At 45.8% G+C, this 69,628-nt stretch overlaps 1 pseudogene; it reads left to right on the forward strand.

The window, feature by feature from the left end:
* The first annotated feature begins 39,707 nt into the window (after window positions 1–39,707).
* LOC105809687 lies at window positions 39,708–46,125 on the forward strand (annotated as a pseudogene).
* The last annotated feature ends 23,503 nt before the right edge of the window (window positions 46,126–69,628 follow it).

Below are 69,628 nucleotides of genomic sequence, written 5' to 3' on the forward strand. Positions count from 1 at the left end.
TGAATAACTAGCTGCTTCAGAATCAGCTTGCAGAGTCTTGCTTTTAAGTTAGATACAAACAAAATAAATCATACTTTGTAAATACAGCAAAAAAATAGTTTGCTTTAGAATAGAGAATATTAGAACTCAAATTGAAGTATATTAAGAATGAAAGCTTTGGAATTAGCTTTACATTTGTTTGTAAATCTAAACATACAAAATGGGTCAATATATGTATATAAATATACTGCATTTTTAAAGATTAATGTTTCCTTTTAAATGCTGATTTCTTTATATTCTGTTCTCTGTATTCGTTATTCAGTAATACCATCAATAAATGTATTTATAAATCCCTTAATCTTAATTCATTTTTTTAGTGTATCATAGTTTTTATTTTAATTTGGGGATTTTATAATGGGTTGCAATTAACTGTTTAAAAACAAAGCATTTTTCAAACCTGACATGATAAGTATATTGAGTTTTATATATGCTTGCCTTGTAAATGCTCTGAAACTAATTTAAGTGAATTGCTTGTGGATTTAAGAGTGATAATAACTACCATGATCAAGCACCTCCCAAAATTATGCAGGCCACTTAGCATGCGCCATCTCATTTCATCCTTATGCCCCCTTGGGCACTGCATGTGCCCATTTTATAAGATAAGAAAACTGACACAGAGAAGGTTAGGTAGCTCGTCCAAGGTCAAATAGTTAGGACATGATAAGTTCCAGATTGAGGCTCTATCCTCAATTATACCTGCTCTTTCCTCCTGCCCCGCTGTCTGTCATGAAGCTGCCAACGGAGCCATGTATCCAGAACCTCACCTGATGCCACGTCAGCAGGACATCTCTAAATTGTCCACTCCTGTTCCTATATACTTATCTTTTCCTCCTTCTATAATGCACCATTTTTACATGTTCTTCCAGTGTCATAACCTTTAACATTCAAACTTCAACCCTGGTGTGTTCAGAAAACCTTCCATAATACACCTCACTGCCCCTTTCTCTACCCTTCGTTTCCCTCCACTCACCATGCTCAGTTTTATTACAGTTATTTTGCATTTCTTGATCTGTTTCTCTGTGAACATGGTATTTTTTTAATTTGTTTCTTTAATTGTAAGCTTCATGAGAGCAGGGACTTGATCTATTTTTACAAGCCCATCTGTCCACAGAGCATCTGTAGAGCTCTTTGTACACAAATACTGATAACGTTACTCTTTTACCTGTAGCTCCATTTTCTCAGAATAAATAGTTTTTTGCCATTCATGCGTTCTCCCCAGCAAGCTGCATGTGTGAGCTGTGCTGGTCTTTCTCCCCCAGTGTGCCTGTCACTTGTCAGGTGAGCTACACAGGCCTTTACATAAGGACCAAGCAGGCTTTCGACCAGTGTCGCCTGCCACAGGTTTACCACTTGGTGTAGATGTCCAGGAACAATATTCGCTTTTGTTTTTGTTTTTGGTGTTTTTTAACACCAGGCCCCAGTCTTTGACTTGTGAAATTGTTTGTGTATGTTATCAAAGTGCTTTCAGCTGCAAGAACCAAAATCCAAATTCAAAACAGTTTAACACATAGGAAATTTACTGTTTTATGTAACTGGAAGTCCAGTTACATAAAGTCTATTTACATAAAGAGGTAGGCTAGACCCCACGGGTGACATAATCCAAAATCTTTAGCTCAGTTCCCCTGTGCTTTTGGCTCTGCCCTCCTATTTGTTGGCTGCATCCTCCAGCTGGTTCTGTGATGAATACAGAATTTTCAGGCATCACATCCATTTGTAACTATGTAAAGAAGAGACCTCTTCTCTGTGACTCCCTCCCTTTGCTACAAAGCCCCCAGCAAAATTCTGCTGTTTTGTTGACTGACATTCATCATGTACCCGGTTCTGAAACCAACCAATGCCATACACTGGTTGACTTAGACCTGGATTGATGAACCAGCCAGTCATTGGAGACAGTGGGGCTGGTGGAATTCATGTGTTGGGCTTGGACTAATGGTTTTAGAAATGACTGCTGGCAATTAGTGGGCAGGGGCCATAGATATTTTATGTCCCACGGCACATGGGACAATTTAGCCCAACAAAGAATTGCTGCTCTACATCCCACATGATTTTTTTTCTTTTTTTTTTTTTTTTTTTGAGACAGGATTTCACTTTGTTGCCTGAGCTAGAGTGCAGTGGTGTCATAGCTCACTGCAACCTCAAACTCCTGGGCTCAAGCGAGCCTCCTTCCTCAGCCTCCCAAGTAGCTGGGACTACAGCTATGTACCACCATGCCCAGCTAATTTTTCTATTTTTTGTAAAGACGGGGTCTCACTCTTGCGCAGGCTGGCCTTGAATTCCTGTGCTCAAGCAGTCCTCCCACCTAAGCCTCCCAGAGTGCTAGGATTACAGGTATGAGCCATGGCACCCAGCCTCCCACATGATTCTTGAAATGTTCTGTTGGATATTCATGTGCTTAAAAAAACAAACCAAACTAGTTATCTGAGCCTAAAACCCAATTCCATTTTAAAACAAGGTATCTTTTGGTATAGTTTTAATGTATCATGAATTTTCCAAAAACACAACCACCACATAATTAAGAGAAAATTCTACTATATTTTGTTCAAAACTTGATAAAGAATTGTACCCATTTCAAAAAATCTTGTTATTGACAGCAGGGCTATTGATGATAATTAAGTCACCAAGATAATTCTATTATAGGTATTGATGACTTACTGTTTCTTCTAATGTAGTTGTGCCTGAGCATTTACAAATTGAAATACACATTTTATTATAAATTACTTTCCCTTTACTTTGCATTTTTATTACATGATTTTTGTGAAATCATTTTATTGATTTCAGCAATTGTTACTCCCTTTCATCTGGGACCCATACTACAGCTTATCTTACTTAATCATCTTGATGTGCCTTTTCCAAATAGTGTAGCTTGGAGGGAACACCAGTAGCTTTTCCCGAAGTTAATAAAACATTGGGGGAAAGTGAAACAAGCATCCGGTTAAACCACCCTTTAAAATTGTTCAGGCCAAAACAATTCCGGCTATGGTAGATGAAGTAGACATTGGGATCAAGCTCATTCCTTTGTGCTCCAAAGGGAATTCAAAACAATTTTTTAGGTAGGATCCTGGCCTTGCCATGCCTACACATAGGCTGGCATTCTGTTCAGTTGCTCATCCTTGGACTTTTCACAGTGCAACCAGACTGCGCCACAGCCTAAGGCATAGGGGTTTACATTCATCTGGGAACAGGGATTTGACAATAAACCAGGTAGGTGTCAAGGACTGGAGTCTGGAGTTCCTCGTTACCCATATTCATTAAAAACTTAGCTGATAGCAATATTCAGAGTATTGCTTGGAGGATGTTTTAGAGCAGCACTGTCCAATCAAACTGCAGTGATGAAAATTTTCTGCATCCGTGCTGCCTAGTGTAGTAGCCACTTGCCACCTGTGACTATTTAAATTAATTTAAATTAGAAATTCAGTTCTTTATTGCATTAGCCACATTTCTAGTGCTCAATAGCCACGAATAGCTATTGGACAGTGCAGATCTAGAACCTTTATGTTTTTTTAGAACAGTGGACCACACTGTTACAGAATCTACTTTGAGTTCAAGTCAGGTCGGTATAGAGCTAGGTACTTGAACTGTATCATGGCAGTGCACACCCCAATTGTTCTTACTGAGCTCTTCATTAATAAGTGGTAACACTATACAGTGCTTATTAACTCAATGTTTGCAAATGCTATTATTGTCCCCACCACACAGAATTTGAATAACATGCCCAGGGCCACACAGCTAATAAGTGGCAGGACTGGGATTCGAACTCAGGCAGTATGGGACTGAAGTCTCTTCTCACCATCACGCTGTGATGCCATCGTCTTGAAGTAAAAATTGTCTCCTATCCCATGGACCCATCCATTGCATCTATTCTGAGGAACGTTACAGAGGATGCTGTTGGCACAATTCTTTATGAAGAATCCTGAAAAGGAACTTTTGCTTCTTACTAGCACAAACTACATTTCTGCTGAGCAGTTACTTTGCTTTCATTTTATGTTCTCTAGGAACTGTATAATTAATCAGGTAGAATTCCTCTTTCTCATTGGATGCTGAAAAGCTTAATGCCAAATTTGGGTTCCACCAGAAGCAATTGTAATACAAGTCATTACGATGGTTTATTAGAACTTCATTCCTGGTTTATTATATATCCTCATCTTTGGTTTTATTTTCCTGTTCTAAATGTTCACTTTTGACTTATGCTATTCTGTATGATTGAGGCCCCTTTAGGTTGTTTTTAGATCATGATGAGGGGTATATAGTTAAGACAGTTATTAGTACGAATTGACAGGACTACCACAAAGCTACCTGTTGATTTCTGGAACATAACAGCAGAAAATGTATTGACCTTCTGGAATAGCAAACAATACTTTGTTGCCTCTTATTCAAAATGCAATTATGGTTTCTGGCATACATGAAAATGTCAAGTTTACCTTATTTATGTGTCTTTCTTTGTTCCAAAAAAGGATTTAAGTTCAGCTGAATAAGCAGATAATTATTCTAAACTGGAAATCATATATCTTAGGTTGTTCTATTCTACTATCCTGATGAATCATTTGAATGAAGCCTGAAAAATGAACATTAACAAGTTACTGTAATCATAGAATTTTAGAGAAGGGGGAAATTAGAAGTCATCTGGGAGCAGGGATGGGGAGTCCAAGAGGGACTGGGTGACTGTGGCCCCACCATTAGGAAAGAAGCAGGACGGTTATTTGAATCCAGACATAGTCCGTTGCTCTTACTTCTTCCATGCTGCCCTGACTCACACGCCGCCGTTGCCCCTCACCCTAATGTGCTATTCTAAATGTTATTTAAAAATACAAGCGTCTGGTGCCAGATACACAAAGATAGACTTTCTTGCCATTGTGTTCTCTGTACTTTAATAGCTAAGCAAAATACCGACTGACCTTTTCAAGCTGGTATAGCATCATAAACCAAGGATGTATTAATAGATCTATCATTTATTTTTTTGAGAGGCAAGGTCTTGCTCTGTGGCCCAGGCTGGAACGGAGTGGGGCGATCATAGCTCATTGCAGCTTCCAACTCCTTGGCTCAAGTGATCCTCCCACCTTAGCCCCACGAGTACCTGGGACTACAGGCACCACCACAGCCAGCTAATTTTTTATTTTTTGTAGAGATCGGTTCTCACTATGTTGCTCAGGTTCATCTCAAACTCCTGGTCTCAAGTGATCCCCCTAACTCAGCCTCCTAAAGTGCTGGGATTACAGGCGAGAGCCGCCACACCTGGCCATCTTCTTTTGATAAACAATTTCTCTAGAGAAATCTTTCCATTTCTCATAACAAAATTCATGTCAAATAATGCACTTTCTCTCTAAAGCACTTTACACCATGGAAATGCTTTGAGGAAGCTAAGCAGAAGGCTCCAGGGTTTCCATAGCAGTCATGATGTTAACAAATTTTTTATTAGCTAGTCACAGTACTTTTCTTATTATAAGAGCAATTATTTCTCGAAGCTCATTGTCTGCTGCATACTTTTGATTCAAGTTAGGAGGAGACCAGTGGTTGCGGGAACACTTGTAAACTTAAGCCCGGGGGTTATAAAATGCTCAGCTTGATGGTGTTTAACAAAACCTATTCACTGCCTGGTTCTCCAGTGTGCCAGAGATGTCTTGCAGGTATTAACTGAGCTCTTCATTATGTTTTCGTATCTTTCCCATATCTTTAGAAGCATGTCTGTACAGACAATAAGATATGTGTGAAGATAGAATAACCCACATTCAGGATAAACCTGTCACTGTTTCCGCTTAGGAATCACTCATTTGGGGGTGTCCAATGGACTCTTCTCCTTCGTTTTTTTCCATTAGGATTTATTATTGTTTTGTTATTTTTAACCTGGGTTTTTTTTAAGTCTGAATTAGTGTAAAGATCAATTTAAAAATAAGCTCTGACCTAGAGATATTTCAGCTTGAAATACCTAATAGTAAATTTCCTGAGATTTAAAAAAATAGATAATTTATTTGCTGGAATCATTACAAATTAATGTGTGCATATATTATTTTACAAATAGATGCATCTCGGCAAACTTCCATTGTTCTCCTCTCTTTTTCACAGTATTGCTTTATATGCATTTAAAATTTTATGATGTGCAACGTCAGCTCTACAGAATGTTTGTGTGTTTGTATGTGTCCCTAGGCCAAATTCCTTTCTTGGAGGTTCAAGAATAATTGCTAGCCTAATTCTCCCACATCTCCATATCATAAATTGCAAATATTTAGAAGCGTGCATTACAGAGTTAGTTATTTCTTCCTATAATTGGGCTATGAGAAGGTTATTCTCTGCCATGATAAAAGTTATTCCCCTTCTTTGGGGATTAATTTCTAAATTTGAAGACTCTAGGTCAGAGTTGTCTGGACTGTGTTTCCCTGAAATTTCAGCCCCTAAGAAATAAAAATAGGTTTTGAAATAGTTTCTAGGCCACTGGCACAGAAAGCTGGCAAAAAGCTGTAACTTACTTTGGATAGTCCTAGTTAGTCCAATTCCACCAGCACAGTCTGTTCTTTTAGATTGTGATTCAAGTTTAAGAGAAAATAAAATGTAGGGATTCCCAAATGTCACCCTAGCCCCAAAAGTGCTTTTGCATTCTTACTCTATAGCTTAGGCTTTGGTAATTCTCCTTTATTTTTGTAGATCCCGTGATTTGAGGGGAAGGGAGACATATTTAATTAGATATCAGTTCTTTATTTGACTTTACTGAACAATCCACATTTATTGGTTATTTTAGGTAAGCTCTGATTTTGGATCAGACAGCAGAGGCTGTAGTTATACTGGAAAACCTGTGGACTTGGAGCTAACAGATCCCAGCTTTACTTAATCAGAACTGAGCTTGGTCAAGTAAGCTTTCTGAACCTCCGTTGTCATGTTTAAAACAAATAATAGCAACCTCATAGACTTATCATAATTAATAAAAGTAATAGCTATCTTATTTCAGTGCTGTGTAGTACCAGGCCCTATAAGGATTGATGCTGTTATTATCCCATAAAGAAAATGAGGCTTAAAAAGTTAAGTATGTTTCTTAAAGTCATGGAGTAGAGTCACTTTTCAAGCCAGATTGCGTCTAAATTACTCCAGTGATCTTTGTGCTTAACCATTTCACCATCCTGTTGCTTCTCCCCTTAAGTGAGACACTACATCTGAAAGTACCTGGGACTTTACAGGGACTCATTGTACGTTAACTTCTCCTTATCTTGGCAGACTAAATTGTGTGTTTTATTGACTGAACTCTATCTAGTTTTTTGTGCTCAACTAATTTACATACTATCACACAATTTCTGATTTGCTGAGGAAGTTTTAATAACTGCTTTATTAATTACAAACCCTGTTTATGGTTTTTCATAGCTGTGGTTTTATAAGTGCCCATAAAACCTTCCAGGCATCACCTCGTTAACTCTGGTAGTCCCTCCTCAATATAGGAGCCTCTTGACCATTCTGAAAACCCAGAGACCTCTCCAGTGATGGGAGAAGGGAAATACCCAGACTCACAGCCCCTGAGCTGGTCAATCTCAGGTTTATATCAAACAGGAAGGTGTGTCCTTTTTAACCAATTGTGAAGTTTTACAATGCCAAATGCACCCTTGTAAGACTCAAGAGAATGATTTCAACTGAGTTTCATGAGAAGAAATTCAGATATTGGTAGTCATGTTTACTAAATTCTTTTGAAAGGTATTCCTACAACAGAACTACTCTTAGAGCTAACAGAGTAAATGAGAATGATGGAAGCTTATATTTTCTTTCTGGTTGAATTTTTTTCTGTTTAGGAAGCACTTAGGTGTTCTCTCATGATTTAGGTATCCACGATTATGTTGGCACTGTAAGATCCCAGGGCTGTGGTGACATCATCTTGCCTAATCACAAAAAAGTTTTAATGGCCGAGCTCAGAAACCCACTTTACTTATTATGATCTTCAGAAAGTATGTGTTGGTCACAAGAAATGGGAAAGCACTATCTCCTCAGTCAACAAACCTGTAGCCATCGTCCAGTCACCATTCTGGAATCCTCATTCTGGAAAGTGCCACCCCAGTCCCCAGTGTAAAGGAACTCCGTCCTGTCTCATTCCCTCTTTGACAAACTCTGTACCTTTTCAAGGCTTGCCCTGCCCTAGCCTAGAGCTGCCCTCGGAAGAGAGACTTGAAGGTAAGCAGTTACCTTGTTCCCTGCCCCGCTCAGAGAGGTCTATACCTAGAAGGGTCCTGGAGCTCCCACCCCCCCAAGATGACAGTGCCCTTTTCCACACTGAACACCTGTCCCTGCTCAGCATACAGTTACTGTTAAATCAACAGACTCGTTCTTATTAGGGATTATTCTAACTCCCCTTTCTCCTGCTGACCGAAATTCTTTATTGTCTTTGATGGGGTCCTCATTACTCAGCCAGTAGCTTAACTTAGGTTGATTGGTTTACCACTGCTGAAATAACATTCCCAGTGTGGAATAAATATAGACAGTCAACTTATTTCAACGCCAGCCTTTTAAGATATGTACATTGTATACTCCTGGATAGAGCTGGAACGCATTCTACTAAGTGAGGTATCCCAAGAATGGAAAGACAAGCACCACATGTACTCACCATCAAATTGGTATTAACTGATCAACACATAAATGCACATATAAGAATAACATCTATTGGATGTTCGTCAGGGGGGAGGGGGGAGGAGGGAGGAGGGGACGGGTATTTGCATACACAAAGAGTGCAATGCGCACCACCCGAAGGATGGACATATTTGAAATTCGGACTTAGGGGGGGAGGGGGCGACAAGGGCAACATACGTAACCTAAACATCTGTACCCCCATAATATGCTGAAATAAAAAAAAAAGATATGTACGTATATGTGATTCTTTTTCGGTCATTTAATTTGGATAAAATAAGTTGTAACAGAGAGTTGACACAGTGCTTCTGAATTACAAGAATAGATGTGAAAGGATGAGATACCCCACCTCCAGCACCCCAAGAGACATGCGCGCGCGCACACACACACACACACACACACACACACACACACTTGATCTCCCTACCTCACCATGTACCAGATTCGTAAGAAGGTAAACAAAGTGCTCCTTTTCACAGACACCCTCTATTTTGTGACTGGGAGGCAGAAGAGTGTGGCAGTTAAACATGAGGGCCTTGGAGTGAGACAGACCTGGGTTCACATCCCAAGCCTGCATGATGATGGAGTGGTCTTGGGCTGGTTACCTCCCCCTCCTGCCGTAGCTGCGGGTTCATTATCTGTTAAATGGGAACAGTTACACTAACCAGAGGATCAAATGAGACAGCGTGTGTAAATGCTCAACGCAGGACTTGGTGCACAGTAACTCTCAATAATTAGTATAATTGTATGATTACTTCCTCTTTAGGAACCTAAAACTCTGCCCCGCACTGCATTAGAGAGCATTTATTTGCTGAAAGACAGGCCAACTTCTGTTCTCATGTAATTGGTCAGGCCCACAGGCACTGGCGGATTGGGTTTCCAGATGGCTTCAGCTCTTCTTTGAGCTTTCATTAAATAATACCTTAATTATTAGCTCAAGAGCACACTGAACACAGTCCCTGCCAGTCTTCCTGAACCTTCCCTGCGGGAAGCCAAGGCCTTTCGAGGAGCTACTAAACCCTTTCCTGTGAGTGTTTAGAACTGAGGATAAGAGGGTAAGCAAGCCTTTGCTTTCTAGTTCTGTATATTTAGGGTCTGATCTGGTCCTGGCACCTCTCTGCAGGGTAGCAGAACTGGGATTTTTTACCTTCCCCACCTGCACAGGGAAGGAAGCAGGCTTGGAAGCTTTGCAAGGCAGAAGCTGAATCCAGGCTCTCTAACCTCCAGGTCAGTGTTCTGTGCGCCTCAGCCTCAGAGGCCAAGAGAGGAGGGACACAGACGTCAGCATCCCTGATGGGTGGTGCTGTCACCGTCACGACCTGTGTCACGGAGCATCATCTCCACTCTGTAGTTAGACAGGAAGCAGAAGGACCTGCCCCTGCCCGTCTCCTCCTGCCCAGCCCTGCCCTGCAGGCACCCCAGGCACCTGCCGCCCTCCTGGCCTCCCAGATTCTCAAGAGGGAGCTCAAAGAACCATCCCCTCTTCTGTCTGGGCAGGGTGCCACCTCCACAAGGCAAATCACATCCATTTGATCTGGAACAAAAGGCTGCGGTGGTGTCTGAAATGACAACTCCCAGGCGGGTGATGTCATGCTGTTTTGTTTGTCTCCATGGACTGTGAGATCCGATTTCAGTTATGAAGAAAATGGTCTGGGGAAAAAAGTTACTTCATTCGGAAAATTCCGAGAAGCCATAAATACAGTTTGCAGCTGATGAAAGCACATTCACATGCAGACGATGGCTTTGGGTCGAAGAAGAGACCTCCTGCCCCAGAGGCCGGGCCTCTTCACCCCCACCCACTAGCAGCCTGCTTCTGAGAGCAGACACACGTGTGCGAGGTTCTGGCAAGATCCGGAACAATCTCCCTCTTCCCTGAGGAGACTCCCCGTGACCCAGTGGTGGGTTGGCTGGGGCCACGGTTTCCCTGGTTCTCACCCTAAGTTGTCTCCTGCCCGGAGGCCGTCCCTGCAGTATGCAGGATAGTTGAGCCCACTTCCCTCTCCCAAACGGTTGTCCTGCATCTCTGAGTTGCTGCTAAAGCAAATTAAAAATCACATTTTGTTTTGTTGTTTTCATTTCTTATTCTCTTTCTAGTCTTTCAATCTCTTGTGAATCCTTTTTGCTTTTCTTCCTCTTTTCTTTTTTTCCCCACAGTCAACACAGTGAGAAAAAGGCAGAAACAGAAGGTAAACTCTATCACGATTTTCATGAGAATCCCAGAATATACAGTTCCCAGTCTAGACCTTCATCCCCAAGTCAGGGAGGAAGAAGCCGCGCTGCTGGAAAAGACTGGGGGCGGGGAGCTTAGATCCAGGCGCCACTGTCCAAGATTGTTGCCCCCTGGATTCACTCACCCACCTTTTTTCAAACAAATCATATAAAAACAATATAGCAAGATAACAGAATTTTGGAAGATAGGAGAAAGTCTCCTTAGCCTAATCCCTTCTCCATTATGTGTCTTCCTGGTGCCAGGTCCGGTTAGCTGACTGAGCCCCTCATTCTGTTTTGGTGTTTTTGTGTTTTTTTTTTTATTTGTTTGTTTGTTTTTTGCGACAGTGTCTCCTTCTGTCGCCCAGGCTGGAGTGCAGGGGTGTGATCACAGCTCCCTGCAACCTTGAACTCCTAGGCGCAAGTGATCCTCAGAGCTGATCTTTCCTGAAACTCTCCCACAGCCTCTTATTTCCATGCCCAAATCAGTTACCAGAGTCAATGGGCCTCTTGAGCTTGGTCCTGGAAGACAAAGCCGCTTTCCCTTGGCCCATGTGCCCCTACGGTGCCTGACATTGTTGGGGAGGAAAACTTTTCCTCTATCCTCTTAGGTTCTGTTTTGGGGGGCCTGTAAATTAAACTGACAAAAGACAGATTAGCAAAAGACAGATTTTTATTCAAATATGTATGTACTTGAGAGTTCACAAAAAAAAAAAAAATACATGTCTTGAGGGGGCAGGTAGTATCTAGAGCTTATATGCCATCTTAATAGGGGGTGGGGTGGGGCAGAGGAGCACTTCTGGGAAAACAAATGACTTAGGAAAAATAAATAGGTCCTTAGGAGAATAGATGGGAGATTTGATAGTTTTATGACAATTTGTTATCCAGGCGCTGACGTGTGTTGACTTCTCAGTGATAAGAGTCAATCTCTGGTTGTGAAACTCCCAGGGAAGGGGTTCATGACAGTTGGATTCTTTGGGGAGGCTTTACTTTTAGAAAGATAAAGGGAGTTCAGGAAAGGCCTCTTCCTGCAGCTGTTGATTCTCAAATGTCTTCAGCTCAAAATATAATCGTCCTTATGGCACCATGGTATATTCTGGACACCTTCCCCATGCAGGTCTTCCCTCTAGAATACCCCACAGTCCACCAGCAGCTGCACCACCCGTCTGAGCTCGGTGCCAGAGCTCCACTCCTCTCCCCCTCTCCTACCTTGACACTCCGCCAGGCACAGTCAGGCCCCCAGCCCCTGGTTCCCACAGCCACCCATGTGCGTCTAAGTGGGCAACACACCAAGTGTGCAGGCTTAGGATGGGAGTTTTGGGAAGAGGGGCAAGAGCCAGCCTTGCTTACCTCTGAATCCCCCACTCCTAACCCACTTCCTGGCATATTGTGGGAGCTCGACAAATGTCCAAGGAACAAATGGAGGAGACCGGGAGTGTTTTTAATGAGGGCTTTCTGCCCCCCAGACTAAGTGCGGCAAGATGCTATAAGAACACAAACAAAGCCAAAGCTTTTTAAGAGGTCCTCATTAACCCAATGAGTCAAATCCTGAAGTGGCTTTTATCTTAATGGAATTTGGCTGTATCTCAGTATTACTTGAAGTACAGGAGCCATCAGTTTGGATTTAGGAAATGTGGATTTTCGAAGTCTTGGGGTTTGATTTCCAGATGTGAATAGTTTTTCCTCATAGACCAGCGCTGTCCCACAGAAGTACAATGCAAGTCATTTGTGTCATTTTAAATTCTCCAGCAGTCACATTAAAAGAGTAACAAGAAACAAGTGAACTTAATTTTAACAGTATATTTTATTTAACCCAACATATCCAAAATAGTATCATTTCTACATGTAATCAATATTAGAAAGTATTAATAAGATATTTTACCTTCTTTTTTTGTACTAAATCTTTGAAATTTTACACTTCCAGCACATGTCAATTTGCACTGGCCACATTTCGAGGGCCCAGTAGCCACGTGTGGCAAGTGGCTACTACACTGGTCAGTGCAGTTACAGACAAGTGTCGTGTAAGTTAGTATTTCTGGAAGGTCCCCCATGAGCTATGATTCTAAGAAGTGGGCCATGGCAGCCTAGCAAACCAGAGGCCTGGGCCTATGGGAGTTCGCAGGGCAAAACCAAAAACAACCCAGGAAGAGTCTGGAGTCTCTCAGTTTTCTCAGTCCTGAGATGAGACGGGTCCCTTCACATCCATGTTTTCTCTGACGTCTCTCAGATCAGTTTCAACAGACCTAGGCTCACAGGCCAGAGATAGGAAGTTTGCTCCTGCTGGTAAAACTTCATTAATTCATTCAATAAATCCATAGTGGGCCAAGCACTGTTCTAGGAATTGCGATACAGCCATGAACAGAACAAATTACAATGAAAAGTAACAATAAATATGAAGATTGCATAGTATCCTAGAAAGTGGTGAGTGCTGTGGAAACAAAGGAAAAACAGAAGAAGGTAGGGAAGTAAGAGGTGCTGGTGGCGGGGCAGGTTACATTAAATTTGTGGTCAGAGCTGGCCTCCTTGAGAAGGTGAGATATGAGCAAGTCCAAGCACAAAGAGTAGAAGCAGGTGAGGAGGTTGGCCGGAGGAGCATCCCAGGCAGAGAAAACAGCCGGAGCAGAGGCCCTCGGGTGAACGGGAATGTGCCTGACACAGGGAAGCTGTGAAAAGACCAGCCCTTCTGGAGGAGACTGAGCAAGGGCGGGAGAGGAAGTCACAGAGGTAAGGGGTCGGGGAAGCAGACTGTTTAGGGCCTTGCAGGCCACTGCAAAGACATCAGCTTTCATTCTGAGAGAAATGAAAAATCACTATAGGATTTTGAATGATATGATCTGCCTTCAATTTTAACAGGAGTGTAGGAGGGCAAGAGTAGAAACCTGAGCACCAGCTGGGAGGCCCTTCCAACAATCCAGGTGAAAGACGATGGTGGTTGGACGAGGGTAGTAGCAGAGAAGATGATAAAGGATTATGGATATATTTTGAAGGGCGAGCCAGTAGGGTGTGAGAAAGAGTAGTCAAAGATGACTCTTAGGTTTCCGATTTGAGCAAATGGTAAGATGTCAGGGCCATCTACACAGACAGGAAAGGCTGAAGCGGGAGCAGGAGTTTGGTTTTGGGCATGTTGAGTTTGAGGTGCCTATTCAATATCCAAAGAGAAATGTCAAGTAGGCAATTGGAATTATGAGGCTAGAATTTGGGAGAAAAGTCTGGGCTAGAGATAGGACTTCTCTGTTGTATTGGAAGTTCTCAGCATATAGATGGAATTCAGAGTCCTGGGACTCGGCAAAATCATCTGGGGCCCAGAGAACAGGCTCCTGGAGCATCCGACATTAAGAGTGAACATGCAAAGGAGACCGAGAGGAGTGACCCAGGGAAGAAGGAAAACCAAGAGCCTATAGTGTCCTGGAAGCCAAAGGAAGAAAGTAAATGAAAGAAGAAGGAATCAACTGTATGAAATGCTCCTGGTAGATCAAATAAGATGCAACCAAGAAATGAGAATTAACTGTTGGGTTTAGCAACATAGAGCTGACTGCCACTTTGATGAGAGCAGTTTCTATGGCATGATGGAAACAAAAGCCTAGCTGGGTGGGCTTCAGAGAGAATATGTGGGGTAGAATGGGAGGCAGTGAGTATAGCACATTAACTTCCCCGGGAGTTGTATTTAACTCGCATTAGTTTTGAGCCCGGGGCCTTGTGAAGCATATGTAACTCACATCTCTTCACTTTGGGAGCCCCAAGAACTATTTTTCAAGTTGCATGTAACTCACACACAGAAAATGATAAAAAATAACAAATTTTTCATTAAATTAGAAATGATCACACTCACCCTGGGGAAAAGAGTGAGACTCTTTCTCGAAAAAAAAAAAAAAAGAAATGATTGTTTTGTTTTCAAAGTTTTTATTCTATTTCTGTAATAAAACACCAGGACCCCAAGGGAAAAAAATTTTTTTTCTAGTGTGGCCAGGCCTGGTGGTCCAGCGGAAGCCCTTGGCACTTGGCGGCAGTGGATGCCTTTCGCCCCAGCGCTCACCCTTCACCCCTCTCAGCCCCGCAGCCACACACAGGAGTTCAGCACAGGATGGGGAACTCTAGGGCTGGAGAAGAGCCCGTGTTTTCCTTTGGGTAGGAAACGGCCAGGTGTCTGTTGGGGCAGCTGGGGCAGCTATAGCCCTCTGGAGGGGACTGCAGGCTGATGGTCCTTGGGGGAGAATTCAAGGGAAAGGAAGCAGCAGATGGAGATTCCAGCTCAGAATGCAGAACAGGGGGCCCTGTGTTTCTTCTTTCCCCTTTCTGGAAGGATGGAGCTCTGAGCCTGGCTGGGAGCTCAGGAGAGAGGTAGATCTGAGCACCCCAGGACAGGGGAAGGAGATATTAATGACCTTGGAAGCCCAGGTTAGAAACTCAGTGGTGCAAGAGACAACCCAGGGAAGAGGCCTGGGACAGACCCTGGATAGGATTTTGGCCACTGCCAGCTATCTCACTACCCCCTCTCCACCCCCACCCTCCCCAATCCCTGCCGCACACAGACTTCTCATCTGGCCTCTAGCGGGGAACTCCCGGCCCACGTGCCTGGCCCTGCAGTGTGTGGGGGTGGTGGAGAGAATGTGACAAGTGACATCTCCTGGGCAGCAGAAGTGATCTCCAGGCATGCATTTTGCAGAGGCTAGCAGTATGGTGTCTACGTAGATGCATCTATTTGTATATGAATCAATCCATACCCTGCGGTGACCAAAGAAAAACTGTCACTCTTGAAAATGAAGGTGGTAAATTCCCTCTCATTCGGAGAATACCTCTCCCTTCTCAACCAGCTGCCCCCGGGTTTCTCATCAAGATAGTAATTCATTGTACAGGAAAGGGGACTCACCGTGTGGAAATTCCCGCTTCCTCCAGAGAACAGTGCACGGTGTCGGTCTCCGTGAGTCAGAACCGCCCCCCACCCCCAGGGCCCCAGTGGCAGCCCTCCTCTTGGAAGCCGGTGGTTGCCCTAGGTCTTGTCCACGCTCTGGGCCCAACTCTGAAAAATGAGTGATTGGAGCAGATGTTATTATTATTTTTTTTTTTGTCTGTCCAGCATCGTTTTCTTCTGACAATAGCACTTCAGTTTTCATTTGGGGAAGAACCTCTTCTCCTCTCTCTGTTTATGTGCTTCTGGTAGGGGAGAGGGCATGTGACCCAGGCCTGGCCATCACAGCCGTACCTCTCTCTGGCCACAAGGATGGGCACAAGACCCAAGCCGGGCCTGCCAGAGCCACGTGAGGCAGGCACTCCTGGGCTGGATGGAGGGCAGAGCCTGTCCGAGCGTGGAGCTGATGCTCAGGAGAGCAGAGGCCTGAAAGCAACCTCGGAACACCTGGGTCACTTGGCCTTTTCGGTTGCAAGCAAATTCCTTTCCTCCCTTCCTTCCTTTCTAACTTCCTTCCTTCTTTCTTCTTTTAAATAAAATGTATAGGAGACCACTGATTTGGACTGAGCTCCTGCACTAGGCCCCAGTAGACCAAATCAAGATGGAGTCACTCATGCTAAAGTTCCATATCACCAAACTGAAACTCAGTCGTTTATGAGACCTTCCCAGAAATCAGGAGAGAGAGAGATAATACCCAAGTCCCCAGACAGGCCAGCCGTAGCCAGCAGAATAAGGAAGTCCCCTCTGCTTTAACCCTTATAAGGAAAGTAACCTGAAGGAACCTGCTCTAACCAATCTGCTCCTTGTTCCCCATGTCTGCTTTCTGCTATGAAGCAGCTTTTCTAAATGTTTAGAGGAGATGCCGCACCGATTCATAACTACAAATAAAAGCCAATTAGACCATTTAATTAAATTTGTTGTAATTCTGTCTTCTGACACTTTGCTCTTTTTTTCTCTTTCTCTCTCTCTTTCTTTCTTTCTTTCCTTTCTCCTCCCCTCCTTCTCTTTCTGTCTTTCCCATTTATTTTGGCGTAGGCCAGTTTGAGTTTGGTTTTTGTCTCTTGCACTAAAATTGTTCCAACAAATACCCTAACAGCATGGTCACCTCCCATGTCTGCCTGTCCTCCAGTATTGTCTGAAAAGGGCTTAAGCTCTCAGTTTTTGAGGTGCCCTGAGACTCCTGAGCCATCCCAACCCACAGCCCCTTTTGTCCCCTAAAGTGTTAGATAAGAGCATATTTTAAAACTCAAATACATGTATTTCTCTATTATACAAGTTATACAAATATTTATTTTTAAACTAGAGAAAGCGGAGAAATTACTCATCATCCAGCTACTATGAGCATTTTAGCTTATTTCCTTACAAACATTTCCCCACACACATTTACATACGTATAGCCCTTGTGCATACTAAATGTGTACTGCTACTACTACTGTCCTCGTGGTACAGGTATTGTCATTAGCACTTCTTTCTGTGGTTTGTCAGTCTCCATCGCCAGTGGCTTCCCTTAGCGGAGGTAGAGCTATTGTGAGATCAGAAACTAAGTCAATCACCTAGAACAATGTAAAACACATTTGTAAGGTGGGAACTCTTACGTCACCTGGGGTTTTTATACTGCTGCTGGGTTCCACTCCCAGAGATTCTTTTTTTTTTTTTTTTTTTTTGAGACAGAGTCTCACTCTGTTGCCCTGGCTAGAGTGAGTGCCGTGGCGTCAGCCTAGCTCACAGCAACCTCAAACTCCTGGGCTCAAGCGATCCTCTTGCCTCAGCCTCCCGAGTAGCTGGGACTACAGGCATGCACCACCACGCCCGGCTAATTTTTTCTATATATTTCTAGTTGTCCAATTAATTTCTTTCTAATTTTTAGTAGAGACAGGGGTCTCACTCTTGCTCAGGCTGGTCTCGAACTCCTGAGCTCAAACAATCCGCCCGCCTCGGCCTCCTAGAGAGCTAGGATTACAGGCGTGAGCCACCACGCCCGGCCATTCCCAGAGATTCTGATCCGGCAGGCCTGGAGTGGGTTCCAGTTTGCCTTTCTGAGCGGCTCCCAGGCGGCACCAACGCTGGCAGGCCTCGATGTGCAGGAATGCATTTGCCACCCAGACGATGAGCATGTTGAAGTTTGAGAAGCCCAGATATAAATAAGTCCCAACTTTCAGTTCAATGGTCATTTACTCAGCACTAATTCATACACCTGTGGTTTTTCAGACGTCTGCATTTTTTTCTTGGGGACCAAGTTTCTGAAGGGGATATGACCCACAGCTTCAAGCCTACAGCCCTGAGGAAGCCCCAACTTCACATAACCTGAATGGGAAGACACCAGGGAAGGGTTTCTTTCACTCTCCTCCCAGTACCTTCCTCCAGGTGGCTAGAGGTTGAGGGGCAGGCTGTGGGGGAGGCGGAGCCTTCATTTGGTTTCATGTTTATGAAGTGTGCGGACTGTGGTGGGCGATGCAGTGATGAATAAAACAAAACGTGACTCCTGCCCTCTAGGAGCTGACACCCAGTGGGAGGATGAACACGAAATAAATAAACGCTGCCCAGGCTGGGAAGGGGCCGTGGCGGAGGAAGCCCAGGGTTCCCTGCGAGCATGGGGGAAAGGCCCCCAGCTGGCCCTAAGCAATCAGGGAGCCCTGGGAGCAGCGCTGCGGGCAGGTTAGCCAGCGGAAGGGCACCCCTGGCAGCAGGAACAGCAAGGGCAAAGGCAAGGAGGTGCCCCAAGGTGTGGAACTGTGAGCAGTGGAGCCGGAGGGCGAGGGGCGGCCAGGCCCAGGCAAGCTCCGCTGGAAGGACAGTTTGGAGCCTCTGAGATCTCTGTTCCTAAGCCCCACATGGAGCCAGCATGGGACCACAGGTGGATTTTCCACTAGTTCTCTAAGTGGCATGACTTGGTTTCTCTGATAACTTTCAGTTTCATCTCAGTGGCATCACATTTGGCCAACAATTCCCCAAACTTGGTTGAGGCCTGTACGTATCTGGCCGCCATCACGCCCCATCATAGCTTCTGCAGCCACAGCCACATGTCTTTCTAAGGACAGGACGATGAATGGTTGGGTTGCTAGAAGAACCCAAATAGCAGTGGCTTAAGTAAAATACATGCATATTTTCTCTGGAAAACAGTCCAGGGTTGTGTAGTAGTCCCATGGTCAAGGCTAAGCACTTGCAGCTCTCCAGCTCACCACCTCTGCTGCCTCGGTGCCCAAAGTACGGCAGGCCCAGCAGCACAGGCATCCCTGGGAGCTCGAGAGAAGGCAGAGCAGGCCCTACTGCAGACCTACAGAACCACGGCCTGCGGTTTAACCAGTCCCCAAGGGATTTATTTGCAAACCTGTAGTTGAACAAGTTGGCCTTATTACTCATTGCAAGGAGGGAGATTGCACACCATGGGGAACCATTGCAATAAAAGGGTGCTTGAAAGGATTGACAGGCCTTGGGCTTTGGTTAGGTGGATCAGGGGAGCATCCGAGGAAGCAAGGGTTTGCTCTGGATTGACTGCTGTCAGGAAACAGGACGGCGCTGCGAGTGAGTATCTCGGCAAATCTCACCTGTAAGTAGGGTAGACCCGATCAGATCAAAGGTAAAGTTGCAGTTGGTAAAGAAGCAGCTCTCATTCGCCAGGAGAGGCAATGTTTTGGGTTTTGTCTGTGCTTAGACAAAGTTATGAAGGGGTCGGTTTTGACTTACTTCATCACAGTTGCAGCGTGACCTTGGCTGACACTGGTGTTCTGTAAGATGGTTTATGTTCAACAGAATAACCAGGCCAACTTCTAATAAGACTAAGGCCTAGCTGAAAGTGTCAGGCCATTTCCCTGATGTCAGGGGATGCTTTCTTTCCTCAATATTAAAGGTTGAGAGAGTCAGTGTGTTAGTTTGTGGTTTCCTTTTTTAAGGTTGCCTCGTGGGCCAATATGGTTGCTAGTGTTCCAGCCATTACATTAATGTTACAGGGTTAGGAAAGGGGGTGGAGAGGGTGAAGAGTACATTTCTTAGATCCCTTTAAAAGGCTTTTAGGACCCCTTCCCCAAACAACGTGCATATATACCTTATCGGCTATCCCCAGTTTCAAGAGAACTGGGAAATGCAGTCTTAGCTGGGTATATTGCTGCCTGCCCCCAGCCCCCATCCGGTACTTTTGGTAAAGCAGAAGGAGAAATTGGGCACAGAGCAGGCGACTGCAGTCTCCATCTCAGACAGGGAAGCCAGGCATCAGGAATGGGGAAATTCCAAGTCCTGAAGGGTGACGAGATTGTTATCTTCTCTTCCTTATCAGTACTTAACATTCCTGCAACCAGAGTTGACCAGAGCTTTCTCAGTAAAAAAGAAAAAAAAGAACCAACCTGTCTCCAGGGTCTGCGAGAAATTCTTTGTAAGGTAAACTTTGTTTCCCAGGTTTTCCATCCCACTGGCTGGGAGAGCAGGAGTGATATAAATATCCCCGTCAGAATGTCCCCAAGGCCATGGCCATGGTGGGAGAGTTGTTGGAACAAGAAAGGAGGTGTCTCCTAGAAGTGAGAAGTGTTGATCTGCTCTGTAAGAAGGTTCATCCCATCCTTAGGGAGAGGAACTGTGGAAGGAGGACTTGTTAAAAAAGGTAGTCAGAGCTAGTGAAAATGATGTCTGGCTTCCCATTACCAGCACAATGGCTGTGAATCCCAGAGGTCACCAGCCTGTATATACCTTAGGGTGACCTTGATGCCCAGTTCACAGTGACTCACCCCACCCCCACCACACGCTCACACAACCACCAGCTCAAGTGGAACTTCACTCCTTCCCGGTGTCCCCCATCATTTTCCAGAAGCCCCCAGGACGACACCTCACGTGTGCCCCCATGGTCATGTGCCAGGTGCCAGGTTCATTGCCTCATTTAACACAAATTTATGGAGCACCCTTGAGATGCCAGGCCCTGTGCTAGTGGCAAAAACTCTTCCATTGGCCAGAATCCACTCAGGGTCCTGTGAACTCTTTTTCAACTAGGCCTGGCATTTGGACTCCTGCGCTCATCTCTGCATTGTCCAATTTTAGCAAGAATCCCACAGAGTCAGTTTCACCAGAACCGCCCCCCTCGACCTCATCCCTACCACGCCCAGGTGATGTGTGTTGCCCTGGCCTGCCTTCAGATTCGGCTCAGCCAGAATCCCCCTTACCCCTGATGTTTCTTTCTTCTTAGTAATTTTCATTGCTGGGGTTCAGGACACACTACCCCAAAATATGGCACCTTGGCATTTGAGAAAACAGCGTAAGCAGGCAGCTCCCTCTGATCTTCTCCTGCTCTTCTCCCCTGAAGTAGGCCGTGAAAGACTTCTCTGGCCCTCCTCTGACATAGGTCATAAGACCCTCATTCCAGAGGGGTCTTCCCTATACCCAGAGAAGAGGAGTGAAGACGCAGAGATGCCAAGAGGGACTGAACAAGCAGGCTTTTCTCAATTCCCCCCAGTTTGTTACCCTTAGATCATACTCCCTTTTATCCAATTATCCTGCAGGACTTTCTGAAAAATATACAGTTCTCCCTGTTTCTCTGGGTCTTCATTTCTGAAGGCTCCCATGTCACATGAAACTTGTTTTAAATAACTTTGGACACTTTTCTTTTGTCAGTTTGTCTTTTGTTACAGGAGTTTCAGCCATGAACCTTGTGACGGTTGAAGAAAGTGTACTACGTTTCTCCCCTAAACCATCCACTGACCCCCACCCACTGCTGGGCTATAAATTCCCACTTGCCCACGCTGTATTCGGAGTTGAGCCCAATCTCTCTCCGCCAGTGCAAATCCCACTTCACTGGTCCCTACACCTATTCTGATGATCTCACCTTGAATAAAGTCTGCCTTACTGTTCTTCAGCAAGTGGCATTGAATGATTTTTAACACTAGCCTTGAATGATGCAGTCATTAAGGAGACGCTTCCCTGTGCCTCCTCCATAAATGAGGATGCTGGTTCCTGCCTAATGGGCCCCTGGACGACTCAATGAGATCCTGTTTGCAAAGCCCCCGTCCCTGTGCCTGGTGCACAGTGGGGACTTCACAAATGTCAGCTATTTGTCTAGTATGACAAGTCTCCACAGCACTCAGGCATTCAGTAGGAACACAGTAGGTGCTCAGCAGCTATCAATACACGAGCTGAATCTCTCTTCAGTTGCCTCGTGTGGGTTCTGCATTGGGAAATTTGGTTCCATTCTGTGGGTTTGTCTCAAATCTGCAGCACTGGGGAAGCCCACAGCTGATTCCACATTTCTTCAGAGGCTGAACTGACAAAGAGATGGTGGGGTCAAGTTCACAGGCAAGCAGAGGAATTGAAGCTCAGCTGTTCCCACTTGCCTAAAAAGAAATGGATAGAACCTTTCTCACAAACATGTTCACCGTTCATCTCACCCTTCTCCGCATAAACCTTCCTAAGGTACGAGCAGTCTTGGGGCAACCCTCTGCCTCAAAGATTCTAGGGACTCTCTGAAGCTCCTGCAGGTGCCATGTGACCTGCTGCAGGGATGGAGGCTCTATCCGAAAGAGGTGTCTCCATCATATCTTGTTGACCCTGTCCTCAGCTCCAGGTCCTGGACTGGCCATTTTATACACTTGCGTCTCCCTTCATCCCCATGATAACCCCATCCTACAAGAGAGGAAACGGAGGCTTAGCTAGGTTAATTCACTTGCTCGAGCTCACACACCTGGTAAATAGCAGAGCCGTGCTCTCCACCTGGTTTGACCCGTCCCAGCCTGTGCTCCTTCCACTGGCCACTCCCTTCGCAATGGGCAGTCACTGGCCAAGAATTTGAGGGCCCAGCTTTGAGCCAGGCCGAGGCTCTAGCACTTTCTAAATGGAAGTAGGAAAGGCCTCCCTCCCACTGCCCAGGTGAGGGTTTTCGGGTAGGGACAGAAAAACTCTAAAAAATGAAATGTAATTGTTAAAAAAGTATAGCTAAAAAAAAAAAAATTGCCTCTTGCAGCCATTTATATTCATTTCCCCTGATTCAAGCAACTGTGAATGTGAGAAAAGCATTCAGCTGTTGCAAGAGTGGTACTTTACGACTCATTACAGAGAACAATTCTTTTGAATCTCTGAGAATTTTCTAGAAGTCACATGTCATTTTCACTTTTACCTATTAACGCTGAAGCTTACATTCAGTTTTTTCAAAAGCTTCCCAGTGCAGAGGCAGCCGGCAGCCAGCGCGTGGGCTGGGTCTCAGGCCTGTGCTCGCCGTCACTGTTCTGTGGAAGCAGAGACCCACTCAGCAAGCTGCGGGGTTGGGCTCAACCCTGAGCTTATTCTGAAAGAACAAGGCCTGCAAAAGGTCACAGTGAAGCAACAGGAAACAATCAACATCTGTCGTTGTCTGGACTGTCCTTTGGCTTGGCGGCTGCTGTCCAGCACAGAGCCCCGTGAGGGAAGGACAGAGCCGGGAGGAAGTGGAGTTCCCGGGCTGGCGTGGGGCCGAGGGCCTGGATGAGCTCCCCGCACACATCTGCCTCCCTGAGTCCCAGGCTCTGCCAGGTGGAACCAAACCCACCAGGGCCAGGAGCCAGCATCAGGGCTCACCTGCGAGGGACATCTGCTAAGCTCTTTGAACCGCATGCCAAGGCTGCAATTTCAATGATCGGAAACTCCTACAGCAGGTTCCCCAGAGCTGCCTACCATGTTAGCAGAGGCCTGTTTCAGTTTACTGGGTACAAAGGAGACCCGCCGCACAGAGCCCAGCAGAGAGTGAGTGCGTGTGTGTGTGTGTGTGTGTGTACGTACACCTGCATCTTTTGGGAGTGAGAGTATTTGCATAACAGATATCTTTGCAGATACCAGACAAACAGGAAGTTTCTGAACCTTTGCCGTTTCCTTTCGCTGTGAATCAGCAGCAGCTTGGTTCTCATACAGAACTGACGGCAATGGAACGGCACAGGCGTGGGGCGCAGGTGAACGGCACAAATGCCCCAAAGGCACCTTCCCGGGTCGAGGGCTTCCCTGTGTGTCCCACCCCTAGCCTCACTCCCTGAGCCCATTGCCCTCTGCCTGCCTGGCCCCCTAGAGCACTTCAAGGCGTGTTAGGGTCCCAGCCCTATACGCATGAGCGAAACGGTCTCCAACCACACAGCACGAGATACACTAAGGCTAAGAACAAGGCCCAGCCAGGAGGCTCGGGGGAGGCCCCAGCCCCTAGTTCCCAGCGAGGCTGCTGTCGCAGGGAGCTGCTGCAGAGTAACAAGCACACCCTGGACTTGGCATTGGAAGACCTGGGTTCAGACCCTCGCTGTAGGCCAGAGCGACCTTGGGCAAGCCGCTGTCCCCTCGGTAATCCTATACACAAAAGGGAAGAATATTAGGCAGCAAATTAAGACACAGGCTTTGGAGTCAGATACTTGAGTTCAAATTCCAGTTCCACCGTGCCCTGGCTGTGAGACCTTGGGCAAATTACTTAACTTTTTCAAGGCTTCACTTCCCCAACCGTAAAATGAAAATAATAGTATCTACTGGAAGGTCTATTGGGAGGGTCAAATGATATGATCACTTAGCACCGAGCACACTGTCTGGCCCACAGGAAACTGTCAGTGTGAACCAGACTTCCCACCGCCTCCACCCTGTCCTCCCTCTTCCCACCCCACCCACTGCTGCCAGATTCACGGGTAGCGACCCCTGCCCAGCTCCTTCCCCAGTGCATGCCCAGCAGCTGGCTTGGCCCCAAAAAGGCTTAACAAATCAGTTGAATAAATGAATGGATATTCCTGGTTCATAGCAGGTGCTAAGGAAATATATCTATATAGATACAAATTTGTATAAAAGCCACAGACCAAACCATGCCCTATTTTTGAAATTCCCATAAGGGGGGCAGTGTTGAATAATGATCACAAACATCACAGGCTTTGAAAGCAGTCGGGTCTGGCTTGCCTCTCACTAGCAGTGTGTCCTTTAACTTCTCTCAGTCTCACTTTCCGCATCTGTGGAATGGACATAAGATGGTAACTCAGTCCCACTGGGTTGTTGCAGGTGTAAATGAGATAATGTATGCAAAGCACTTAGCACTCAACAAGGAAGTAGAGGAACGTGTCACATAAATCCCAGCCTCAGGACCCTAGAAGAAGATGAGTCACAGACTCGACTTTGTTTTTTCCCAGAGAGTAAGCCTTGGGGATGATGTCCCTCTTGCCTCATTTCTCTTGGTTCTGTCCTTCCTAGAAGACTCCTTCTCCCTCCTCAGGCCTCCTGGTCTTTTCTCACTGAGGAGCCGGAACCCCAACCCCTGTGGGTCTCCTGGAGAGGACAGTGACCTGCAGCCCCCGCCACTGACCTTACCCGAGCCACAGCGAGAGAGCAGGGGCCTGGGAGGCCTGTCTCTGTGCAAGGGGGACAGCACACAATCCAGGCGTTTACTCCGGGGGATGTTTGTCTCATCAGCTGGTCCCCTGAGGGTAAGTCCAGGGTGCCGGGGAGGCACAGGTCAACTCTACGGGTCTGGTGTCAGACAGCCTGGCTTCGAATCCAGGGCTCTGCCACATACAAGGCTGAATGATCTCAGGCAAGTCTACGACCCTCTCTCTGCCTCAATTTCCTAATCAGTTAAATGGGACCAGTGCTAGTACCCAGGGCTGATGTTGAAAACACTTAATAACCAGCTAATGCACCAACCTATTAAGTGGATGCCAGCCAGCGCCAGGGTGTGCCTGCTAAATATTAGCTCTGCTAACCTCTGCTGCAGAGGCTGCTGTGGCACCCGGCATGTGGTAAACACCACTAAACAATAGCCACTATTTTTACTATTTTTATTTTGAGTCATGTCCTACAGTTCCTAGCACAGCCCAAGCTGGAGGGGTATTTAGAGAAGGCAATAGCTCTAAACAGCCCTGGTCTGGGTTCTCCCTGAGCTTAACTAAGACTCATTTCCCTTTCTACCTCCCTTTGCTCACTAAAGTCACAAATGTGCTGGGGATAGGATGGGGCCTTAGTCTCACCTGTCCAGTGTGAACTGTGGCACATTCCTACTTTACCCGTGGGTGGGAGCTGTTTTCCCCATGAACACTCTTTGCGAATCACCATCACAGCAGTGTAAGAGCACATACCTAATGGCCCAGTTACTGAGTACACATTTACAGGGCAAGCCACGCCAATGTATAGCTAACAGGGGGGCCCCTTGCAGTGTCTGGAAGGAACATTCCAGAGATGTTTGTTGTGCACATACCCCCAGACGGGTTCTGTATCAGGGGCCGGAGGTACTTCCCTTCACATTATCACTCCTCGGATCAGTGTTTCAAAAAGGGCCCCAGAGCATTGAGGAAAATGAGGCAGCCCTCCACAGCAGCAGGGGTTTAAGCTTGTCCACCCCTAGCTCTGCACCCTGCACCCCAACAATGCAAAGCCAAAAATATCAAGGACGCTAGGCCCAGCTGCCCAGAGATCCGAGGTCATCTCTGCCCCCAAGGACAGCCTGCTGGAGTAAGAATCTGCTAAAGGCCGGGACAGTTGGTCACCCAGGGAGGCCTGTGGTTCCCTGCCTGGGCTGTGACAGCCTGCTGGGCCCTGTGGTTGTGAGGATTAATGGCAGCCTGGGCAGTACCAGCAGGGCAGGGCTGTGCATCTATGAAGTCCTCTCCTGCATCTCATGAAAGATGCTCCCACTGGAGAGAGCGTGGAAGCTGGCAGGGGAGGGAGCCGACCGAGCCTCAGAGCACTAGGCCAGAGACGGAGCCTGAGGAACTGCTGTCCCATCAAAGCCAAATGACAAAATACAAACACAAATGGGATTTTCTGGTAGCTGTTTTCTCAGCGGATTTTTTTATTATTATTATTAGTCCTGCAATCTTTGTGAATAGAACCCAATAGGAATCCATCCATGGGTTATTCAAGCACCTATATCTGTCCTTTGCTATGTCATGACTATGCACAATGTAACACCCAGCTGCTGTTTCTTGTCTGTAAACCACACTCTATCAGGTTTATATATATATATATTTTCTCTCCTTTTATTTATTCCTTGTCAAAAAATCTTGAGACATGGGTTATAATAACAATAAATTGGTAACATTTATCAAATGTTTTCAATGCACCAGACATTGTGCTCGATGCCTTATAACTAACATTTCATTTATTCCCTCCAAGAACCTCCAATGAAGTAAGTACCATTGTTGTCCCATTTCACAGATGAGTAAGGAGAGGCCTGGGACTCCAGCCCAGATCTGCTGCCCCAGAGCCTGGGAGCTTCCCCTTTGCTCCCTCTTGCTTCCCATGTTAGTCCTGCCTCCTTTCACCTGCCTCCCACCACCTCCCCCGGGCCTCCGTCAGTCAGTGCAGACGCGCTACCTCTCCCCTTAGCACCAATGAAATAATCAGGGAGACTCTCGCTTGCACGTGTGGTATGCTTATCACAATTGACAAACCAATATTGTTACATCTTTACTGCCTAAAGTCCATGGTTTATGTTAAGGTTCACTTTGGTGTTGTACATTCTATGGGTTTGGACAAATGTACAATGACTCATGTAGGGACCAAGGAAAATTTCCCCTTCACCCTCTGAAGGTTGGCTGAAAACTAACCAACAAAAGGCAGATTCATAGGAGAAAAGGCATACAAATTAATTTGATTTGTTTTCCATAACACAGAAGCCTTCAGAATGAAGATCCAAAAATACAGAGGAAATTGTCCATTTTTATGTTTAGGTTCAATAAAGTATGGACAGCTGGGCAGAAATATGATTGGACAAACTGGGTGTGATCTCATGCTAACAGACAGTGGGGAACCCAGGAAGGCCTGTCCATCTAGATTCTTCTTGGCCTCTCTGAGCAGCATTCCTTCCTCCCGGGTGTGGGGCGGGACCCTCTCTGGAGTGGGGGTCTTATGACCTGCAATCAAACAAGGGAGGTCAGATAATTCCTTTATGACCAGTTTTTACACAGAAAGGTGTCAGGAGAGGGAGTTAGAGTAATAGTTTTAGGCTTTAAAGAAAAGGGGTTCTGGTTTCCATGACCCGCCTTATGGAAGAGGGATTCTAGTTTCTGTGGCCAGTGTTGGGGGAGAATGAGAGGACAGAGACAGGAGAGCAGGAGGAGGGCAGAGAGAAACTTACTTCTGAGGCCTTCATTTTGGGATATTGTTTTCTGAGCCCCAACACCTGTATCCACCATTTTAGTATCATATAGAATAGTTTTCACTGGCCTAAAAATCCTCTATGTTCCACCTACTCATCCTTCCTTCCCTCCTAAACCCCAGCAAAACTGATTTTTTTTTTTCTCTATAGTTTGGCCTTTTTTAGAATGCAGTACAGACATGTATGCACTTAGCTTTTGGAGAATGGCTTCTTTCATTTAGCAATATGCATTCGAGATCCTTTTGTGGCTTGATACGTCATTTATTTATTTACTAAAGAAATCTAAGACTTTAACCCATTTCTTTTTTATCACTGAATAATATTCCGTTGTCTGGATGCACCACCATTTATTTACCTACCGAAGGCCATCTTGGTTGCTTCCAAGTTTTGACAAGTATGAATAAAGCCACAATGAACATTTGTGAACAGGCTTTTGTGTGGAAGTTAAGTTTTCCACTCTTTTGCGTAAATACCAAGGAGTGGGATGCCTGGATCATGTGGCAAGACTACTTAACTTTGCAAATAGTGTTTTAAACTTAATTTTACTCTGGATGTTTTGTGTTTTAATGGGATTGCTTGGTCTGGAGATTTGCAACCCTTCCAGCAAGAGCAAGAGCCTTCCTAGGCACGCAGGTCTGGAAGGCTGGCGTGCCCTCCCTCCCTGCCTCCCCACAAAAACGCCTGGTTCACACCTTCTCCAAGGCAGGGAAGTGATTGTAAGGGATTTAAAACCAGTTAAAATGCAGCACCTGCTGAGTGTGCACAAAGATCTCCTTTACATCAAGCTAAAGAATTTAGAATATCAATAAAATCTGAAAAGAAAATTTTGGAATAATTCTGGAATATAATCAAATTTGTCATACGTACATTATTAGAGTCCTGAATTTTCATGTGTTTCCTTTCTTTCTCTTCTCTGAATGCTGCTGTTCTTATTAAATTGCTCCTTCCTTTTCTCAACACGCATACCTCTAACAGGGCAAGGGGCAAGCCTTATTTATCCTTGTCATGCCTAAGCAAATATTTATTGAATGAATATTTTAGAAAAAAGTAACTTGTTTTGCCTCCAGTTTAGCAATGTCTTCCCACTGAGTCTTAATGTCTGCAGGGTGGACCTATGAGCAGCATTGGAATGCCGTTGATGTACTGATTTCACACATATTATATATTATCGACCTCCCCAGCTCACAGAGCCTGAGAGGAGGTGAGCGGGGAGTGAGTTGAATGTCAGGGGCGAGTCCTTGGGATGCTGAGCCTCTCTCATGAGCTCCTAGAGGAGCCTGCTGCTGCCATCAAGGTCCTTTACACACTGTCACTTGGGGCCTCACTGCTCCCTGCACCACTGAGGGTCTCTGCAGTGGTACGGTCACCTCCAACCTGTCTCAGCCCCAGGCCCCCAGGAGCCCCTGGTGCTATGCTGTTCTGCAGGCTAACAGCCCCTCTAGGTTTTCCACTCTTACCAAGCTCCTCTCAAAGGAAGCCCGTTGTGATTGGCTGGTTTGCTTGAGTAACCATGTGCCCTCCACTGAAAAAACAGACCCAAGTTCCCAGGGAGCATTTTGAATGACACATCACACTCAAAGCCTCTCCTCCTCATGACCCAGGTGTAGCCCAAGAAGAGCCCTCTCACCAGGACCCTCCTCCCACCTCACAAGAGCTTTGTGCAGGGCCCTGGTTCTGGCATCCCACGTCTTGGCCACCAGCTCCAGTGTCCTCCTCACCTTTTCTCACAGAGCCCCAGGAGTGAGCACTCATGAAAAGCAAAGTTCCTGGGGATCTTCTTCCCATTCCGGAATGCCTATGGTGGACTTGCTGAGTTGGCCTCGCTTTAGTTAGGGTGGGCTGGCCCACTGTAGCAAATAGACCCCAAAACATATTGATTCAAACACACAGAAGTATAATTCCAAACAAAATACCATGCCAGAGTGGATGCTCCAGGTCAGCAGGTGACTCTGTGCTGCCTAGTGGCTCAGTGACCCAGGCTGCTTGTAGCTGTGCCTTCATCACCCCCCAAGGGCCTTCAGCCAGTGCAAGGGGAATGAGAACATGGGACAGGCACACTGTGGCCTCAGAGGCTGCTCACACTCCCTTGGCTGGAATCAGTCTCATGGCCACCCCCAACTGCAAGAGGGGCTGGGCGATATCATCCGCTCTCACCCAGCAAGAAGTGGAGAATTGGTTCTAGCAGAAAGCCAGCAGCCCCTGCCCCAACCCCACCCTCCTTTGCCTTCCTACCCACCCCATTTATCACCCTTGAAAAGTGCAGTATTGAGAATTTTACAACCATGGGATTAACACAATCAAGAGACAGCCACCTACTGCTTCTAAGGAGTAGAGTCTGCTCACTGAGGAGTAATCATCACTGTCTAAGTAACACACATTGTTTCCTAGCACTGGTCTGCATTAGCGTTCTTTGAGTTTTTATTTTGTTTATTTTAAAATTTATTGTCCATGCTGTTATTCATTATCCCCAGGCCTCACTGATGTGTATCAGCTCGAGGGGAAATAAAAGGCAAACATTAGCAAATACCTTCTGCGTGCGTAAATGCATTTCAGAGCTTCCAGCTCAGTATCAATCTCGCGATGGGAATCTTTGGATAGGTTATTTGAATCCCATTCAGACATATTTGCCTTAATGATATTGTTAACGGAAGACAGGACCAGACTCGGGGTTACAGACCTTGACACAAAGGTCCTGTAGCTTCCACCCCCACTACAGCTAAGGCAGGTCCCTTCCATCTGTCCAGGAGCAAGAGAAGTCAAGTTGATTCAGGGGAGTGCTGGACATTGTTGGGTGCCCCATGGAATAAGATGCACTTTTGGTTTGGATAGGGGGCAGCTGCCAAGGGAGAAGACAGGACCAAAGATGACATCTCCAGAAACTGCATGGTGGTCCATGGAGATTTGTCCAACTGGAAGTGGTCATCTTCCTTATGGTATGAGACTTCCCAAGTTTTTTGTCACCTAAGGTTCCCTTTTCTTTTCCTAGTTGTTCTAATTACAAGTGCCCCCCTAAGGGCCTCTGTGCCCCTTTTTCTCTCTCTTTGCTTTGTCCTGCAGAGAAACCATCCTATCTTGTGACTTCTTGTGATGACTTTTATACCTAGGTCTCTCAGATCAACATCTCCCACCTCAGACTTCCTCTCAGGCTCCAGGTGGGTGAAGCTAGCAGGACCCCTCTGCTGAGTGGTCCACTATCGTGTCAGGCACTCTATGGCAGAATCAGAATGGAGCTTGACTGTCACCCTGGGTTCCCAGCCCTTTCTGTAGAACACCTCTCCACTTTGCTAGAAAGAGGGTGTGTGTGGCTGGGACAAGTCTTGCTGCAGGCTGGTCCCACGGATTGGTGACACTGCTCCAAACATGGAGGCATCTTTTGTCCTCCCTATTTACAGCAGCTCACATGCAGTCACCAAAGTCTGTCTGTTTTTTCACACTGCCTCTTGGATTCCTTTCTTCTTCCTCATCTCCATTCCTACTGCTGCATCCCAACCCAGACTGACCCCACTCTCCACACTCCAACTTGGTTCCACATCATCTTCCTCCCAAATCTACTTCCATCATGCCCCAGCAGTGTTATTTCTTGAGAAATGCTCCCAGGAAAGAGAAGACAGCTTTCTGGCTGAGGCACATTGAAGCCTTAGCAGTGGGGATTGCTCAAGAAGGGGAAGAAGCCAGGAAGGGCTGGGCCCGGGGCTGTGGGGACACCATGCCGAGGGCCTGTGCGGAGGATAAGACCTGGCAATACTCGTATACATCATGGTGATCACAGTGGCCTTGTAAACTCGGCTTCATCCTGGCGGATATCAGGTATCTCTGTCCAAGAGCATCCTGTCAGTGGGGAGGGCAACAGGCAGTCCTGGGCAGCAGTGACACTCAGCCAAGTGAAAGGCACCATCACGGTTTGGGTGGTTATTTCCATGGAGCCTCCGTTCCTCTCGGGGTGTGATCCAGTCTCCTCAACTTAGCAGACAAAGCCCTTTAGAAACCACCTCATCCATCCGACTTCCCAGTGTGAACTTGGTCTTCCAATCTCCAGCGGAATCTTCTCCCACACCTCCTAGTTCTGTGTCGCACCTGGTTAGGGCTGATCCCAAGCATTGTTGGTGAGCTGGAAGGACTCCTCTCCCCACTTTAAGGGTCTGGAGCTCGTTGGCTGCTGCAGGATCCTGTATGTCTCCTGAGAGACAGCCTTTCTCTCCCTCCTCCTCTGGGGAATAGACTTCAGCTCTGATCATCCCCACCGGGAGTTCACTTTGACCCTAAAATCAGGCCCACAAACTGACACCCAGACCCCTGCCTGCTCTGGCCGGCCTTTCAGGCACTACAGTCAGCAGACATATGTCCACCAGGCCTGCAGTGGGGATATGCCCTAGTGACTTGCTGCCCAGCCTCACCCCCAAGTCCCCTTCAAGCTCCTCCTAGGTCTTCTGCTGGATTACCCATGCCAGACCGAGTGCATCCCAGTCAGGGCCTGTCTTCTGCTCTTAACCTGCTGGATGACTTCAGCTTGTCCTGACACCCATCCCCCACCACCCAGGCTATAAGATCTTGCTGAGACTTCTCAGAGTGTGACTTTGGTAAGTCCCACAGTTCCAAGTTCAGTCCTCTTCGCCTTGACGGCCTCCTGCCTGGATCTCCCCTCCAAACTCCCTGCGAGAACTTCCTGTTGCCTCCCTTCCTCATTTGGACCCTCCAAGGTACCAAGGCTTGGACTACTTCTTGCATGCCCAGGCCTGGACACTCTCAGCGCCACCCTCCTCCTCCCTGGCTGCGTCCTATCAGCAGTCTGCCATGGCATTAGTCCTTCCAGCTCGAGACCCCCTCCTACTGTCCTCCTCTGCTCTCCACCAGCCAGGGGGCTGCCAGGTGCTGCCTGACGCTAGAGCCCACACAGGTACTGAGGGTCACACCCACCTCCAAACCTTCCTTCCTGCTGTTTGCACCTCCCTGCCTCTGTGGGGACTTCCCCACTTCTCCGCTCCTCAACTGGGACTCCACAGCGCTAGCCAGAGGAGTCTTCTTCCTCAGTCACCATTGGATCATGCCTCAGACACTTGTAATGACTGCCAGTGCCCTCAGAAGAAATCCTAATTGAGCCTGAACTCTCCCCACACCACTCCCTCTCCACCCTGCACCCCAACACCACGCTCCACTGTATGGTAACACGTGTCTGCCCAGCCTCTGGCCACACTGCTCCCCTCCCCGGCCACTCCCTTCCCCAAACCCCACCTCCACCGTATTAATTTTCTATTGCTGCTGCAACAAATTCCCACAAATTTTGTGGCTTAAAACAAAACAAACTTATTCTTTCAGAGTTCTGGAGGCCAGAAGTCTGAAATCAGTTTCACTGGGCTAAGGTCAAAGTGCTGGCCAGCCTGGCTCCTTCTGGAGGCTCTTGGCTTTACCAGCTTCCAGGGGCACCTGGATTCCATGGCCTGTGGTCCTTCCCTCCTTCATCAAAGCACATCACTGCAGTCTCTGCTCCCGGTCACACAGCCTACTCTTCTCCTGTAGTCAAATCTTCCTCCACTCCCTCTTACGAGGACCCTTGTGATTACATTTAGGGCTGCCTGATAATCCAGGATAACCCCTCACCTCAAGATCCTTAATTTAATCACACCTGCAATATGCCATTTGCCACATAAGGCAACATTCACAGGACGTGGTGATAGGAGGTGGATATCTTGGAGGGCCATTATTCAGCCTACCACACCCACCCACTTGCCCTCCAGGCTCTGCCCAGATATCATTCTTCTCCTCTGCGAGGTCTCGGGGTCCCCAGGGCTCTGTTCAGGCTGCTCCTTTGTTCTCTGCAGCCCTGTCAGACTCCCTACTGTGCACAAGGGCCCCTGGATGGCAACTGCCCTGTCACCTCCTTGCTCTGACTATTAGCAGCTTGAGGGCTGGGATCTCGTCCACCCGCCCTCTTCCTGTCAGTATCCCGGAAGTCTGGCACACCACACGTGCTCAATGCACATTTGCAGGGAGGAAGGTGCCCCTTCTGGCTGACAATTCCAGGATGAAAAGGGCACAGAGGTCCCCTATTCAAGGTGCTAAAGGGGTCTGAAGAAAGTAGGGCTGTAGCCAGGTGTTCTGGGTGGACCAGGTCACATTATGCCTTGGGAGCGCATCCCTTATGCTTGGACTCTAGAGCTTTACATAAAGTATACAACAGCCACCCAACACGAGAGCTCAGAGCTCAGTGTTCCTCTGGTCACTCCCACTGCTCACTGCAACTTTCCTGTCACTCTGACCCCAGGGACATAGCACTAGGGGACAAGTGCTCAAAGTCCAGCTTCACTGCATCTCGGAGAAGGTCTGTGACTGGCTCACTTAGACATTGATTAACCTTTCAGGGAAACACAATCTTAGGCAAATGCCATTGGCCTATCAGGGAAGATATAAACATAAGCAAATATTAACCTAGACCCATGGGTTTACAGCCCTCGGCTGCCCTGGGGCACATTGGCTGTGCCTGCTCGCCCCGCGGTCCAGGTAGCTGCTTGGTTGAAAAGAATGAAACCCACAGTCCCTGCTTTCAATTTATGCCAACAGATATGGGAACGTGACTCCTGGAATGTAGAGTTATGTATCACCAAAGTTTATGAATCGGCAAGAAACACAAACACACATTACCTCCCAAGGCTGTATCACAAGCTGCCTGTGTTTATTTCTGACAAGGCTAACCTAGTTTCAATTATTTATGCTAAAACTTCTCAGCCACTAAAAATGTCCTGCAGCAGAGGGTACAAAGGGAAAGATGCCTTGGTAACCTGAGACCTTGCTGCAGCGGGGTCTCTGCCCTTAACCCTTGCTGCCTGCAAGCTCAGACTGTTTACTCTTCCTGTGTGGAAAAGTGAGTGGGAGAGGCTTCCGTGAGTTCTGTTGGAGGGTGAAGGGTGGCACAAGGCTGGGGCATCAAGCGAACTCTCACAAAGCGTACACCTCTTTGACACTGCACATGCCAGGGCAGCACAGGACTGAGCTACCCTCTCCACGAAGCCCATCAGGCCACTCCCTGTACCCACCCCTCAGGTGTCTGGGTGCTGCTGGCTGGACACGCTGGAACTCACAGTCATAGCACTGGTCCTACTGGAAGCACCAACAGCTTCGTTCTAAGATGTCGCCTCAGCTGACAGTCCCTTTCTGCAGTCTTTGACCCATTTTATGTAGTTCAGAGGACGTTCTCTCTCCATATCTCTCCAAGAAGCTCCTTCCCCGCTTGACTGTCCTCCCTCTCTTCCCCCTGCTCTGCATCTTAACACTCCTCCTTCACTCTGTCACCTCCTCCATGTGGAGTCCCGTGTCCACAGCACCCTGGACAAGGGAGCTAGATGGCCACCCAGGAGGGTCTTGGAGTGGAAGAACTGTGTGTGAGTCTGGCACGTCACGTAACTATCGTCCATTATACAACCCGGGTTTCTTTTCCCTATCATCACCTCTGACTTGACAGGCAGTTTAGGGTCATAGTTAAGAGAACAAATTTTGGAACCAGACAGACCTGGGTTAGTGGTGGCTCTGTTATTCATACACCGCATGCCCTTGAGCAAGCAGGTATTACTCCTTCTTAGTTCCCATGTCTGTAACATGAAATAACAATGATACCCCCCTCACAAGGTCATGATGAGAAGGAAAGGAGGTCTTGCATGTAAAAGGCTTAACAATTCCTTGTATGTATAGCAAGTGAACAATAAACATTAGCTCTTGTGATTGACAATAACGGGATCGTGGATAATGTAAAAGCAACATACAGAAGCTTTGGCTCGAGAAAGCTGGTGAATCAACCACTATGTTATCACTACCTTATATTCAGGGTAGAGGGAGTTCAGTGGAAACCTTTTCCAAGAGCACATGGGAGGTCCAATAGGGACAGAATTCTGAAATCCCACGTCCAGATACCTTCTGGATCCATCCCTACGAGAGAAAGGAGTATCATATCTTGATCTTGCGTTGTTTTTGTTGAGAATCTGGCCCCAAAAAAGTATTTCAACAGGTCACAAATAGTTTTGGTGTGAGAGAGAGGCTGGGCCATCCAGCTTCACAGTACAGTCTGAGAAAAACAGCAGATGATCCAGAGATAGCTTTAACTCAGCGAGCCGGCGGCCCGGTGGGATCAGAAGCTGATGCCCACAGGTATCAGGCCAGACCTTAAAGAAGAAACTACTGGAGCTGAAGTAACCACAAGCAGATCCAACTGGTTTTTGTGGTGCGTAATGTTTGTTTAACATTTTGTCCAGATGTCTAGATTGTGAGACGCATATCGTTAGCATCGAAGAGTGTTTATAAAATTCTTAGTTGAACTTCACACTGGGTTAGATACTGGGATAAGTCAAACTGAAACTAAATTGTAGGTCCCACCCCTGTAAGAAAGGGCTGGCACCTGTCCCAGTTTTCAAAAAAGTGGTCAAGAAACCAAAATAAGGAAATTAGATGAGCAAGAAGGACTTGCCTGTTGTCTTCAGCTGTTTTCCAACTCCAGGAAAAATACTATGTCTTGGACATGGCCAAGGAATCAGGGGCTTGATTAAGACCTGCTTTCCCAGGGGGGTCCCATACAGTGAGAAAGCCCCTCCTTGGGAACACTTGGCACATTTCCACTGCGGGGCATTTAATGAGGTCCCCTGCTTAGCAGCCCGTTTTGAGGGTTCAGAGTGAGCCCTCCACCTCCAGAAACAACTGCCTCGACTATGCTGGGTCACCTTTTTGTGGCCTTTCTATGACTTAGGCATTAATATCCTCTATTGGGGGATGACTTCCTGTTCTGGCAAAGAAGCAGAAATGGTTTTAATGGTTTTTGGGGTTTTTTACCCTGTTGTTGGCTGTAACCTCAGGTTTATGTTTTTAGCTTTGACTTTGGATAACAGGGTAGAACACAAGTAGATCAGGCCAAAAGATCCAATATAGAAGCTTTCCTCCCAGGGGATGCTCTCGGTGCATTGTCTTATGAAGGGAACTGTTCATAAATGTCATCCTTGTGAAACAAGAAGGAAGTAAAGATGAGAGAGTTTCAGACAGGAGCCTCCATCTGCTGACTTAATGTCCACAAAGTCCAGCTTACACCTGAGCCTCAGAACAATGACAAAAGGTTTCTCCATAAACATACTAATATGTTTGAAGCATCTGAAAAATCATTTATTCACAGTTAATTATAAAAGAGCTCTATGACTGAGTGGCTATCTGTTATCTTTAAAATAGTCTATAAATTTCATTCTCACTGTGATGGCTAAGAGGTGAAGGGATTGGAAGATAGAGGGAGAAATCCAATTCTTCCCCCCAACACCACTCTACTTCCCACCAAAGTTTAATCCATTCAAGCAAACTTTCTTAAGCAAACTGAAGATAAGTCTGAAATGGTTGGAGTAACTGGTGACAAAGTTTTCGGTGTTGGCAAATTAAAGCAAATAATGTTACTGTCATATCTTTGCCACTGAGGTCAGTTGGCAATCCAGAGAAACTTTTCCATCAAAGAAACTCCAAAAGTGGATTCCATGTGCTCACAGCAAGGCTAGAAGGCATAGAATATTTAACCTAAAAGGTAAGATAGGAAATTGAGCCTTTGCATTCCGTCAAATGAGCACACAGAGAATTTTCCAGAGATACTTGGTTTTAAAAAGTTGCATTTGTATGGATGGGGCATACCAGACTCAAAGGCTGGAGAATAACATCCTAGGAGCAGTGACTATCACCGGGGTTGTTTAAGTCTCACAGTACCTCACTGGGCCTCTGGCAGGTGCTGTGTGACTCAGTGTAGTACTGGATATTTGGGATGACAGTCATCTTCAAGCATCTTCTCCTATACATAGATACTAGAGAGGCCCCAGAAAGCCTCTGGTCTACCAGTTGCCAAAGACTCGGTGATTAAGTCTACAGTGTCTGGTGTTAGCTGGACTGGGTTGGAATCTTGACTTCACCATCCACTAGCAAGTAATTCAACTTCTCTATGCCGCACTGTCTTCATCTGCCAAATGGAGATTGTTATATGACTTACATCTTTCAAGGTCCTTAAAGGATAAATGAGGTGACACATGCAAAAGCTTTAACATGGTGTCAGTCACAGACTAAAAATGTATCTGACATGAGACTTTCCACTATCTCCCAAAGGCCACTGCAAGAGGGTGATGTCATCAAGAGGCTTGTGTTTAATGAATACAGGCATTAAAGACCAGTTTCAAGTAGGCTTAAAACCAAAGATGCCAAATACATGGTTTCCTCTTCATTTTCTTTTTAATCAAGGGGTTTTGTAGACAGTAGAGATGTTGCAGGGCTGCCTAAAAATATATATATGACAAGTGTCCATAAATTTTAATTATCAGGGGTACCAAAATTATCAAACAGAGATAACCCATTCTTCACCACCAAAGCCTTGCATTGGGCCTCCCCCTTCATGGTTATAGGTTTCTAGAAAAAATGGGTAGAAATTCTGTATATGTTTTTTGTGAAACTCTTAAAGCATACCAAATTTCCAAAGTCGTGTTGTTCATTCCTACCACAGTATGTTTCAGACCACTATTGGGCAGAAAGATTGCAGTTTAAATAAATTCCTACATTCATTCATAATTTATTCAACAGCGCTTTATTGAGAACCTCATCATGTGCAAGGAATGGCTCTAGACACTGGGCTTGCTACATCAGTGAACGCTTCCTTGTCCTCACAGGGTTTATGTTCTAGAAATACTCTTCACTGGAGACAAGCAGAAATGACCTAACTGGGCATTTCTTTGGGTTCTCTTATGGGCTAGTGGTGAATTATCTAAGCAGGAAGACAGCAAGGCTCTGTGAATGGGATGATGGTCAGGTATTTGGAACCTGAGTGGAAACCCCCAAAGCAGGTTCCGTGGGGGCTGCTATCCTGGGGTCAACTTGGCCTCTCACTCCGGAATCGAGGACTCCTGCTTCCTGCATGATGGGCTGGCTCTTTGAAACCAGGCTGAGGGTGACTCAGGGGGCCACATAGGGTTTACGGAACCACTTCTTCACCGATCCATTTTCCACAGGTGGCTGTTGGCTTGGCAGTGTGAGAGGTTAAACTCGAGAGGAAGGTATGGGAGGCCTAGACCTAATAGGTGGGAAAGAAATGTGTGGAGGAACGAGGTTTGAGAAGGGGAACTGCTCAGGGTCGGGCTGGGATTCCTGCTGCTGCCGTCTGAGAGGGGAGCAATCAAGTTAGTAGTCGGTCGCCACATCCTTCAGGGCACTCACCTGTGAGCCACAAAGGCTGATTCTGGTGACCAGGCAGAAGGGAGTTTGCTGAAAGGAAACTGGCTGGTAGTTCACAGAATTAGCGGGAGCCTGGAGAACCAATTTCACAGAACGACGTCCAAGTGCCTGCTGCTATAGGACTGCCCCGATGGAGAAGCTGCTGCCCTGTGACCACCCCACCAAGGAAAAAGGCTACCAGCACGGCCACTCCGCAGATGCCATTTAGTCACCATTTCTTCCAAAAGAAACCTCTGCTACCTGCCTTGCCAGCAAAGTGGGTTCTGTAAGGTCCTTCCCTGCTTCCAAGTCAAAGTCTCCCACAGGTAACTTGACTGGGGTCCCCAGCTCGTCAACCTGTGCTGTAATGGCAGGGGAGTTTGTGAATTTCCTCCTTTCTTCTTGGTGACAGTGAGACTCCTAAAGCAGGAAATTTCCCAAATAGAGTGAAGGTGAGTTTAAAAGTTGCTGGACATCCAGGAAACATGGCAATTACCTATTTTACTCAACTCCTTAGCTAACCCCAAGACCAACACACACCGTCCACTCATGTTGAGCACAACATCAACAGCAACAACATTCTCCTGCCTACCACAATCCAGCTCTCCCTGATGCAAGCTAAAAAGGCTCCTCTTCTGTCTAAAATGGGGTAACTGAAACTCAAACTCAAACCAGTAGTGGGGCACAGTTCCGGGCAGGGGTCTGCATAGCACAGCAGCTATGGCCAGCTGCATGGTGCTCAACAATGGCACCACGATGACCATCCTGGGCTGGGCACCTGGAAGTACCCTCCAGGCCAGGTGGCCCAGGCTGGGAAGGTAACAATTGACATCAGATACTGCCATATCGACTGCACGTACATGTGCCAGAAGGATAACAAGGTGGGGATGGGCATCCAGGGGAAGCTCAGGAACAGGTGGTGAGGAGTGAGGAGTCTGCATCACCAGCAAGCTGTGGTGTACGCACCCTGAGAAGGTTCTGGTGGAAGGAGCCTTCCAGAATGTGCTCAGCGACCCACAGCTGGACTACCTGGACCTCTACCTTATTCACTGGCCAATGGACGTTAAGCCTGGGAAGGAATTTTTCCCACTGGGCAAGGCAGGCAACGTGGTTTCCAGTGACACAGATATTTTGGACACATGGATGGCCATGGAAGAGCTGGTGGATGAAGGGCTGGTGGGAGCCATTGGCATCTCCAACTTCAACCATCTCCAGATTGAGAGGATCTTAAACAAACCTGGCTTAAAGTATAAGCTTGTGGTTAGCCAGATCAAGTGCCATCTGTACCTAACTCAGAAGTTAATCGAGCACTGCCAGTCCAAAGGCATTGTGGTGCCTGCCTACTGACCCCTTGGCTCTCCTGACAAGCCCTGGGCCGAGCCTGAGGACTTCTGAGGATCCCAGGATCAATGTGGTCTGCAGCCAAGCACAATAAATCTCCAGTCCAGGTTCTGATCTGTTTCCCCCTGCAGAGAAACTTGGTGGTGATGCCCAAGTCTGTGACACTGAACACATCGCTAAGAACTTTAAGGTCTTTGACTCTGAACCGAGCAGCAATGATACAACCACCTTTCTCAGCCACAACAGGAACTGGAGGATGAACTGAGTCATGCCTCCCACCAGGATTACCCCTTAACGATGAGTTTTGAAGCTGTGGATGCCTGCGCTTCCCAAGTGACCCACACCTGTTTTTCCTGCCTCATCTTCCTTGCAAACGCAGTATGGCCTGTGTCCCTCAGCCATGGGACCGCGACCTGCAGACTTACCAGTGAGGGCCTGTCTAGCTTAACGTTGAGTCTGAAGAGAAGTGCCGGTATGGTAGAAGCCTCTTCCAGTTTTCTTTGCCCTTCATTTTGCTAAGCTGGGGACAATACAGCCTAAAGATCCTTTTCTGACAAGGAGAAGCAAATTCTCCAGTCAACATAGTGCCACTAACAGTTGAGTGTTGACTCCGGGAACCGTAATCCTTTTAGCCAGACTTCTCTTCGCCTCAATTAAAAAGTGCTTTTGTGGGGAAAAAACAACAGTAGTGGCCCCTCAGAAGTCAAAAAAATGAACAAAAAAGTGAAACCATCTCATCTTTTATTGGAGAAAACTGGCAAGAGTGTTCACGGCGTAAAACCTGTGGGGAAAATTGCTTGGTGATTGAAGGATTGTCACGCACCCAGCGAGTACGTCTCCTTTTCAGCCGGCTCGTCCCTTGCCTCATGCAGGGGAGAGGAGCTATCCCAGAACCTCCTCTCCAGTTTCCTCACAAGGGATTTGGATTCTGGGTGTCACATCTCTGGAAACAGAGCTTCCCCCTCGTAAGGGCTCAAGACATAGTTGTCCAGACTGGCAGCGTGGTGGACTCTGAGCACTGACGTCCATGCTGCGCAGCCCTGAGGCAGACTGTGAAGTTCCGTTTCAGGGCCCACAGCCTCTCTCCCCCACCCCCTTCCCTAAGCTGCTCTCCAGAAAAGGACCACGGTAAAGCATGAGCGGTTATTCACTCTTAGCTGTTTCCCTTGGAATCCTAGCACTTGAAGGTCCCTCAGAGATGGCATCCTGTGACCCACAGGCTGAGGCTCAAGAGTTTGAGAATGCTGCCCACAGCCTCACAGGAACCCACAGCAGCACTGGTACTAGGATCTACTTTTCCATTATCCCACCTCTTGTTCAAGGATATTTGCATTTCACTAGAGGATGAAGACTTAAGCCAAAGGACCCTGTTGTGAAATGTGTGTCACTTTGATCCCTCAAGCCCAGGGTTGCTGAGCATCAGCTCAGTGTTTCCCAGGAAGCCACTGGAAGGTCAGGCACAGGGAACACAGTGGGCAGCCCCGTGGCACCTGCACCCTGACAGCCACCGGATGCCCTCCACTCACAGGCAATTCAGACCTCCAGGCTAGAGGAAGGAAGCCCACTTTCCAGGCCGTCCAGCCCACAGCTGTGAAGTCTCAGTACCCAGGGGCCACAGCGGGCATGTTTCTCTTCCACTCCTAACACCTGGGGAAATGCCAGCCCCTCTGGCACACCAACCGTGTTCAGCTTCTGTTACCTTCTCAGTTAGCAGAGCATGTGTGAGAGGAGGAGAAGCCACAGGACTCCAAGTTTCCTCCTCTCTGAAGGGAAGGAGATGAGCTGTATCATCTTTAAATCCCTCCTGGGCCCAACCCCATGAGAGTCCCAGCGGAGGAGGAATTGTCATTGAGGAGCCCCTTATATAATAAATGGGCCACGGAGAAAGGTTCAGTCAGGGCTTCAAATCTTGTAGGCTGTGAACTCACCTGAAACGGGACCAACAGTCATGGCTCTGATGCCATCAGCCGAGACGTTCAGATGACAGTGCTGGTTTATTCGTGGTGTCAGGTGGGGAACTCTCTGAGACTCCATGGGGCCAGGAATGTCTGTCTCATGCTGTCTGCACTGGCCTTTGCCCATTCAGTACTCAGAGAGCCAAGAGCAAGGCACAGGGCTGCTACCCCACTTGGGGACCCACCAGCCTTTCTCTCTGCTCTGCTGCACCGGTTGCCCCCAACGTACCCCTTCGATCCCATCACTCAGCTGAACAAATGCTGCAAGCCCTCATTTGATTTTTTAAATGCATTTTTTCATCTGATTATTGGACGGATGTCAATCTATGCAAACGAGTATTATGACCCTGGTGAAGCTGAGGCCCACACAGTCCGGTCTCAGAGTAAGACCAGGATATGCGAAAGATAGTCTAGCCACCAAAAAGAAATTCAAGATAACTCAAGATATTTCTTGACCTTCCTGAAGGAGATGGGTGTCAGGCAATACAGCTCACAGCCCTCCTTCTCTCTTCCATCTGCTTCTTCCTTACCCCACCAATGTTCTAGCTTCTCTTTCCTCTGAAATCTTGGGGGAAACCTTCTAGAACACTAGTCTGAGTGCTTCTCATCCCTCTACCCCTTGGCTTTCTGTGTTACCAGGGCTCCCAAGAACCGGGCTGGTGACACAGAACCCTTGCGGGGAGGTAGGAGGGCAGCACTCACCCATCAGGACAGGAGGACCAGATATCGACTGAAGCAGATACATGTTCATCCAACACATATCTGGGTCCACTTCCTTTGGACCCACCTCCTTTTCTTCTTCTTCTTCTCCTTCTCCTTCTCCTTCTCCTTCTCCTTCTCTTTCTTCCCGTTCCCCTTCCCCTTCCCCTTCCCCTTCCCCTTCTCCTTCTCCTCATCCTCCTTTTTCCTCTTCCTCCTCCTCCTCCTCCTCCTTCTTCTTCTTCTTCCTCTTCTTCCTTCTTCCTCCTTCTTTCTTCTTCTCATCTGAGAATCCACCTACTTTTTCTTTCTAAAAAGTACTTATAAATTTCTAAATTTGTTGTAGCACCTCGGGTAAAAATATGGAAGGTGAGTGGCATCTGTGGAACAAAGGTAGAAGAAACCCCAACACCTGTCTAAGGTCATACCACCCAGAATGTGCCTGATCTTGTCTGATCTCCGAAGCTAAGCAGGGTCAGTCCTGGTTAGCACTTGGATGGGAGAAACCCCAACACTTATGAAAGAAAATTGATGTGAGTAATTGGTGGGTATTATTGACATGAAGAGAAGACAGGAAAGAGTTGGTTGTACTCAGTGCTCACATCTATTATGCTGAATCAGGCTCAACAAATAACTATAAAAACATTAACATTTACCGTGTTGATTATATGCCAGGTACTTTACACAAAAATGTTCCAATTATTTCTCATAACAACTCTGCCAGGTAGTCTCCCTCTGTTTCAGAGAGAGACTTTAAAGCTCAGAAAAGTTAAACCATTTGCTCAAGGCCTCACGTGTTCATAAGCGGTAGAGTTAGGATTTGAACCTGGGCAGTCTGACTCAGAAACCACACTTTTAACTTCTACCCATACTCTCCTGCCTCCTCACAAAGACAGATTCCATTTGGGAGGGTGGAGAGGGAAGTATACAGAGAGTCAAACAAGGCCACGGGGCACGTGGGCAGGGCCCATGCTCTCTGCACAGAGAAAGATAGGATCTGGGGAAATCCCACTGTCACAAGACACACACTGCTTGGGAAATGCTGCATGGGCACTATCTTAGTCAACATAGGTCAACTGCAACAAACAACTGCACTGTATTAACAACTGAACACAAAAGTTTATTTCCTGCTCATACAAACTCTAAGCAGACATTCCTGGTCAGGCAGGTCTCCTGGGCTCCTCTTCCACACAGTGACTCAGGGATCCAGCCCTGTGCCCCTTAGTGACACAAGGTGGGAAACAGAATGAAAGAAGACTTAAGAGGGTACTTAACCACCTCATCCAAAAAGTGACACATCACTCAGGCTCATATTTCACTGGCCAAAATTAAGGACATGGGATGGGATAAAGGGCTGGGAAAAGGAGTCCCTGGTTTGTCAGCTGCTTCTCAACACTAAGTCTATATTCTGAAGATCAAAGAGTCAAGGAGACCACAACTTTCAGGGGTCAACTAGCCATTTTAATCACAAGCACACTTGAGAGGAAGAGTAAGAGTGATTATGATAGTATGGAAAGTGTGGTGAATGGCACATGAATTTCAGCATTATACAGGCTGCATTGGAAGTGGGGTGCCCCTGGGATTTAGGCTGGGTGCTTCTCTTAAGGAGTGGATCCAGGAGGCCAAGCCCATTCCCCAGGCATCTGTGGCCTTCTCAATCCGGGCCTAGGTAAATTGATTGGGGTCCACCCTGGCATCCAGTCCAATGTCACCGAATCTGACCCCAAAGGCAGCCTTGCCAGAGATTTGGTTTCTGAGAGCAAGGCCATCCTTCCTGTGGGTTTAGCTAGAATCAGTTATGCCTGGTCACATGACTTACTGAGGTTTTTAATAAGCCCCTGTTGACTGGCCACTCTGGGAGTTCAGGCAAGAAGTACTGAATCCCAGGATGAAAATCTGCAGACTACAGACATTTACAGAAAGAACTTGAATAAATGTGGCTGTCAGAAGGGAAACGGGCCAGAAAAAAGGGTGGATGGATTCTAAGCAAAAAAAAAAAAAAAAAACACTGGACTGTTCTCAGAGTCATATTTCAAATTCCACGTTTTTATGTCTTTTTTTTCCAAATTGTCATTAATTATGGATTGTGTGTCTCTTGGAAGTTTGTTAATATTGTTAGTTTTGGAAAGACGTTTCCTGCTTCTTTTCCATATGCAACTATTTATTTGGTCAGCTGGTTCTCATTGCTGAGTGTAGGTTCAGTGGTCCTGCTGAAGGAAAATCAACTGACATGCCTCAAATGAAAGTCGAATAAATAAAGAAGAACTTTGATTCTTGTATTTCAGGAGTAGAGGAATACAGTATTGAATCCACTGGGACCCACCTCGCCTCTCTTTAAGAAAATGCCCCTAGATGGAAATAATAGTGGATTTGAAAACATCTGAGCTGCACATTTCCTGAAATGTCAACTCTCTTTCCGTATACCCAACATTTGTACTTGGAAAATGGGCTATGACTACCATTTAAAATATCCCTCGGAGGAAATCTGCAAAATTTCCCTTAGTTTCCAGATGAGGAAACAGACCCTAAAAAGATAAGCATCTCTCCCAAGGTCAAGGGGAGAGCACAGAATTTGGAGGCCCTGGTCCCCAATTTCTGAATCCCCTGGTCAATCCCACCTTTGGGCAGCCACTTTTCCTGCCAAATGGCCAAAAGGACTATAGGATAGACTCACAGACACCTAGAGAGTTGTTAGGGGAACTTTTAGAATAGTTGCAGGAATTTCCATTTGAAAGTAGTGCTCAGTGCCTTAGTCATTGTTATAAACAGTCACACTAAAAAGCCCCCAGAATGCCAAGGTTTACCTTTATTTGAAGCCTTTCTTTGCCTGCCAGCCCCACTCCATCTGGCTGCTGTCCTCTGGCCCCACCCCATTCCTCCGCTATGACACACCCTGCAGCTCTCATTTTAGCACCCAGCTTCCTCGGTGGCCTTCTTGATGCCCCTCCCCTCCTTGGCCTCGCCAGGTGGCCCGCTCCCCTCTGCGCAAGCACAGCCAGCCTGAGCGAGCGGGCCTCCAGTGCCCAGCTGTGGGCTGTAGTGGGCCAGACCGGGCTGAGCTGCTGCAGCAGGTTGGTGGCACACAGCTGAGTCGGCGCAGCAGGAGGTCACGACCTTGGCTGCAGGGGCAGGTGCAGCTCTAAACCAGAGATGGTGTCAGAGGCAACTGCAGAGCAGACACAGCTGCGGTGTCACGGAAATGGGCACTTTGGACATGAAGTCAGAAGTGCAGCCTTCAAATCCTGCCTCTGACAGTTACCAGCTGTGTGACTTTAGACAGATGGCTAACTTCTCTGAACTTCAACTTCCTCATCTAAAAATGGAGGCCACCATAATATTAGCTAACACTTACAGGGCTCTGAATACATCCCTGATGTTGTTCGGGCACTGTGCGTATATTAACCCATTTAGACATCACACCAACGCTATGGAGTGTGTACTATCATTAGGCTCAGTGTACAGTTAGGGAAACTGAGGCACAAAGAGGTTTACTAACTTGCCCCAGATCTCATGGCTTGCAGTACTGAGCTGGGATTTGAACCCCGGTGGTCTGAGTCCACTATCTCCTAGGGTCGCTATGAGGTCATCTTCATAAAGCTTCTAGCTCAGTGCCTGCCACAGAGTCAACACTCAATAAAGATTTAGAAGTAAAAGAGGCTTGATGTAGGGGGTGGACAGGGATGGGCGTCAGCAGAGGAAAGAGGCCGAGTGGCACATGTGCGCAGCCAGGCTGCACGGAAGACAGGGGTGGGCTGCACAGACAGGCCAAGTGGGAGTCCAGGTTTAAATCAGGCCCAAGGTCTGAGCCTCACTGTTACTTCTGCTAGGAAGCCTTCCCCGAGCTTGTGTGACTGAATGAGGAGCCTGTCCTCTAACATATCCCACAGCATGTGGGCCAGACTCCCATTGCAGCACCTGCCACACTGGACTCTAATTGCTTAAACTTGCTTTTTCTCCCTAGTGTGGGCCTAGGGAGAAAAAGCAAGTTTCTCCTGCTCAACTTTCTGTCCCCAGGGCCTAGCATCCAACCTGACACATAGTAGGTCTCAATAACTCTACTTGGATGGATGAACGAATGAATGAACAGGCTCAAAGGGTATCTGGACAGCAATATTCCTACCTCTAGTCCAAGCATGTCACTCCAGGCATGGGTGGATCAGGGCGGTGGCTCTCTAGGGCTCTGTGGGGCCTTATGTCTGGGACTGAAGCCAGGATGTCAACCACAGCTAGACCATGTCAGGGCCTGAAAGAGAACCTTGGCAGACCCACCCACACCCTTAGGCTTCTCTGCCACCTCCAGCTTGGACCCAGCAGCCCCCGCAGAGAGTGGCTGGAAATGGCACTGGGAGATCACACTTCTGGAACACACCCTTTCCCCTCTCAGGGTCTCCAGGCCTTCCCAGGGAAGTTTACATCATGTCTAGAGAAAGGGTACCACAGATATGCTCCTCTCAGCAGATTTGTTAAGTAACAGCTTTTCGTACCAAGGTCCATCCCCACAAGGCAGACTGGGGTCACCTGTCCCAGCACGGCCATCTCCAAGACTATCTTCCCTCCTTCACCAACTCCTCCCACTCCTTCCAAGGCTGTGGGGAGCAGCTCTCTCCAGGGAGTCTCCATGGGAACCTCTAGGGGAATTCCGAGCCCCACTGATTGCCTGTCGCCTGCACTTGGCTTCTCTAACAGTTGCTCAAGAACACTGGCGCACGGATTGGGAGACTCAGCACAAAACCCCTTGGTTTTCTTCATTTTCCTTCCCCAGGGCAACTGCCCCGGCCAACCCCCAGTACTCAGGAATGTGCCTGATTGTGTAAGCTGGAGACAGGCAGGCCAAGATAGAAGAGGTTTTGGCACAAAGTGTAAAATCAATGCATAGTCACCTAACAGACCCAAGGTCAATTTTTATGGTTTTAATTTGCAGCTTCTATCAGGCCAAGCCACTTCCACAAAGCAAAGGCAGGCAAATCATAGCAGCCACCAGGGCACTGAGCACAATTTCCAGGCTTGGTCCTTCTCAGTCGGGAAAAATGTGGGTTTGGAATTTGTACCTCCAACCTGTTCTCGTTGCACTTCCTTTTCTGGGTGTAAGATACAGCAGGAAACACAAGTCAAAGCAGTCCATTGTGCCGGAGAGATTCAGGTGACTCTTGCTGGCAGAAATAAAGGACTTCCTGCTAACCTATTCTCTGGAAAATTCAGTGCATGGAACATTTTGAGCAGCCCTCAGATATCCAGCAATAATAAAAGTTCTTCATAATGAAATTGTTGTGGGATACAAGGAAAAGTGCACACGGGATTCAGTGAGGCTGTCCGTGCAGGTGGGGTTTGGTAAAGGTGCGGCACACGCCCATGACACTCCTGACTGAGAGAGGGAATCAGGCCAGGCTACGGCTCAGCTGAGTGGGCAGCCATCTCCTTGGTGTGATCTGAGGGGCAGGGGAGCATCGTGACACTCAGAAGACTTGGAGCCCAGCCCCAGTGCTACCCGCAAGACCCCACAAGTCACTATCCTGAGTGATGGAGGTGATAGCATCTGCGTTACCTCGTGGGATGGACATGTGGTTGAAAGGAAGTGGCAGAGTCTAGGGGGACTGTGCCAGCTATTAAGCTCTGGTTTCTTAGCACTGACCCCTGTCTGCTCTAGGCTACTGAGGCTGGGACTCTGCAAACCACGCTCCTTTGTCAGCTGCTCCCTGTCACTACTGCCAACAGTGGGGAGTAGCAGCAGGACAAGTCACAGAGCAAGCAGAAGCCAGCAAGGCACCTAGAACGCAACGTTTAAGGAGACATTTCCTCTCAGGGTGCACCCTGCACTGGCACAGCCCTGCTGAAATGCCCACAGAGGTGGGGCAAATGCTGTCCCTTTACGCTCTCCAATTTACAAACGTGAACCTCGGTCTCACTTATACAGAGCCAATGTCCTGAACATCCAGGGACAGTTGTTTTAATGACTTAGGTCTCTTTTTTCCCCTCCGATAACAACAGACAAGTTGCTATGAATCAGCAAAGGAGACTTCAGGGCTTCTATGGCTGCAGAAATTTCTGAGGGTAGTCCATGCCTCCTGTCCCCAGAGTGGGTGCCCCGGGGCTGAGTGAAAGCAGGACAATCTGATGCAAGTGGCCTGGATCCCGTCGCTGTCAGGGTTGTCTGTGTCCCCCGCCTGGCCTACACTGGCCTTCCAGAAGGAAAGAAAGTAGGGCAAAGGGCAGACGAGCAGCCAGCAAGGATGGGCTTGGAAGCAGGAAAGAAAGAGTGCAAATTGCTGAGGAGAAGGAAAAAGAGTCACGTGGGGTTCAGAGGCGTTGTCTGCCCAGAGCGATCAGCAATTCACGTGGGCATTATTATCCCAGCTCTAGTGAAATCATGATTCCATCTGGTCTAAGGAAAATGAAATCTATAGTGTTTAATGATTTTGTTCCCACAATAACACTAAATGAACAAACAACATCTTTAGCTCTGCTTGGAGAAAAACAGAAACCGTTGTAACCCGAGTGATGTTTAAATATGAGCTCACTCTCTGATTCAGCCCTGCCTGGCTCAGCCCAGACTCACTGCTCTAACTAACCAGCACGGTATTGACATAACAAATGCTAAATCATTACACTGTTGATATTATGCCCTGGGGCATCTTGGTTACAACTGCCACGTGATCTTTGTGTCTGTGTTCCATCTAAGGCCTAACTTCAGTTAGCCAAATCCCACAGACGGCTGTTTAGGGCCAGAGAACAGAACATGCAGTTGATTTCTTTTCCCTATGCAAGTAAATGATAGAAACAGACCAAATACAATAGCTTTCAGAAACATTCCTTATCTTACACTGTTTAACATGCAATTTAGAAATAGACTTTTTTTGTCAGTAGTACTGTATTAATTTCTTAGGACTGTCAAAACAGAGAATCACAGCCTGGGTAGCTTCAACAACAGAAATTCACCTTTTCACGGTTCTAAAGGCTAGAAGTCCAAGATCAAGGTGTCAGCAGTGTTGGTTTCTTTTGAGGTCTCTCTCCTTGGCTTATAGACAGCTGCCTTCTCTCTGTCTCTTCACAGGGTCTTGCTTTTGTGTGCGTCTGTGTTCTAATCTCCTCTTATTATTAAGGACATCGGTCTTACAGGATTAGAGACTCACCCTTATGATGTCATTTAACCTTAATTACCTCTTTAAAGGCCCTGTCTCCAAATACAGTCACATTCTGAGGTATTGGGGATTAGGACTTCAACATACAAATTTTGAGGGTGACACAATTCAGTCCATCCGTGCTAGCGATGACATTTGTAATAATAGCTATGATTTCCCAGAGGCTTACTAAGTGTTTGAAATTGTACTAAACACTCACCTTGAATTTAATCCTTAAGAACAGGCTCAAATGGTAGGTACCATCATTCGTCTCATTTTACAGATCAGTGACGAAGGACTTGTGAGGTTAAGTGCCTTGCCCAAGGTTACACAACTAAAAAGTATACGGTAGGACGTACAAAGTGCATGTAACATAATGTCACCCAGGCCTATCAAACTCCAAAGAGATCCAAGTTTTAGAGGATTATGCAACTATTTCCCTTCCCAGTGAATTAATAAGAACAATTTATTAACACTCAGCACATATACATGGAGGAGAATAAGAGAAATATCTTTGGAAGAGAAGTAATGGCTTAGATAATTCAAATTTTAAAGGAAGAATATGATATAACCCCTTTCTGGGTGATACTCAGTTTCACAATTGAGCATTTTTAAGGCACAGCTAAGGGAAAATAAAAGCAATGAATAATTAAACTTGATTTATTGATGTTGTTGGCATTGCATTAGAAAACCAATGATGATTATCCATTTTGGAGAAAACCTCAGATCTCAAGAACACACTTTGTATTATGAGATTTGAACCTTACACAAAGATAGGAATAAGAGCTAAATCGACTAGGTAAAAAACATCTATGTTTATTTATCTCTACTTTAAATACAAAATCATACAATTTTATTGATAGGCTGGATTATCTCAAGATTATCTATTCTAACTTCTTCATTTTCCTTCTCACTTTCAATATTCCTATTTATTGTGATTTATTCAAAACAGTTTATCAATGATCCAACTGTGTCACTTTCAACGTAACATCTATTTCACCTGTCCTTGCTTCTGTGACTGTGCTTCCTCACACACCCTAGTTAACTATTAGCCAGCTCATCTTAACGGGAAATAAAATAAGCAACTATGATTTGAAATGATTCTTGAACTGAATATTCCCAACATTCCAGATAAATATAAACTACTGGCTTCCCCCAAAATGTTGGAAATATCCAACAAATGTGGCTGGTGTTTGAATTAACTACGTAATGTTAGCCATAATTTTGCAATTAGCACAATGAATATGTCATTATTGCAAAAAAGATTGTGTCCAACATTTCCTATACATGGTTTTGTCAAAGTTACTATAAAAAGCAAGTTGGAAAGATTTCATTTAAGCTCTTAAAGAGGCAATAAAGGCAATATTTTAAGATGAATAATCTATTTTGTATATATTCTAGTTAAAGACCAAATTGGCATAAATTGATATTAACATGCTAACCTTGAATTTAACCACAAAGAGTGTCTAGAGACTGAAATAGAAAAAATATATAATTTTTAACCCAAGCCTTCAATCTGATCTGAACATAAATCCACTTAACATTGAGTTCCTGAATACATAATACACAGTAGCTAATATTCATGGGGTGTTGGGAGGGGCAGGGGGTAAATTCACACCTAATGGGTACAGTGCACAATGTCTGGGGCTGGGCAAGCTTGTAGCTCCGACTCAAGCAGTGCAAAGGCAATATATGTAACTGAAATGTTTGTATCCCCGTAATATTCTGAAATTTAAAAAAAAGGACATTTTAAAAAAATAAGAAATGACCTTTGCAGAATAAACAAACAAGAATTAAAAATAAATAAATAAACATAAATAAATAAGAACATTTGACAGGATTAAGTGACAAAAATCAGTAGTGCCTACGTTGAGACTTTAACTGCAAGGAACATAAATCAACAAATCCTCCGAAGAAAAATAGTCCCTTTAAATAAAATCAATACTGCTTTTAAAAGTCATAAAGAATGTAAAGCAGGGCAAAACTGTCAACAGCAATTTTCCCACAGAGACACACAAGTTCACAGTTGTACACCACAAAGAGACCCCTATTCTCAGTTTCTGTTGGTAGGGAGAGGATGTGTGTTGCAGTTGAGCTCTATCTTGAGGAGCTCCTAGGGAGTGTACTGCATGCACCATGGTCACCCCCCAGCGTGGAGAACCCTGTCCTCAAACACATTTCATCTTCGGACTTTCCCCCTTACCTTAACTTCTCCCTCTGCATGCCGTGATTCCCAAACGCTCATTATATTTTTCCCCACGTTTGAGATTACCTTATTATCCCCACCTCGCCACACTATAAGGTTTAGGAAGGCAGGTAGCAAATGTTTTGTTACCTTTTCTAGCTACAAAGTCTAAAACAGTCATGTTCTGCATAATGACATTGTGGTCAAGATGGACCGCACATATGGTCTCGTAAGATTATAATAGAGCTGAAAAATCCTTATCACCCAGTGATGTCTTGATGATCCTGATTCTGTGTAGGCCTAGGCTAATGTGTGTGTTTGTGTCTTGGTTTTTAACAAAAAAGTTTAAAAAGAAAAAAACTTTAAAATTTAAAAATAGAAAAAAGCTTGTAGAATAAGAATATAAAGAAATATGTTTGTACAACTGTACAATGTGTTTGTTATTACAAGAGTCAAAAAGTTTAAAAAATGAAAAAGTTTACAAAGTAAAAAAGTTACAATAAGCTAAAGTTAATTTATTATCAAATAAAAAAATGTTTAAATAAATTTAGTATATCCTAAGTGTCCAGGGTTTATAAAGTCTGCAGTAGTGGACAGTGACGTCCTAGGCCTTCTCATTCACTCACCACTCACTCGCCAACTCATAGCAACTTCCAATCCTGCCAGCTCCATTCATGGTAAGTGCCCTATGTAGGTGAACCACTTCTTATCTTTTATACCATTTTTTTTACTGTACTTTTTCTATGTTTAGATACACAAATACTTACCATCATGTTACAATTCCTTACAGTATTCAGTACAGTTATATGCTAATATTACTAGGAGTAATTACTAGGAGTGATAGGCTAATATCATATAACCTAGGTGTGTAGTAGGGTATACCATTAAGATTTGTATAAGTACACCCTATGATGTTTGCACAACAATGAAATAGCCTAATGATGCATTTCTCAGAACATATCCATGTCTTTAAGCAACACATGACTATGTAATAGTCAGTCCCTAAGTATTTGTGGGGACTGAATGAATAAATTATAAATTTAATTGTCCATTTTTTGTTTTGTATTATATCCAAACCCTTCAAACTGTTGTTTAGTAGAATGTATCTTTATGTTTATATATGATTTCTTTCCTTGGTAATAACATTTCTAACGACAAAGTATATTTTTTAAATGCATTCTCTTTGTTGATAGAATGAACGTGTACACATTCAGCTACTTTGCTGAATATTAAACTGGCTAGTCATAATAAGACTCAATTAAGGACTATGCTTTTAAATATTGTATTAAATAACACATTAAAGAAATTGGAGAGAAAAAGACTCAAACTAAAATTAGATATTTTCAATAATCTAGAGTGACCGATTCTCTGTAGTATCTAAAGAAACATACTCAACCAATATTCTTTTTAAGTTTTCGAAGAAGAGAATTTGGGGAGACACTGAACAATGAATCTGCGTCTTACTGTGTGACTCAGATCTTGAAGCAATATGATGGAGTGAGAGTAAGACTGTCATCTGGAAATCCCCCAAAATGGGTTCTTGTTGTCCAGCCCATTCTGAAACTCTGTGGTGTGGCACAGACCAGTTGCTAGGCAACCCTGATGATGGGACCATGACTCTCTGCCTCAACAAAGCTGTGCTCCAGCCCAAGTAAACAACCCTGCTGCTTTAACCAGGCAAAGGGCTGTCAACACAACATTTTCAGTCAGCTCTGAAAACCTTCCATTTCCAGCCTTGGAGAGTACATGGTGCTCTTTTGCTAAGAGGAATCTTCTACTTAAAATAAGAGGAGACATACTTTAAAGCTAGAAGACCACAGACCACATGACTTTCAGGACCAAATGTTCAGAACACAGGATCACCATTTTGTGCTTGAGCAGCTGTTTTTCTCTTGAGCCCAAGTGAGGAATACTGAATGCAGGTGTCCGTATTTGCATACATACCCCCCACATTGCAATTCTGTTTGCCAGTGGCATTGGCTAGTTGGGCTATTTCTGTTAAGCAAGGGAACAATTTGCATTGACTTAACCTAACTAGGATACTGCGTTTAAATAACCTGCTTTTAACTTAGAGCTTTCCCCAGGATTTAAAATTCCAACCCTATGGCAGAGTCTTCTTAGAGAAAGACAAGAAGTGAAGAGGGCATAATCAGACCCCTTTCATGCTTTCTTCTCTCTGCAAATATCCAAAAGATAGAATGTAGATGCAGCACTCTTTGGGACAGAGAGTTGTTATGTTGTTGGAGTTCCTTTAAGCTATTCTTGAATAATTCTCCAAGAAGTCAGGAAACTCTCATTTTTCATCTCTCTCTCTCTGTCTCTCTGTCTCTCTCTCACACACATTTCCCACCTTTGACTTTTTATTTTTAATTAATTTTTAAAATAAACTAAAACAGTACTTTTCATTGCTCAGGTTGTATTAAACTCCACTGGGTTTTCTGAAGTAGGTCAGTAAACACCTGTCATAATGCTCTGTGGTGATTTTAAAATATGCCCATAAATTCTTTGACATACCTCCCTTTGAAAGGTAGAACCTAATTCCTTTCCTCTTAAGAGTGGTTGGACTTAGTGACTCATTTCAAATAAATAGAATGTGGCAGAAATGTGAGTCAGAGGTTAGATCACAAAAATTATGACTTTTACCTAGTTCATTCTTGTATTACTTATTTTGGTGGAAGCCAGCTACCATGTTGCAAGGACACTTAAGCAGACTTAGGGAGAAGCCCAGGTGGAGTAGGGCTGAACCTCATGCCAAGAGGTTCATCTTGCCAGTCATGTGAGTGAACTATCTCGGAAATAGATCCTCCACCCCCGGTCATCTTCAGATAATTGCAATCCCAGCTAACATCTTGACTGTGGCTTCATAAGAGACCCTGAACCGAAACCACCCAATGAAACTACTCCTAACCCATAGAAATTGTAAGAGATAATAAATGCTTATTGTTTTAAGCCACTAAGTTTTGGGATAATTCATTACACAGCAACAGATACACACTGGCAACCCCCACCCCCTGTGCCCATGACAAACAACACCAGTTGACCATGGAACTCTTATCTTCTGAGCCTGAGCACGGCTCTGTAACCCTTCACACATGGCATCAGGCAGCCACCACTCTAGGGGATGAAACCCATTTGCTAGTGCAGATCTAGGGGACCAACTAGAACTCTTGAACATTCAAGCAAACATTTTAGAAAGTGCCCCTTTACTCGTAATTGTAAATGATGACTAACTTTAGCAACCCTTCCATTACAATGTAGATGCCATTTCCACAGTATTTACAACTGTTCACAGGTAAAAGTATGGCCTTTCGAGACTGATTCTTTTGTTTGACTCTGAGCTATTTCCCATGACCTTTTTAACTTACTCCACAACAAGCAGGTATCATCCACCGGTTCTAGGATTCAGTCAAAGCAGGTTTTGTGTGTATAACCCTGTTCTCCAGGCCACAGCGGTACAGAGGTAAAAGGTAAAGTCACTATTAAAAGATAGCTGGGAAGTAATGTCAGTAAATAGCAGAATGGGTAGCTTCAAGCTCTCATTCCTGCACAGAAACACCAAAAAACAAGCAGAAACAGTCAGAACCAACATTTTCAGAACTCTGGAAAACAGCGAAGGTATAGAGAAACCACTGAATGCTGAATCAAGAAAAATGCCACTTGCAAATGGTAGGAAAGCTTTGCAGCACTATTACTTGCCCTTACCCTGCCTTCTGCCACGCCTGTCAGAGAGGCAGCAGCCCGTGTTCCCAGTGTGGAACTCTGGTCCCTAGTTCCAGAAGGCGCACAGCAAATCTTACTCCCAGATTATTGCATTTGCCTTTCTAACCTGTTTGGGGGCTACCTGAGGGACTCACACAAGACACTTGTCTCAGCTTCGCCTTACTTAGGCCATGAGAGTGGTGGGCATCACTTGAAAACATGGCAAAGTGGCTGACAACTTACAGAAGCCTAGGGAAAAAGATTATCGTACAGGTATCCAATAAAGTGCCTAAGGCCCAGGAAGAAAAGCTGGGACAAATTCTTTGAGCAATTCGGACATTCGAAAGCATCTGGGTGTATGGGGGAATCTAGAAAAACACGCACATGCTCAGGGCAAGATGCATGCTTAGGAAAGACCTGAGAAGACCCTGAGTTTTCGTCTTGGACTGGTAAAAGATAAGGAAGTTTGTTATCACTCACCAGGCCTGCAAGAATTGCTACAGGGAGTCCATCAGGTTGAAATGAAAGGCCCTAAGCTATTACTATTGTGAAGCTATTATGGAGAAATAAAGATCTCTGGTCAAGGTATATACATGGGTACATATAAAAGCCAATATTTTTGTATTTTTGGTTTGTAACTACACTTTTTATTTCTACATTGTTTAAAAGACACATGCATAAAAATAATTATAACTATGTTATTGGGAACGCTATATATAATTTCTGATAACAATGACATAAAGGTAGGGGAAGGAGCTATGTAGGAGCAGTTTTTGTACATTTTTGAAGTTGGTATAAATTCAAATTACATTGTTATACATTTACGATGTTAAATGTAATCCCCAAGGAAAATGCAAAGAAAATAGAGAATATAGACAAAAGGAAATGAGAAGGGAATCAAAACAGTTCACTACCAAAAATTAATCAAATGACACAAAAGGCAGTAGTGGAGGAAAAAATCTAATATACTTTTATGATTAAAAAAATTCAGAAAACTAGGAATAGGGGGAACTTTGTCAATATGATAAAGGGAATTTATGAAAAACCCACCGATAACATCGTATTTAATGGTGACAGACTGAAAGCTTTCCTTCTAAGATGAAAACTAAGCCAAGGATGCCTGCTTTCACTGCTGCTATTAACATTGCACTGGAAGTTCTAGCTACTAGACAGAAAAAGCAATAAAAGGCATCTAAATTGAAATGGAAATGGTAAAACTTCCCCTATTTGTAGATGGCACGATCCTATATATAGAAAATCCCAAAGAATCCACAGAAAAAAAGCTACTAAAGCTAATAAACAAATTCAGCAAATTTGCAGGGTACAAGATCAACACACGAAACAGTTGGACTCTTACCTTATACCATACGTGACAATTAACTCAAAGTGGATCAAAGACCTAAACTTAAGAGCTAAAACTATTGGATGGGCATGTTGGCTCACACCTGTAATACCAGTGTGGTGGGAGGATCAGTTGAGGTAAGGAGCTCAAGATCAGCTTGGGCAATGTAGTGAGACCCCGTGTCTACAATTTTTTTTTTTTAAAAATTAACCAGGTGTGGTGGCGCACATATGTAGTCCCAGCTATTCAGGAGGCTGAGGCAGGAGGATTGCTTAAGCACAGGAATTTGAGGTTACAGAGAGCTATGATCTGACCACTACACTCTAGACTAGACAACAGAGTGAGACCCTGTCTCTATTTAAAAAAAAAAAAAAAAAGCTAACACTATAAAACTCTTAGGAGAAAACATTGGGGGAAATCATCATGACATTGGATTTGGCAACAATTTTATGGATAGGACACAAAAACACATGGAAAGAAAAAATAGATGAATGAACCTCATCAAAATTAAGAACTTTCATGCTGCAAAGGACACTGTCAAGTGAAAAGAGCCTTCAGAATGGGAGAAAATATCTACATGTCATATATCTGATAAGTGATTGATATCCAGAATAAATAAAGAACTCCTACAACTCAACTATAGAAAAAAAAATCCAATTTAAAAATGGGGAAAGGATTAAATAGACACTTCTCCTATGAAGCTACACAAATGGCCAATGGACACATGAAAAGATGCTCAGCATCATTAGTCATGAAGGAAATGCAAATCAAAACCCCAATGAGAAACCACATTATCTACAAGGATGGTTATAATTTTTTTAAAAATAGAAAATAACAAGCGGTTGGCAAGAATATGGAGAATTTGAAACCCTTGCACATTGCTGATAGAAATGTAAAATGGTGCAGCCACAGTGGAAAACAGTTTAATGGTTCCTCAAAAAGTTACATATGGAATTACCATATGATTCAGCAATTCCACTCCTACGTATATGCCCAAAAGAATTGAAAGGAAGGACTCAAACAGATACTTGTATGCCAATATTCATAGCAGCATTATTCACAATAGCAAAAAGGTAGAAACAACCGAAGTGTCCATAAACAGATGAATATAATGTATATCCATGGACAAGATGTGGTACCATGTAAAAGCATGAATTCCTAATACATGCTACAACATGAATGAACCCTGAAAATATTGTACTAAGTGAAATAAGACAACAAATATTATATGATTTCACTTATATGAAATACAAAAATAGGCAAATTCATAGTGACAGAAAGTAGATTAGCGGTTACCAGGAGCTGGAGGGAGAGGGGGTGGGGAGTTATTACTTGATGGTTACAGAGATTATCTGGAGTGATAAAAAAAAGTTTTGGAAATAGAGTAGTGATGATTGCACAATATTGTCAATGTAATTAATGCCACTGAATTGTACAGCAAAAAATTATTAAAATGGAAAGTTTTATGTTATAGATATTTTACCACAATTTTTAAAATGAATTTTAAAAAAAATATATAGCTAAGATAGAGGAAGGGGATCTGTTGCTTTTTCTGAGCACATTAAAAGGTAACTTGTTGGCATGGCCATTAAGGAAAACCAATAGAGGAAAAGAATGACAGGTCCACTTGCTTACCCACCAGCCAACAAAGCAGGAGATATCCCCTCAAGAGACCTTGTCACTACCGGGCCCAGTCCTAGCTATGCCTCCAGTGACCATGGATAACACTCTGAGATCTCCAACAGGATTTTTCTAAGTAGATCTGGGTCCCCAGAGAGATGTCCCAGGTGTGCTGAGGCAATCCCTCGGGTACCACGTAGCTGCTGTTTTTCCTCCCTACAATAAAAGCTGCCTTGCAGACTCCTGCACCAAGGTGGCTTCTGAGTTCCTGGTTCCCAGTTCTCCAGACTCTGGGGTCACCTCCTGAGAGCTGCGAAGGGGGCATCCCCTTTGTCGTCCTCGTGTACATTAGGTTGAAAGGTTATAAGCTGGATTGCCTAAAGTTCTCAAAGTCTAGCAGAGATTTTAGGAAATGGCTTTTCCATTTTTTTACTCCCTTCCCTAGAGCTCTGGTGGGAGTCCACGGGGGCTAGGACACGGGGCAGAGTTGGGGAGTAGAGGCTAGTCTATGTGACAGACACAGGGCTTGCTCAGAAACTCCTGTCCCCTCCAGCTTTGATCCGCTGCCCTTGATCAACCTTGGGAAATTCGATTCTCTTATTTTGGCCCAAATTCTCTCCTGGGAGGAGCCTCAGACCATTGTGCAAATACAGCCACAGTGGGCTGCCACTGCAGTTCCCCAGACTGCCTTGGACATGTCTGCACGCTGGGGAGCATCCTGCTGATTACTATGTAGGGTTCATGTTGGCTTGCTGGGTGCCAGGCACAGAAGTCAAAGCTTAGATATGCTAATCTCCTTTCTTCTTTTAATAAAAAAATCTGATGATATTTATGATACCTATGTGTTTTGAAAAACTTGTAATATACCAAAAATTATATATAAGATCATCAAAATTTGCCCTCAGTCTTGTTGCTTGTTATTTCATGAAATCCTCAGGACAATCCTGTAAGGAAGTTCTGATTGTTTCTATCGTCCAGTCAAGGAAAGCTCAGCTCAAAGACAGGGTAAGGACCTTGTCCAAGGTCGCACCTAAGAAATGGATTTGTCCCAGGACAGCCGGAGCTCCTTCCCACTGATCACACTGCCTTCTCAAGCTGAGACTCCAGCTACAGAAGCTGGTGCAGAGCTTCCTGCATGCTCAGAGGTCTCTTTTGCAATATTCTGTACTCAGCCCTTGATGAACTAATGATCCCCCAAAGAGGGAAAGAGACCCAACTGTTGCCAGCCACAGAAATAACTGTGGGCCTTGAGCAAGATGACTTCCTAAACTTAACTACAAGGGCTGAACTAGACCAAGGACCATTAGAGATAACAAGTCTCAAGAAATGCCTGGTACTAATACATTCTCAGAAAGTTTGGTTGCGTGAATAAATGGATGTCCCTTCCAGATCAAACCTTCCATCCCTGTCCTGCCTCTTGGTGTTTGAACAGCAATTAAACCCAGACTACTAATATCAGGGTCAAACCGAGCTGGGAAACATCTTATGCACATAGTCAAACATCCTGAAAATGATAGGGGAACACACCACCAGGGCCAGAAAGTAGGAGTGTTTGCCCCAAGAGGGGCAGTTGTTTTACTTTTCCTGAATTCTACAATGGTTCTTATTTTTGCCATTTTGATGTCTATATCACCAATACCAGGCTTAAGGTTTTTCCATTTCTTCTACTCTCTGAATTGCAGGCATCAAAACTTGCCAGAAAGTCCCTGAGTAATCTCTGAGTAAATTCCTTCCCCGACTCATTTCGAATCTCCTCCAGGTGCTCCTTAGTGGTTGTGTGAATAGCCTGCAAAATGGAGTGCTAGGTTTCTTCTGCTAAGGACACATCCTTGCTTTGGGCATATCCGGTCAAGGACTTCATAAGTTCTCTAAATTGTATCGTTCTTCCACAGTCCTCAAAGCTACCTGCAAGCATGAGGGAAGATGCTTTTCCTCTTAAAACTCACCCCCCAAAGTTGATTCGCCTTCCCTGGTTCACAATGTCACCATGAGAGAAAAAATTCAGCCCTCGCAGCTTCAGGTTGAGTACTCAGCCAGCCCACTACTTCCGTAACAATGCAGCCAGCCTCTGACTAATCCTCGACTTAGGAATGATTCACACATACGCACAAGCTCTGTGCATCCCCTCCGCCTCCACCACCACTGGAGTTCTCCCAACAACTCTCTACCACTACCAGAGCCACCAGCGCCCTGTGCCTTGTCCCACTTCCTCTTCCCCACCCTTCTTAGGGATCAGAGGAGCTAAAGCACTGGAGACAGAGTCCCCAGCCCCGCTCAGCAAGAGTCACCGATGCCAGCACACAGTAGGGTAAAGTTTTCAGAACAAGATCTTTGGAAGCAAGCCATGAATCATGTTTGAATTCCTTCATTTGTCGGCTGTATGACCTTAGATAAGTTCATTAATTTCTCTAACCATTGCTTTTCCCATCTATAAAATGGGAAGATAACTGTGCTAATCCCTTAGGGGGGTTGTGAGGATTGAATAACATGAGACATATAGAGACATGTAACACGAGACATGCAGCATATAGAAAGTGCCTTATAAGAGGTAGTTGTGATTGTCATTATCATTATTAATCCTTAAAGACTCAGCTCCACTGGGAAGCAATGGTAGTCCCAGCCCACCGTGAGCTGTGCCAGCCTTGCGCCCAGTGATCTGCTCCTGCTGCCTCATACCCCATCCCCTCTGCTCACTCTCTCCAGCAAGTTCCCAGAACATGCCATCCTCCTTTCTGCCTTGGTGACTTGGCACTGGTGCTGTCTAGAATGCTCTTTCTCTCTCTATACCCTTCTTCCTCTCTGTCTGGCTAAATTCTCATCCTTTAGGTCTCAGTTTAGATGGCACTTTCCAGGGAAGCCTTGCTGAGCCCTCGTCCCACCAGACCTGACTAGGTTCCCTCTTAGCGCAGTTCAATGCTATCTGTCTTTGGAAAGTTGTCCACAATTATAGTTGTAATATTATGAATTTAACCATTGCTATGTGTCTGTTCTTCCCATAGACTGTAAGCCCCATGAGGGTAGGAATTATATTCACCATGGTATCCTCTTCACCTAGGAAACAGCTTGGCACATAGTGTGAATAAATGAGTGAAAGAAAGAGAGAGAAGGAAGGAAGGAAGGAAGGAAGGAAGGATGGGTTTTGGTTACATATGAGCCATCCAAATCATACCAGTCTAGATCCCTGCCACTGGCTCAGCTCAGGGGACTGAGCTTCTATGTCAACTTATCTACACAGCTTGAGGTCTGTTCCTGGATCTCTACCAGCTTTGTGGAGCCCAATACCACACCAAGCTCTTCTAGACCCTTCCTTCAGAGAGTAGATATTGCTTCCAAACCCACTAGGCAGTGTCAGAGATCCTTCTGGGCATGAGCTAAATTCCTTGATTCCTGCCTCAGCCACCTGCCTGCCATTACTTATTCCCTCCCACCTGGATTCTGACTGTCGTGTCCCATCCCATAGATTAGCCATCCAACCTTAATGGCTGTCTGGACCTCAGCTAATGTCCATGCCCTGAAGACATTAGACTCACCCCCAGGCCCCATCCAGTGAAGGCCCCACCAGGTCTCTTCTCCACTGTTGTGCGACTGAAGCCCCCTCAAGCCTCATGCATCTGGTTCTGGACTCCAAGGGATATGGGGCTCATGGTCACTGTTAGTAGTTCTAGGATAGTCTAAGAGCCTAACTCTTAGTGTAGCATCTGGGATCATTTCCAACAACTTCTCACTGAATATTGTAGAAACGTGACATTTCTAGGATCTTTTTAAATAACTCATGAAGTTTTTTACCTGTTTAAGTTCTACCTACCACAACCATGTTAAACTAATCAACAGACCACCACCCTTGCTCCCACCACCAACAGACACGTATTTTAGTCTCACTACGCCTTTGCTAATCACCATGTACAACTTTGTGTCTGGGGGAAAATGCACGCCCAGATCCAGTCAACCAGCCTAAATAACAGTCTTTGGAACCTCAGTCCTCAGTGAGTGGAGGACTGCCTGCCTGCCCACCAGACCATAGGCCTCCCAAAAATTGGGAATGAGAGAAGTTGAAGGAGGGATGTAGTTCAAGTTCAACTTTAAAGTAATGGGACTGAGGGGGCAGGGGAGATGAGTAAATTCACATCTAATGGGTGTGGTGCACGCTGTTGGGGGTTGGGCATGCTTGTAGCTCTGATTCAGGCAGTGCAAAGGCAATATATGTAACCAAAGCATTTGTACCCCCATAATATTCTGAAATAAAAAATAAAGATAAAGGAATGGGACTGGTTTAGGTATGTGTTTGGGGAAATTCATCACCTCCAGGGGCCCTCCTTTCTGTTTCACACCATCTACCCCCAGGTCTTGTTGACACTGATCCTCCTAAATGGGATACCTTCTCTCCTCGCCTCCACCTGTTAGACTCGGCCCATCCTTCTATATGCATCCTGGTAAGGTTCCGGAGACTTCTCCAGACAATATCCACCTGCCCTCTTGTGAACCCTGGGCACTTAGCACACAGCACATCTCCACCAGTTCAGGAATTTCTCATCTATGCTTCCCCCATCTCGTTCTAAGCTCTGTGTCTTGTGCATCTCCAGAGGGGTGAGCTCACATTGATTCTCTTAAGTCCTTGATCTTGTTATGGGATTGGAACTAACATCCTAGACATCTCCCATCCCCTCTCCACCACCTCTCCTAAGCTCTCTAACATCACTGGGGCCAGCTCAGAGCTCTCTGGTATCATCTATGTCAAGAAGAGCTGTGGCTGTGTATATGTACCAAAGGTTTCTGCTTGTGATGGGAAACCACATGCTTTCTAGGAAGGAAGAACATCTTATTAGCTCAGCAAGCTCATCTGTTGGGTTGTGCGAGGTGATGGGTAGAAGACAGAGAAGCTAAGAGAAGGCCACACCACTCTGTGTAAGAGAAGCTGCAGAAGACACCAGCCAAAGGAGTTTTATAGAGCAGAAGAGGCTAGAAAATGAGAAAGTCGGAAACAGAGCCTGTGTGGCCACAAGTTCAAGAAGAGAGAGGAGGAGGGCATGGAAGTTGAGGACGAGGAGGGAGAGATGGTGCAGGCTTTGCCAGGGGTGAAAATTTGAGGTAAAAAACATGTGTAAAGACAATTTTAAAGAAGGCTGTGCTATGTGACGTAGTATACGCCTCCTCCTCACATCCCTTAGAAACCTTCCGTAAAAACCTGCACTGCTCCTTGACGTTTTGGGAGTCACTGTTTCATAAGGCGACAGGTGCGGGAGTCCCGCGCTGGGTGTGGGGTGAGTGCGCAGGCCCAGGGGACGCCCAGCTCGGATACAAACGGTAACGTGTGTGTTTGTTTTTTTGTTTAGAATGTATCAGAGTCATTCTTCATTGGTGTAAAAATTAAATTTAAAAATACAGTTTGTGAAATTTTTTTAAAAAAATGGTTACCCCGAGTCCCACCAGGTTAAGACTATTTTTCTTTATTTTTTTAAATCCTGACTGAACCTCTGAATAAGGTGTTCTTAAGCAGGAACCTGGAGAGGCCCCGGAGACGAAGGAGAATCCTGATCTTTGCAACCTATGCTGTCCCCGTGGGCAGCACATTGCTGCTTACTTGTGGCTCAATTAACAGGAAAAACGAAAAAACATCCAGCGGTTCGGAAGAATGTTTTCCTGCTCCCGGCGGGGAAGACCAAGGATCAGGGGAGCGTTTGCGGAAGAGCGTCCTCCCAGCGGCCACACCCTGCGGGCTCCAGGGCACGCTCACACTTAGAATTTAATTCAAGAAACTGGCGCTCCAAGCCAAGAGCAACAGCTTGTGATTTGTGGGTGTTAAACATGCCAGCAAGCGGTCAGCGTGTAGGCGACAGATGGGAGGGGAAGGTATCCCTTAGCTGCGGTGGGGGAGCAAGGCGGAGGGCCTTTTCCATTTCGGTCCATGTGGCTCTTCTCTGCTGAGGACTGCTGGCCACTCTGGGGTGGCCCCGGACGGGAAAATCTGAGCCTACAGGCCTCTGAGACTGAAGGTCAGGCGTGGTTACTTTAAAAATAAACTCTTGTGACTGTAACCCTGGCTCAGCATGTGCATTTGTGGCCTTGGACTGAAGACATTGGCCACAGCTATGATTTGTATTCACCAAAAATAGTCATTTCAGCATCTGAGGATGAGATTGGAAAGGTCGGAAAGGGAGAGCCAAGTTCGATGTCTCACTCTCTTGCCGCTGTTTTTCTGCATGAGACCAAGCAGATCAACTCAGTCATTGTCCTTCCCTCTTGCTTCAGCCACCCTACTTGGGGTTAGTTACCTTCCTTCAATAAAAACTGACAGAGGACCGTTGGAGCGCTAGCCGCTGGGGATTCAACACTGAGCGAAACAGACAGGGTCCTGCCCTCAAGGACCTCAAAGTCTCATTGGGGGTGTACCAGGTCCCTGTGGCTGCCACAACAAGGAACCACGAACTAGATGACTTCCAACAGCAGAATTTTTTTTTTTCTCAGTTTTGGAGGCCAGAAGTCCAAAGCGAAGCTGTCATCAGAGCCATGCTGCCTCCAGAAGCTCCAGTGAAGGGTCCATCCCCACCTCTTCCGAGCCTCTGGTGGTGGCTGTCAGTCCTCAGCGTTCCTTGGCTTGTGCGTGTCTCACTCCAGTCTCTGCCCCTGTCTGCACCCGGCCTTCTCCCTGTGTGTCTGTGCTTCTACGTCCAAATTTTTCTCCTCTAAAAGTATACCAGTCATATTGGATTTAGGGCCCACCCTGATTCAGTGGGGTCTCATCTTAACTAATTATTAATACATCTGCAAAGACCTTATTTCCAAAAAAGGTTGCATTCTGAGATTCCGGGTGAACATGAATTTGAAGGGGAAATGGGCTGGGGGACACAGTTCAACCCCACACAGGGTGTCAAATGGTAAACCCACACACAAATAGACAGATTTGGGGCAGGGTTATGTGGCGAGTACTAACCTGGTTGTTCTCTGTATGTTTGTGTCCCTATCCTCCTTTTCACTGGCTCACCAAGTCAATACACACCGAAGCAAAAATAAAGACGAAAGGAAACAGGAAGATTCTGGGATACAAGCAGATTGCAGAGACTGTGTTTCCTCTCTCAGAGACCAGATACACCCAGGCCTAGAGAGAGGAGAGAGTGAGAAGACGGCATGGCAACGAGAACCAGGAGGCAGGGGAGAAGGAAGGGCCACCTTCTGTGGGGAGGACCAGGGAAGGGAGCGGATGTGCTGTCCCTGAGTGTGCAAGCCCACCACACACACACACACACACACACACACACACACACACACACAAGCACTCAACAGCTCCCCATCTCATCAAGAGTCCCAAGCACTTTGTAAGACCCTCTGAACCAACTGTGTCTCCGGAGATGGGGAAATAGGTAGAATTAAACAGAACAAAGTAGAATTTCCCTCTGAACTGAGGCCACAGTGGATACCCCACCACCGCGCTCTACAATGGCAGATGGTGATAAACGGAGCAGGTGCACTGCGTGGACTAGCAGAGGGAGAAACTTTTGACTGAGGGCCAGGGAGGAGCTCCCTGAGGAAGTGACTGCCAAGATGCGATATCCAGGATGGGAGGATGTTCACAGGTAGGGAGGCATTTCAAGCAGAGGGAACAGCTTGTGTGCAGGTCTTGGGGGAGGAAAGAGCTGGATACTTCTCAGTCCCTGAGCTGAGAAAGAGAGCAAGGGGGAGAGAGGCACCACGGGCTAAGGGGGAAGGCAGGGGCCAAAGCCTCAGGCCTCGCAGGGCACAGTTAGGAATCTGGAGATAAAACCAACAGGACTTGGCGGTGATGGAATCATGGTTTTCGTTTTAAGAGAAAAGTAGACATCTTGATTTTAGCCCAATGAGAGCTGCATCAGACTGCTAACGTTCAGAGCTCTAGTGATATATTTGTGTTATTTTAAGCCACTAAATTTGTGGTAATTTGTTATCGCAGCAAACAGAAAGCTAACATACTTACCTTATGGGCTATTGTAACAACTTCGTGAGATAATGTATGGAAAGTACTTAGCTCACGGCCTGGCACATAGGCAACGGGTTGTTGTTGCTGGTACTGCCTGGTGGTCAATAGCCAGAGTGCCTATCTGATTTATTAGTGCAGACATCCAGGTCCCACCCTGTGACTCAGAAGTCTGGGAATGGGGAGGAAAAAACCGTAGCCATTAAGAGTTACACAAGTGACCCTGATGTACAGCCAGGGCCTGGAATCACACTTTAAAGCCCCAAATTATAACCTTGTGGCCACCAGCAACATCCTATCCTCTGGCCCCATGGCACTCCTGTCCTCACCCAATTTCAGGCTACCCCAGCCACCTGGAAAGCGTGCCCGGGCCTGAAATAGAAGCCAGAACCCTTGGTCCGAAAATGCTTTTCCCTGCCAATTTGATATTTTTGTCACTGTGAGTGTCTCATGTTTTGCATTTAAAGCACGATGACACTTAGGCAGCATCAATGTACCAGGCCGTGTTCTCCAGGTGGGGCCTCTAGACCAGCAGCATTGGCATCACCTGGAACTTTGCAGAAATGCAAATTCTCCCTCCTACCCCAGACCTGTGGAATCAGAAACTCTGAGGGTGGGGCCAGCAGTCTGCTTTTAAACAAGGTCTCCAGGTGATCCTGACGCATGGTCAAGTTGAGAACCACCAGGCATTGTTCCAGATGCCAAAGGCAGGTGCTGGACACCTCTCATTAGGGCTTAAGTTTAGAATCCTGTCTATTCTTACCATCCTCCGGGGTCAGTCACACAGGATGTAAAGCTTATTAATTAAAGCAAAAAGTATTAATTGAGTGCCTACTGTATGCCAGGCACTGTGCCAAAAAGTGGGGTCCAGTGGGAAACAAGCCAGGTTGGGGCCTGACCTCACAGAGCTAACAGAGAAGAAGCCAGACATTTCAACAAATCATTGTCCAGTGATACCTCACAAGATATGATTTGCAGAGTTTTTAAAATCAGTGCTTCTCAATCTTTAATTTGCGTACACATCCCCTAGAATCTTGTTCAAATGCAGGTTCTGTCTCCATAGGTCTGGGGCAGGCCTGCGAATCTGTCTGCATGTCTAACAAGCTCTCAGCTGGTCTGAGGCACACACATGGAAGTAGCAAAGCTTGAAACCTCTTAACGCGACTTCATATCCATCATCCCACTCTAGCCTATGACTTCTCGGATAGGAAAAAGTGGCAGGAATTATTATCCTCATTTCAGGTGTGAAAACCGAGGTCCTGAGACTTTGAGCGTCACATCAAGGCTGGGCCTAGAAGCCGGGAGCTCCTTGTTCATTGTGTGCCTCATCGAGAGGCACAGGTGGCCGAGACAAAGGACACAGGCGTCTCCCTGATTAACTTCTGCATGTGAGTTTTATCACTGAACCACAGAGCTCTCCCTGCGCCAGCCCTGAAGTGGGGGAGACAGGGGCTTGGTTCTCCCTCTCGTCCAGGACTTTGATAAGAAAATAGATGAGAATTTGTGATGCCTCCCAGTCGAAATGAGCTCTTGGCCGGGGCTGAATGGTAAGGAAGGCCTACTCCCTACCTCGCTGAGGGGAAAAATAACACTGGATGGTTGCAGCCCCTCTCTTTTTAAAAATAAAGGCCTCCCAGTCTCCTCCAGCAAAGGGGAAATGGGAAGCAGCCTTCTCTTGGCCTGTTTCCATCCCGGGCAGCTGGAATCTATTGGACACATTCACTCGTTCTCCCCTGAGATAGGCTGGCTGGGTAAACACTTCCATTTCCTTCAAGGATGCTATTTTCCCTCCTGGGCTGAGGGGTGCCCCCTCTTGCATCCTGGCTATATTGCTTGCTACACTGAGCTCTCTCAAGGTTTGCGAAGGCGATCTGTGTGATTCCAAGAAATTTAAAGCATTCTTTCTTTCAGAGACTCCACCGACATCATATCAAACATATTAAAAAGCTTCCACATCTCATGTATTAAGTATTTAGCCAATGTGATCAAGATTTGTTAGTATGTTGACTGTAAAAAAAAACATGATATGACCTGTATAATTCTGCTTCTGAAATAATTCGCCTACAAGGAATACATTCAATCTTCAAGCAGCTATGATTTTGTAAAGGAAAGCAAGCCTCATTGTTTTTAAGCATAATTAAGTCTTATGAATTCCCAATTTATTCATGAAATTAGCACATAATTTTGGTAGGCATTTAATCAAACCTTTAATTCCAATGATGCAGTTTTCTTTTCCTGCTTTGGACTTCCCTACAATTTTTTAGAGGGGCCTTAAACATTTTTGTAGGCCCTTGATGGTGCTTAATGGCTGACGTGGTTTCCACCCTCCAACACCCCTGCCCCAGGAAACCACTTCCCAGCTCAGAGAGTCTTCAGGGTACTTCCCTGCTTTCCTGCATTTCCTTACCTCGGGGATCCGGTTTCAGCCAAGAATCTGGTTGCCATGGTGACAGAGAAAACTAGGCAGAATCCCGTCAGGTCCTGGGCTTTGTTCAAATGGACTAAATTTTAATTACAGAAAGTATGGTGAGCAGCTGGCAAGGGAGAGGAATGATGCAGTGTGGTCTGGATTGAAAAAGGCCGTCACAAGAGAGAGCATGGCAGGGAAGTGGCAGAGTAAGCGGCCTGGGCAGCTACTCAAAGGTTATACACAGGGGTTAGTCCTGCGGGCCAGGGGGTCAGATGGCCTTGCAGTCCTGGCTCTTCTGCTCCTCATCATGCGACTCTGGGCAAATAATTT

The sequence above is a fragment of the Propithecus coquereli genome, unplaced genomic scaffold (assembly GCF_000956105.1).
Source record: "Propithecus coquereli isolate 6110/MARCELLA unplaced genomic scaffold, Pcoq_1.0 Scaffold2, whole genome shotgun sequence".
Lineage (NCBI taxonomy): Eukaryota > Metazoa > Chordata > Mammalia > Primates > Indriidae > Propithecus > Propithecus coquereli.